Source organism: Euphorbia lathyris, chromosome 1 (assembly GCF_963576675.1).
Source record: "Euphorbia lathyris chromosome 1, ddEupLath1.1, whole genome shotgun sequence".
Lineage (NCBI taxonomy): Eukaryota > Viridiplantae > Streptophyta > Magnoliopsida > Malpighiales > Euphorbiaceae > Euphorbia > Euphorbia lathyris.
The window spans coordinates 81,913,170-81,985,258 of NC_088910.1; the positions used below are offsets into that span (position 1 = coordinate 81,913,170).

General features: G+C 32.5%; 5 protein-coding genes, 2 long non-coding RNA genes and 1 other non-coding gene across 10 annotated transcripts; 4 read left to right on the plus strand and 4 right to left on the minus strand.

The window, feature by feature from the left end:
* Positions 1-5,330: 5,330 nt before the first annotated feature.
* Positions 5,331-13,530, plus strand: LOC136203457 (uncharacterized). Its single transcript, XM_065994621.1, has 8 exons — positions 5,331-6,529; positions 7,070-7,154; positions 7,856-7,952; positions 8,191-8,254; positions 8,342-8,398; positions 11,952-11,989; positions 12,105-12,186; positions 13,307-13,530. The coding sequence occupies exons 1-8, from the start codon at positions 5,417-5,419 to the stop codon at positions 13,403-13,405; spliced, it is 1,635 nt and encodes a 544-aa protein (XP_065850693.1). The 5' UTR covers positions 5,331-5,416; the 3' UTR covers positions 13,406-13,530.
* A 799-nt stretch (positions 13,531-14,329) lies between these two features.
* On the minus strand, positions 14,330-14,417 carry TRNAS-GCU (transfer RNA serine (anticodon GCU)). The gene has a single exon. It is a non-coding gene; the product is annotated as a tRNA-Ser (tRNA).
* Positions 14,418-23,011: 8,594 nt separating this feature from the next.
* LOC136218511 (polygalacturonase-like) lies at positions 23,012-28,488 on the plus strand. Its single transcript, XM_066005421.1, has 4 exons — positions 23,012-23,152; positions 23,898-24,077; positions 27,376-27,891; positions 28,261-28,488. Exons 1-4 carry the CDS (start codon positions 23,012-23,014, stop codon positions 28,486-28,488), a joined length of 1,065 nt encoding a protein of 354 aa, XP_065861493.1.
* Positions 28,489-45,369: 16,881 nt separating this feature from the next.
* On the plus strand, positions 45,370-50,539 carry LOC136203468 (endoglucanase 23-like). 3 transcript variants are annotated; one of them, XM_065994629.1, is made up of 6 exons: positions 45,370-45,788; positions 46,401-46,562; positions 49,078-49,213; positions 49,276-49,361; positions 49,812-49,919; positions 50,304-50,539. In XM_065994629.1, the coding sequence occupies exons 1-3, from the start codon at positions 45,579-45,581 to the stop codon at positions 49,138-49,140; spliced, it is 435 nt and encodes a 144-aa protein (XP_065850701.1). In that variant the 5' UTR covers positions 45,370-45,578; the 3' UTR covers positions 49,141-49,213; positions 49,276-49,361; positions 49,812-49,919; positions 50,304-50,539. The 3 variants fall into 3 exon arrangements, 1 of the variants encoding a protein (XP_065850701.1); XR_010674854.1 differs by adding an exon at positions 46,144-46,322 and having other exon boundaries at positions 45,400-45,788; positions 49,078-49,361; XR_010674856.1 differs by adding an exon at positions 46,237-46,322 and having other exon boundaries at positions 45,400-45,788; positions 49,078-49,361.
* Positions 50,540-53,078: 2,539 nt separating this feature from the next.
* LOC136218518 (uncharacterized) lies at positions 53,079-54,030 on the minus strand. Its single transcript, XM_066005433.1, has one exon. It carries the CDS (start codon positions 54,021-54,023, stop codon positions 53,079-53,081), a length of 945 nt encoding a protein of 314 aa, XP_065861505.1. The 5' UTR covers positions 54,024-54,030.
* A 5,294-nt stretch (positions 54,031-59,324) lies between these two features.
* LOC136203483 (uncharacterized) lies at positions 59,325-64,096 on the minus strand. The gene is made up of 4 exons (XR_010674857.1): positions 63,767-64,096; positions 63,503-63,644; positions 63,206-63,275; positions 59,325-60,367 (listed from the first exon to the last, which is right to left on the minus strand). It is a non-coding gene; the product is annotated as an uncharacterized lncRNA (long non-coding RNA).
* Positions 64,097-65,734: 1,638 nt separating this feature from the next.
* Positions 65,735-67,139, plus strand: LOC136203487 (uncharacterized). The gene is made up of 3 exons (XM_065994654.1): positions 65,735-65,959; positions 66,040-66,212; positions 66,871-67,139. Exons 1-3 carry the CDS (start codon positions 65,768-65,770, stop codon positions 66,944-66,946), a joined length of 441 nt encoding a protein of 146 aa, XP_065850726.1. The 5' UTR covers positions 65,735-65,767; the 3' UTR covers positions 66,947-67,139.
* A 1,311-nt stretch (positions 67,140-68,450) lies between these two features.
* On the minus strand, positions 68,451-69,916 carry LOC136210817 (uncharacterized). Its single transcript, XR_010678231.1, has 3 exons — positions 69,510-69,916; positions 69,361-69,423; positions 68,451-68,712 (listed from the first exon to the last, which is right to left on the minus strand). It is a non-coding gene; the product is annotated as an uncharacterized lncRNA (long non-coding RNA).
* Positions 69,917-72,089: the final 2,173 nt, after the last annotated feature.

The window sequence follows — 72,089 nt, forward strand, 5'->3', positions numbered from 1 at the left end:
GCTCTTAGATAATATTTTGTATGAGCAACTGATATTTAATTCGAAATAAAATAACTTACTTAGTTGAAATTTGATGTTTTTATTAGATCCATTGTTACGTATAATAGAAATATGTTATTTTTAAGTAATTTTTGTTTTACATTATTGATTTGTTTACATTATTTTTTACTTGCACTTATTTATTAGGGCCCTCATTCGGTACTTCGCCCCTAGGCCTCTAGAATCTCAGGATCGGCCCTGCTGTTCATCTTCCGTCTTCTATCTCTATTCTAGTTCGCCTGTCATTGTAGATCTCTGCTCTAGTTCGTCGCCGGTCTTTGTTGCTGTTCGTCTGTCTCCGTCGCCAATCCCTACACTAGAGTTTAGTTCGTCTTCGTTGTTTGTCCTCTTAGATCAGGTATTTCCTCTTAGATCATGTTTATGTGTTCACTGTCTCTAATGGATTTTTTGGGTGTTCAATGTTGCTAATGGATATTTTTAGGAGTCTTTTGCTATGGAATGTGGACTGTTGTTTATGAGAATAGATTTCCTAATTTAGATTCTGTTTTTTAAATAAAATTTGATTTCTTAGAATAGATTTCTGGAATGTGAAATGTGGACTGTTGTTTATGATAATAGATTTCCTAATTTAGATTCTGTTATGATAAAATCAACTTGTGTTTACAAAGTTAATGAATGAATCGTAAACTAAATGTATTATGATAAAATCATAAACTAAATAGGACATAATGCATTATAATGAATGAATATTCAACATCCCTTTTACCCTGGTTTTTGTCCTTTATATAAAGGAAAGTGTGATGAGAATAAAAAAATATCAAACTTTGTTTCCTTCTCCTCATCAGTTACTTGCAATTCTTTTCCATTCATATGATTATAGTTTCTTATTTATTAAGGGTTAATCATAAAAAAAAAACTAGTAAACCAATTAGTTAGCTTTTTTTTACACTATACATAGCAAATTAATTGCTTCATTTATTAGCTAAGGCATCTAGTATTTTGCTTCCTAGACATAAATGTGCTTTACTAATAATCATAAACTAAATGCAAGTATGAGCATAATGATCATTAACTTAATTGGAGAATAAACTTTGTAAACATGACTTTTCTGTTCTGCTGATAATAGTTTTTGATTCTCATTCACAAATAAATATTGTTGTGTTTTTGTTGTGTCTAAAGAATTGATTTTATTGTCACATAGATGGATCATGAAATGAGAGCTATTAATGTTGATCAATCCAGTGAAGTTGGTGAAAACGGTGACGATGAGTTGATGGAGCTAAAAGATGATGCTAAATCCAAAAAGCCACCAAAAAAGTCAACCACAGAGCAAACAAAATAGCCAACAAAATGCAGAAAGTTCTTATCTCTGGTTTGGTTGTACTTTGATATCTTATCTAGCAAAGATGAGGAGCGAGAAAAATGCAAATGTAAGATGTGCGGAAATATTTATATTTCGGAGAGCAAGTATGGAACTGGAAATCTGCTTCGCCATATAGAAACTTGTCTGAGGAGAGACACTCATCATGTAGGTCAGTTACTTATATCCCAAAACAATATGGCATTAAGTGGTGGTCAGTTTAATAATGAAAAGTTTAAAGAGATGTGAAGCTTGTCATTAGGAACACTTGCAAATCCGATTGTCTTAAGTTGTACAATAAAGAGAAAACTAGGATAAAAACTATGTTGGTCGATGCTCCTGGTAGAATTAGTTTGACATCCGATTGTTGGAGCTCTTTGACCACCGATGGTTATATTTCTTTAAATTGTCACTTCATTGATAAAGATTGGAACATGCAGAAAAGAATTTTGAACTTTTGTTTCATGCCACCACCTCATAATGGTGTTTCTTTGTCTGAAAAAATTGAATATTTATTGTCTTATTGGGGGATAGATAGAAAGGTTTTTTCGATTACATTGGATAATGCTAGTGCTAATGATGTTTGTGGTGAGATGTTAAGAACTCAATTGACTTTGAGGGATGCTCTTTTGTGTGATGGGGAGTTTTTTCACATTCGTTGTTGTGCTCATATTCTGAATTTGATAGTACAAGATGGTTTAAAGGAAATTGATTATGCAATTCAGAAAGTTAGGGAAAGTGTCAAGTATGTGAAAGGTTCACAAGCTAGAAAACAAAAGTTTCTTGAGTGTGTTTCTAATTGTAAACTTGAGTCTAAGAAGGGTTTGAGATAAGATGTGCCTACTAGATGGAACTCCACTTTCATGCTTTTGACTGCTAGTGATGTGGGTTATAAGAGTTGTCCTACTAGAGAAGATTGGGATAAGTTGGAGAAAATTAGTGAGTTCTTGTCACAATTCTATGATCTTACCCTTGTGTTTTCAAGAACTAAGTATCCAAATGCAAATTTATACTTTCCTGGAGTGTTTACCATTTATGTGACTTTGATATAAGAAATGAGGGGTGACGATAGATACAAAAAAGAAATGGCAAGTAGAATGTTTGAAAAGTTCAACAAGTATTGGAAAAGTTTTGGTGACATATTGACAATTGCAGTCATCCTAGATCCATGTTACAAGCTTACTTTTGTTCAATGGTGTTATAAAGAGGTGTATGAGAATGATGAGACTTATGAGATTATACGTCTGAAAAATAAGTTGTACTCTCTCTTTAATTACTATTCAAAAGCAAATATGACATCAAGGTCCGGCTCATAAACATCACTCCCACCGGAAAGAAGTCATACCCAAGAAGTGCGAGATAAGCTACTCTCCATCAAACAAAAAAATGTTTTGAAGGTAACTTCTATTCCATAACTTGTATTCTTTATCTAATTTTTTTGTAGCTTATCTTATTGAAATTTTGTTTTTTTGCTTTGTTATAGAACTTTTTTGACAATAAGGAGGCTTCCGAACAAAGATCACAACTTGATCAATATTTGGATGAGCCAAGGTTGGAAATTAATGACTTGGATGTCCTATCATATTGGAAGGCCAATTCCTACCGTTATCCTGAAATTTCAGCCATGGCTCGTGATGTTTTAGCCATTCCGGTGTCAACTGTTGCATCAGAAAGTGCTTTTAGTGTAGGTGGAAAAGTGTTGGATCAATTTAGGAGTTCACTTAAACATGACACAGTTGAGGCATTGATTTGCACAAGAGATTGGTCATTTGGGGAGCAAGGTAAATTTTACGACTTACTAACAATTTAAAATTGTATTTGTTGAATTTCAATTTAATAATCAATATTTAAGGATCTTTAATTTGTGTTAATATTTTTCAATATTGAGCAAAGATGATTTGGATGAAGATATTGTGGAGAAGGATGATATGGTTGAGAGCATTCCTACAACTATGACTACTGGTTCAAGTTCAATTCAAGTTGATTGATATATGTAATTTGATTATGCTATTTTGATGGATGTTAAACCTAAATATTTTTAGTTTGTGTGTTTATGGATGTTTTAAATTTATTTTGATGGATTTGAAACATATTTCAGATTGTTTGTAATAATTATCTTAACTTATTAGGTTTTAATTATTCAAATTATGAATTTGAAGTAAAATTCAAAATATTTGGAATGACAGGTATGGTCGAGTTGAGCATGTTAGGTCGTGTTAGCAGGCCAGGTCGTGTCAATTTAATTGGTTGTGTAAAAAATTCGTGTCGTGTCATGTTTACCGTGTCAAGAGCAGGTCGTGTTCGTGTTCTGATTTTGTGATACGAAAAGTTTTCGTGTCGTGTTAGTGTTTCAGGTTTTGACACGAACCCGAAACCTGACACGACACGAACACGAAAATTGACAGGTCTAGTGTTAGTAATGAAACAACTACTGTAATCGATTCTGTCAGCACCAAAATCTTCTAATGGCTCCTGAACATAAATCAAAATTATAATAATTGTTAAAAATTCACTTCCAACGAGTTTTATAGTCAAATAATCGAATAATCGGTTTAAATCTACATGTCTCTATGCTCACGCGGTCAGAAATAACGCTTGTCCAATGGTTATTCCTGACCGCCTAGCTATTGGATATGTGGCCAGACTGACTACCTAGTGCAAAAACGACTAATTTTTTTACAAATTTATCTCATCTTCGAAATCGTCAATTTTCGGAATTCTCAGGTCCATTTTTTTAGAATTTCAGTTTTGCTCGGGAGAGAGAAAGAATTATCAGTTTTTTATGAAAAAAAACAAAATTGTTAAAAGGGAGATAATGATAAATAATTGGGTTTCAGTGAACAACAACTCCCTCTCATATAGACAGATGAACATTCTCAAAATTTAGAAATAAGAGACCGTTTGTTTTGGGAAGGGTAAGTGAAAGATGATGTTTCATTCCTTTTGTTGGTGTTTGTTTTATCAATTCAATCATTCCTTTTACCCTCTTTTAGTTTTGTGGAACTGATAATCATGGGTATTATCGGGCTGCACATAACTAACCGGAAAACCGAAAAACCGAAAAACCGATTTTCGAAACCGAAACCAAACTGAAAAATAGGTTAATCGTAACCGATGGACTAGTTTACGGTTTTTCATTTAAAAAACTGATGGTTAACCGAAACCGAAAAATAAACCGATTATGTATTGATACATATAAAACTAATATAAATATACGTAAAAATTTAATTATTAATATATAAATATACATATTTATATTGAATTTTTAAATTAAAAATATTAAAATAACTTAAAATTTATTTGTTTTGACGATTTTGTTAATTAAATTTGAAGTACAATATTTTTATTTAATATTTAAATAATTATATATTTAGTTTAAAGGGAATAATTATATATTTAAAGTGATATTTGCTACGAAAAGTCACTAATGGTTAACCGACCGAAATATATGTTAATTGACCGAAATAATAAGGTAACCGAAATATGGTTAACCAAATTAAATGGACTGGTTAATGGTTTTTGTTAATAGACTGGTTAACCGACCATGTGCACCCTAGGTATATCATTCCCTCTGTGAAACTGAAACAAACAAATGAGAGAATTCAATATCATTCCATTCCTTTCTCCTTGTATTCCTTTCTTGATTCCATTCCGTTACCCCTTCCGAACCAAATGCCCCCTAGCTATATTTTTTTTGTGTTGAAAATGAAGCTAAATAAAACAGAAATTAATCAAGCAAAGATCAAACACAAGGATTTGTTAACGAAGTTCGGCAGTTTTGAATTGCCTACGTTTTCGGGAGCGATGAGCGGTTTTCTTATTGATCCTATAACTGAAAGATACAGTTTTACAAATATTTATAGTGTGCAATACATCCGCTCTGTCGCTACGCTCCACTTCGGGATAAGCCCCTTTCATATTATGAGCCATATACAACATTTTTTATAAATAGAAATATTTTTAAAATAAAGGAAACTACCAACGTAATATGCAAGGCTCACCTCCATTAAGCTTTTAACTTCCAAGCAAAAGCCACTCGTTCACTCTGCCGGAAAAATGGAAGTAGCTACCGCCCGCAGCCAGAACCCTAAACGCAAACGGGACTCCTCCTCTTCCCCGCCCCATATAGCTAATGGCAGTCTCATCGCGGTTGCTAATAACGATAATACCGATGACTTCGACCTCTCCCTCCTCGAAGCCGTTGAGAAAAACCAAAAAGACAGCGCCGTTGAAGTGCTTGACCTTCGTACTCTGAAGAAGCTTGTTCTCTCCTTCGAACGCCGTTACAAAGAGAACATCGAGGCCCGCCTCAAGTACCCTGACCAGCCTGACCGGTTCGCCGACTCCGAGATCGAGCTACACCAAGAGCTCCAAAAACTTAAAATCCTTGCCGGTGGGCCTGAGCTTTACCCCGACCTCGTCAATCTTAACACTGTTCCTTCTATTATTGGCCTCCTTTCTCATGAGAACACTGATATTGCTATCGATGTTGTTCAATTGCTTCAAGACCTTACTGACGAGGACGTTCTTGAGGATAATGATGAACCTGCTAGGGTTCTTGTGGATTCTCTCGTGGAAAATAATGTGTTGGAATTGCTGGTCCAGAATTTGCAGAGGTTATCTGAATCCGATCCAGATGAGATGGCTGCTGTGTATCATACGCTGGCCACGATTGAGAATTTGATTGAGGTGAAGCCTGCGGTGGCGGAATTAGTGTGCGAAAGAACCAAGATACTACGGTGGTTGCTGAGTAAGATAAAAGTAAGGGAGTTTGATAGTAATAAGCAGTATGCTTCAGAGATATTGGCCATTCTGTTGCAGAACAGCACTGCTAACCAGAAGAAGTTGGGTCAGTTGAATGGAGTGGACGTGGTTCTCCAAGCTGTGGCTATGTACAAGTCCAAGGACCCTAAGAGCTCCGATGAAGAGGAAATGGTAGAAAATCTCTTTGATTGTTTGTGTTGTTTGTTGATGCCATTGGAGAATAAGGAAAGATTTGTCAAGGCTGAGGGAGTAGAGTTGATGATTATTATTATGAAGCAGAAGAAATCTGCTTATGGTTCCGCAATAAGGGCGCTGGATTTTGCCATGACCAAATATCCACCAGCTTGTGAGCGTTTTGTGGATGTTTTAGGCTTGAAGACTGCTTTTGCTGCTTTCATGGGTAAGGCAAGTTCTTTCTCGAGCTTTGCTGCTGTTTTTTTTTTTCTACTATTTTTAGGTGGCATTCTTTCTTGTCTCTTACACTTTCAATGCTATTAATTTATTAGACATAGCACTATAGTCTTTGTTAGGACCTAACTTGTGCTTTGAAAATAGTTGGGTGGGTGCTTGAATTTTTGGAACAAAATCATATAACGTAAATATGAATGATGGTTCAGATGAGCAGTTATTTTTCGGTATAAGTCTATAGGATGTTGGAGGCTTGGAGCTGTTTTTAACAATATAGAAGTGTGATGTATCTAGTTAGTCTCCTTCTATCTTTTAACAAATTTTATTGAGGAAGGGGGTTTGTAGATAAACTTTTTAACTGAATTTCTGGATAGCAGAACTGTCTACTATATGTCTTAGCCCGAGATTGGATTGTCTGAAAGAAACTATCATTACATCTTTAATTGCCTAATGCAAAAAGTCTGAATGAATTTGCCACTTTTCTGGTTCAGTCTTCTTAGAAGTTGATAAACTATTTTTCTTCTTCTTTTCTATTAGATTCCCATGAGCAAGAAAAAGAAGATTGAAAGTTATCAAGAGGAGTTAGAGGAGCGCATCGTATCCCTGATTGCATCCTTATTTGGTAAGCAGGCAAGTTAATTATTTTAAGCATTATGCACCTCTTCTTTTTGGATGCATTTGCCACTCGCAGTCTTCCTTTGCATATGCCTATCAAATTTGGAACATATTTAAAAAATTGGGCAGAGAAAATAAAGTTAGTAATTTGTACCTGTGAGGCTTAGTTGATGTTTGGCTGGTGTTGCTTGTAGAAATTCCAGTCAATAAATTATCAATTAACCATAGCATTGTTTATGTTGAAGAATGAAGATGCTGTCCTCTCTTCTATGTATAATTGATGAAGTTGAGATTGAGTTGGCATTAGTCTTAAGTATATTTTTTTTCTTTATCACATTTGACTTGGTGTTTACTTTTTCAATGGTCGAACATAAAAAAGAAGAGGGAATATCACTATAAATCATGCATTGGAGGGTTGAAGAGAAATTAGTTTATATTATGAAATTTAGCTCCTGTGATAATCAAAATTTTGTTATCAATGATGGATTTCAAAATTTAATTGACACTTTATTTACCATTTCATTGCTTAGTGCAGGAGGCAATTATTGTAGTTATGTATATTATTTCATATTTTTTGCAACTTGTTATATATGAGTTTACAAAATAACGTTGAATTGTAATTTTTTTTACTGTATAAGATCTTACTGCATTTTTCTTCTCACATGATACATAACTCACCTATTTTGATTGACTTTTTCTCTTATCCAGCTGGAATTTTGAGAGGTTCAAGAAGAGAAAGATTGCTAAGTAAATTTGTGGAAAGTGAATGTGAGAAGATAGACCGCCTCATGGAACTCTATATAAGGTTTGTTTCCTTTCTCTTCAACATGAAAAACACTGGTGCAAGACAGTAATTTCAAAATTCTACATCTGAATTGTTTAACACCATCCTTTCTTCTTCTACCTTCTTCTTCTCCATCTACTGTTAATGGACTACATGTAAAAATTCTGGCTACTCTTGTATTACATCTTCAGAGAAGGGTGTATGGATCCATTTTAAGTCCTTAGTTAATGCCCTTAACATCTAAGTTATATTGATGCAGATATTCAGATAGAGTAAAAGCAGAGACTGAGCGAATGGACCAGATTGAACTTGATGATTTAGAGGTATTTTAGTTGTTCAATTTTGTTGTGATGTAGTGTTTATATTTGATTCTGAGATCATGATTTTACAGTAAAGTGGACATTTTGCAGATGGATGAAGAAGAAAAATACAATCGAAGGCTAGAATCTGGCCTTTACACTCTTCAGGTTAGATTTAATCTTGTTACTAAGTATGGACCTTGGAATTGGTTCATAGACAGGCAAATTGGCTCATATGTTGGAATTGTATGGTGTAGGAACTAAGAATATTTTTTAGTATTTATCAGAATTAAGTTACTTTCAAATTCTTGAAGCACTAATAATTGCTTTTAGTTGGTGATTATGATTGGTGTTTGGGGATTTTCTGAACATTAACAAAGTTCAGCAATATCATCAGCGATACTACAAATACAATAAAGGGAATGCAAACGAACCATTCTTAAACATGCCATATTCTGGAATATGAAAATTATATCGGACTACAAAACAATACAAACTACACCCCAATTTGTGGAGTTATAGTCTGAGATATGGAAGTTGGGCGTCCCTATATCAATATGGATTCTGTTAACACATTAAAATACACAACATTAAAGAAGAAACTGAAAAGTGGTACTGTGGTACAGTTATCAAATTTTATATAACAAAAGCTGGATCCTTTGAGCTTTTGAAGTCTAAACCTCCAAGGAACCAAGCATGCTAATGAGTCTTGAGAGAAATCAATTTCAATAAAAATCCTGAAACACAGCACGATTGTTGCATCTCTTTGAGAACATGGAAAATGTTAAAACTTTAAAATGATTGAGAGCCTAATGTATATTTTTGTTATTGCTTCTGCTTTATCATCTACTCATTGACTTTAGGAGTTGAAGTTCCTTTTATTTTGAAATTTGAGAGCTTACCTTAAACAATCAACACCCTATCCTGAGAGTAATAGTCAAGAATATATCATTAAAATTACGGTATAAGGTGCTGTTTGATAAAACTGAAAATTAAGTGCTAAAAATATAAGCACTGAATTTTAAGTGTTGAAATATAAATGCTGAAACTATTGAATTGTATGTCATTGAACCAATTGAACTAAAAGCTTACGCCGATAGTTAAGGCCCAATCATAGATCTTATATTAATCTCTGACACACCCCACACGCAAATGCCTTGCAGCGTGTACAACACAGGCCTATCCCACCATGTGTTTTTAATTCCACAAATTGATGAGGTTGCCAAGACTCGTACCTTTGACCGTTTGGTCCAAGAGGCTCTGATACCATGCCAAGGAACCAATTGAACTCAAAGCTTAAGGTGATAGTTAAGGTCCAAGAATAACTTCTATATTATCTCTGACATTGTAGAGCTGTTCCTGTTTGATTACTAATAAAAATAAAAAGTACATGAATAAACTGTTGGATAACTACATGAGTAATCTCTTATATGAAATTTTAGAATATTATTATTGGTAATGCTCAACCTGAAATTTTAAGTCAAATGTTTTGACTTATTAGATCAAGTGAATTTTTAACTTAATTGAAACTTGGATTAAGTGATTTAAGGACAAGCTAAAAACTAATAAGCACGTAATTTATCAATTTTAAGTGCTCAATTGGGTTATCAAGCAACTCCCAAGTTTCCCATCCCTTTTTGAGAGATTAAGTGCCTTTCTTTCAATATTGAAGTGCTTTTTAATTTTGCGAAGGGTGATTGCTATCCTTGGAGCTATAACTTGATATGTTATTGAAATAGAAAACTATGAGGTTTGAAGGAATTAGTTCCGGCAATGCTTTATCGTACTCATGAATGTGCTGATATTATCGGCTGATCCAAATTGAAACAGGCCCAAGAGGGCTGTTTATTGCTCATCTGCAGGCTGTGATTTAATATGACCTTCTCTCCGGACTTAGGAAATTTTATGACAGTTGAAACCTATATTAGATGATCAGGTTATTGATAGACCTATCAATGCTCATGCTTTAAGCCTTAAAACTTTCTTAGTCTGGGGATTCATGGAAATCTTCTGAAGCAATTTAAAGTGGTGCCTATTCAATTCTAATAAATCATGTCGTGGTGATGCAACAGCCATCTTGTTAGGAATGAGATGTATGCAGTATTAAATATGCCCTGCATGTGCGAGTTCTTGAGGAAGCTCCTCAAGATTAAGGGCTGAAAATTCATCTTATATTGGTTGAACTAGAAGAATGTCTAGAATCTTCTACCTCTTTGACTCCCCTAGGCAAGTTATGTGAACTTGTTTTAGTAGTTCTGCGAAGCCATAAAGACCATATGTCCATTCATATGTTTTTCCAATGGTAGATATTCTTGGTTCATAGTTTTGCATCCCTTGAGGTCTGCAAATCGGTTTGGATGTTCTTATCAAATGGCCATAGCTCAATAGATACACCTGCAGTAAATGCACATAGGGGGTATTGAGTTCAACACCCAACACCTTCATAACCTGCTTGACAAATAAGAAAAACGTGGTTTGGATGTTTCTCAATTATATCTATAGCAAGCTAGCAGCTAGTGTTTATCATTGTACTTGTCCTTTCATAGGTCAAACCTGACAAATGATTGAGCATCTATATCTCAGCGTTTCTTACCATGCTTGAAGTAATTGCACCAAACACCTATATTTTATTGGAATCTGTTTGTTTTCTTTGCCATAAAATTTATCTTCAGTTCCTACTAGGTTAAAAGTGTCAACCATCACAATTTCCAATATCAGTACCGGCCTAGGATGCCTTTCATCACCTTTGCAAGTAGTGTATCTTGTAGTAGAAACTTGTTTTAACCCACAAATCACAGTGAGATTTTAGAAGACATTAATATTGTCTTGTGTCTTGTGACTAAACTATAAAATTCCAGTCAAGAAAATTGTACAAGTGCCACAAGTGAGTGTATACAAGTGCATAGATTTGATTAGATATATTGTAGCAACCCTTGGATTCTTGGCTGTAAGGCAGTTATGAAGGTGCAATTAGGTCCACAATTACCATCTCTTATTGAAAGTTTATCTTTCCTAGATAGTTTAGTTTTCTTTGTTTTGGTGTTTCCTCTCTCTTCTGGTGAATAGCCGGATAGTTTCTTGATAGCCCCTGTGACGTGTGCTTGCAGAACCAGGAAAATATAGTGAAAATCCCTTGAGAAACCTCCCTCATATTTTCCTTAACTAATCTCTGAAGTGTGATAATTTCAAGTCTCTTAAAAAATGTTCTGAGGGACAATGGATCACATATCTCCTAAGAGGTAGCACATTTCCAGATGTTAAAAATGCCGAAACACAATATTAAACGACCTGGGCCACCTCCCAATAGAAGCTATAGAATGCTTGATACAGAAAACCTATTAGCATCTACTTACATGGGCTCAGAATCAAGTCTCTAGAAGGACTGACAAGTCTTGCATTATACTCTGCATCCTAAAGTTTTTTTGAATATTTGTATGTCTTTTAACTTCTAATTTTCTTGAGCTTTTACTAAAATCTTGAGAAAAGAAGTGTGCTTTCTAACCGGTTATAATTGTAACCAGTCATCAGCTGAAGAATTGAAGGTTCCTTTTGTAAATTTTTAGAAGTTATAGGGCTCTTTCTAAATGCTTTTTGTCTTTTCTTGTATATATTAGCAGTTTTATTTTCTGTTTTATTTCGTTTTGAAATTGAAAATGTAGGTATTCCATTATTTGTTAGTTGTATTTTATTATCCTCAACATTGTTTTATATGAATATGCAGCTGATAGCTGTGATTCTGGGTCATCTTTGGTGCTCCGAGTAAGTTTTCTTCTGTTATTATTATAACATTAATAATCCAGAGAAGTTTCGTTTTGATTATTCTTTTCCTTTTGTAGTCTTCATTCCTAAATATTAATTTGTTGGCTTTGTGAAGGCACTCTCGGATCAGATCAAGAATTGAACTATTACTGAAGCAGCACAAGCTTACTAGGAAGGATGTAAAGAATATACTCCAGGTATGTATTTTTTCAAGTTCTATTTTCTTTGAATATTATTTATTTTTATTGAGTCGTGAGAAATTTTGTTAATTGGAGCCTTGTTTAATAGCTTGGCACGCCTATCAATAAAAGGCATTAGCCTAAGAATGGTTCAAGGAAAAATAATATTTTAAGCCCTTGAACTTTACATGTTTGTGCTATTGAGCCCCTCAATTTCAACTCTGTTCTATTGAGTTCTTGAACTCTACGTGTCTATGGTATTAAGCCCCTCAGCTTTATTTTTGTTTTCACAGATCCTGAATTTTATAATTGAAACTTATTGATTCCTATTTTTCTTTTTGGTTTTCTTTTCACTCACTCTATCATATGTTCTTTTTCGGTGACCGATTTTGTGTTTCGTTGTGTTGTGTTAAAGAAGGCTCAAATAGGTTTAATTATAGAGTTTGAGGCTTAAGAAATCGAGTTTGAAATTGAGGAGCTCAGTAGTATAAATACATAAAGTTGAGGCCTGATGGGTTTGAAAAATTGTTTTTCCCTGAGATTAAATTCAAAGGCAAAGTACAAAAACAATATTCATGGTTTGCCTTATTTAGAGTTTTGTGGTTTAAAACTTTGCAAATAGAAGCATGTTGTATTTTTTTTACAAAACAAAGTATTTGAAATCATACTAAGTTTTGATGATAATGAAGAACATTTTAAATTTTTTTAAATTACATTTATATATTGATAAAATACAAACCCCAAAATCAAATTGCAACTTGCAACCGTGTAAAATGAACTTAAACATCAATTTAGTTCATAAACTGTTAAATTAGTAAAAAACGTAAAATGTCCACCCATATGATTTATTGTTTCGATTTAATTTATTGTTTGGATTTAAGGAGTTGTTTTTTGAAGAGTAGTCTTTTGTCGATATGTAGGAATAATTTTTTTAAGATAAAAATGTTTTTGATTATAATCAAAACTTAACTGTGTAATTGTAAAACAAAGTAATAAAACATATCACAGACATCTATTTGTAAAATTGTAAACCACGAATTGGGCAAACCAGCATACTTTCTTTTCGTACATTTCTCTAAATTCAACTTCCAGAAATGTCACGACAACATTATATGGTTTGGTTTTGATAATGACATAGGAATATCATGACAACATTGGGGATGTAGATGGACCGGAGGAAAAAGAGCGATCACAAGCAAGGATTGAGAAATTTATGTCAGCTTTTTTAATTATCTGATGTTTTAGACGTGTAGAATGCGACCATGATCAAGTTACATGGGTTATCACGATAATGTTCAATATTAGTTGTCTCTCTTTGAAAGTGAAATAATATATTTTCTAATATATTAAATATATTCTATATTTTTCTATTTTATTTAATATATTTTTTTCGATTTCTATATATATATTTTATATAGAAATCGAATAGAAATAGAATATATAAGCAAGAAATAGAAAACTATACCAAATGCTAAAAAAAAATACTAAACCTATCCTCGGGAATCCGATAATACTATGTTATTTCCTATGCTTGTCTTCATACTATTTTCTTTCTTTATTGGAGCCATAGGAATTCCTTTCAATCAATTCAATCAAGAATTGGATATATTGTCAAAATTGTTAACTCCGTCTTTTAACCTTTTGCATGAAAATGAACAAAATTCTGTGGATTGGTATGAATTTGTAACAAATGCAACTTTTTCAGTCAGTATAACTTTTTTCGGAACAAATCAGCCCTTCCCGTGGTAGGTTATTGTCCAAATAAAAAGAAATAAATAATTGTAGGAATGCAATCTTGATATAATTCGAAAAAACAAGCAGCAAGTACAAGGCAATACGAATATGAGTCCCACGTTTAGGAGAACTGAGATAGGCTGCTTTAGCTCTGTCTCTATCCGAGGAAAGAGTGTACCGAATCCGCCTCCTTACATTAGTCTCGTGCAAACACGATTTATACGTACTTTCAAGTTACAAAACCCTGGCTTTTTGATTCAATTACTCTATGACCACTCATTTATTTAATTAATTTAGATTAATAGTTGAAATAGAAATTTAATAGAAAATGAAAAAATTAAATAGAATATTGAAATAAGAAATAAAGCAAAAAGATTTTCGAAATTTGAAAGAAAAGATAAAAAAAAAATCAAGTCATCACTGGAACCGGAAAGAGAGGGATTCGAACCCTCGGTACGAATAATTCGTACAACGGATTAGCAATCCGACGCTTTAGTCCACTCAGCCATCTCTCCCGATTGAAAAAGGATAATTAATCAATTTTATCAATTATTTGATATTTATCAGTTGTAGTCTTAGTCTTTTTTTTATCGTTGCTTCCGGTGGTATCGATCCAAGACTCAATATCGACCCTCTTTCTAAGACAAAAATTGATAATTCGCCAATCAAAATATTTTCTATCTGGGCTTTTCTCTATATCGATAATATCATCTTCCGCTAGATAATTATTGATAGGAATACCTTCTAAGATGTCAAATAATTTTCTTGTATTTGTGTTGGAATTATAAAGAATCTCTTCTTGAGTAGTTGGTGATATTCAGTAATGGTATGGATCATACATGATATATACTTAACTTATCCATCTAGATATATAGCCTTTCTAGATGAATAAACAGAACCAATCATTAGTTCCCAACCGTGAGGTGAATGGAATCCTATACATAAATCGGTTAATAAAAGAATGGAAAAAGCTTTTATTGTGTCACTTAAGTTATATAGGAATTCTTGAACCCAAGAATTAAGAAAAAAAAGTTCTTCATTACTTAGAATAGAATAACCAACGGAATAGTATACAAAGTCAACAGATCTCAACCAATGCAATAAGTTAAGTTTTTTTACAAAGCGTTAAGGGTAGTTATAGATCTGGGACAAGACGAACTATTACAGGGGATTTATTGAAAGCATTGAATTCGGAATATGGTAAAGTGGCTCCCGGATGGAGAAGCACCCCCATTTATGGGTGCCGCAATGGCTCTATTTGCGATATTCCTACCTATTCTATTATTTAATGGATATTTCAAATTCTTCCGTTTGTCGAGGGGACAAATTTCTTTTGGAAAAGTAAATGGAAAAATTCTTCAATTGGCTCTTAACCTTTTCAAGCATCTCCAGCAGCCTCTCCACTAATAATTATTTATTGTTTAGAAGTCTATAAATATAATAATATTTAATAATTTTAATGATAAAATAAAAAATAAGGAGTGAATATGATAAGTATTATTGAAGATGATATATGTTAATTACTCATCAAATCACTAAGAGTCAATTGTTTATATAAAGTAGTGTTCACATGGACAAAAGAGTTTTTTTGGAGATTTTTTAAGTTCTTAAATCTTTCAATTTAACATATCCTTTTTATAGTTTCTTTTTAAGAAAACGAGTTTGAACTCACAACCTTTCATTAATATATTAAGAGTCAAATACACGAATATCATAATTAAATATAAAATTACAATTAATTCATATCAATAAATTTAATTTTTAGGTCCTGTTTGTTTGAGAGAAAATATTCTGCGGGAAAATATTTTTCCAATTTTTTAGTGTTTGTTTGAGCAGGAAAATAAGTCAAACACCGGAAAATATTTTCCAGTGTTGTTTCCAAACACATGAAAATATTTTATTTTCCTGCACAATATTTTTCATGCATAAAATTTTCTAGAACATAATATTTTCCCACAAACAAACAATGCCTTAATATGTCATTATTTTTTTATATATATTATGATTTTACACCATAATTTAAAAATTCAAGAGCCCAATTCATAAAGTATAAATCCTAAAAAATATATTCTAGACTCTTAATTTATAAATTCTAATCCTTAAAATATATTAAAAGTAATGATTTTACTAATTTGATATAATCAAAATCATTACTTGACATAATTGTAGATAGTTTTTAAAAAGTGAATTTATATGAAATTTCTCTATATTTATATTTATTGTATATTGATCTCATTCCAACTAGAACCAGAAGAGGTTTACAGGGCTTCCTACATGAATATTATAACTAACTATAAAACTACAACTAAATTAAATTATCAAACTTGATTTTGAATATGTCATTCTTTGCTATATATAATAAATAAAGTGTGATTTTATACCCAATTTAAAAATTCCAATTTATAAATTCTAAACCATGAACAATATATTCTAGATCTTAATTTATAAACTCCAGTTCTTAAAACAGATTAAAAATAACGAATTTATTAGTTTGACATAATCCAAAATTATGACTTAATATAATTGTAAATATTTTTTAAAAGATAAATTTATGTGTAATTTTCTCTTTATATTGATCTCATCCCAACTAGAAGGGGAAAATTACATAGAAATTCATATTTTAAAAATTATTTACAACCATATCAAGTCATAATTTTGGATTATGTCAAATTAGAAAAATCAGTACTTTTAATATATTTTAAGGATTAAAATTTATAAATTAGAAATATAGAATATATTTTATAGGGTTTATTATTTATGAATTAGAGTTTAGAATTTTTAAATTATGGTGTAAAATCATAATATGTAGAGAATAATGACATATTAAGAATTAAATTTAGTGATATAATTTAATTGTAATTTTGTACTTAATTATGATATTTATGTATTTCACTCATCTAGAAGAGATCTACAAACCGTGCATAAAAAAGCCCAGAAACATTCTAAGCCCCACATTTACAACTAGAAGAGGTCCACAAACTGCATAAAATCCTTGACCTCTCTTGTTACAGTGGGTCTAGTCCAAATGCATTCTAGTCTTTTCACTAAATCCAAAATCTATAAATACCGCCCCTTCCCATTCAAGTAAACACTCTTTTCTATCTTTCTAACTTGATTGTCGGAATGTATCAATGAGATTATTCCTGATAGAGAATATTGTACTAATAGAGAATAGTGTACATATGAGATCATTCTCGGCAGAAAATGGACCTATCCGGCATTGGAGATCATTGATACTCGTCATGAAATATAATACTCCACAGTTGAACTATATTCCGCGCATTCTCTTATTGTTCTTGCTTAAACCCTCGAATTATTTTACATGTTAGTTATTATCTTATTATATGATTCAATAACTAATATGGTTGTACTTCAGGGAGTAAAGAAGGCAACAATAATTTTATGTGTTTTATTTAAACCTTGTTACATTAAATCCCTCCCTCCCTTTGTTTGTTATTTATTTACGGGATAAGGTACCAAAATAGGCCTAACGTTTTTTGAGAAATATCAATTCAAGCTCAATGTTTAAAAAAATATCAATTTAGGTCTCGATAACGAAATATGACACGTCATTCATAATACTCTGTTAAGTTCTGATTTCTCTCTCCACATATAATTGACAGAACTTAACAGAGTAATGAATGACGTGCCACATTCCGTTATCGAGGACTAAATTGGTACTTTTTTTTAAACGTTAGGCCTACATCAATACTAGTTTACAGGGAAAATTACATAGAAATTCATCTTTTAAAAACTATTTATAACTATGTCAAGTCATACTTTTGGATTATATCAAACTAGTAAAATCAGTATTTTTAATATATTTTAAGGATTAGAATTTATAAATTAGAAGTCTAGAATATATTTTCTAGGGTTTATTTGAGTCTAGATTTTTTAAATTATAGTGTAAAATCATAATACATAGAGAATAATGACATATTAAGAATTAAGTTTGGTGATATGACTTAGTTATAATTTTGTACTTAATTATGATATTCATGTATTTGACCTTATTTTATATGTAAAGTCTACTTATTTTGATACCTTATTCCTTTATTTATTTACGGTTTAAGGGTTTTCATGAAAACCAATGTAATTAGGTTACTAAAATGATTAATTTACCCTCAACACTTCTCTTTTAAATCTCTAATTTATATGAAAAATGTTCTCTTCTTAATTTTTATAATTTAGTTAGGGTATTTACATTAATACTTGTTTGGTTTGGTTCAACTTCTCAGTGTTAACTTTTTCTAGTAAGGCTGACATGCGTTGGCTCCCGGTGTAAACTCCTATGACAAAGTTAATAGATTAAGGGATACAAAAGGAAAGTCGATGATGAGCTCAACGACGGTCGTAATGTCTTAGAGAATGATGCCTTTTTGTGCGGGTACTCTCACGATGGGCTCGTTGGATAGCTTCATCCACTACACGTAATTTTTTTCATCTCTATCCCATACTCTGCCCTCATTTAGTCTATAACCTTCTAAATGTAAGTGAGATTACAGTTGAACTGCTCGTTAATCTCATCAAGGAACCGCTAGTGTTGAGGATCTAGAGGTTCCTTGGGGTTTAAGTCATGAAAGACATGTAGAGAATGAGCATGAGATTTTGCCACCCTTTCCTCTTAGATAACCGGTTCTAGAGCCCGTCTAGTTGTAGCTCTATGGACTGTGCTAGTCATCATATTCCTTGCTTGTTGAGATTTTGATCCACACTCACTACACCAATTGATTTTCATCAATATGTGTTGTCTTTTGGTAATCTCATGGATGACCTGCAAGTGATGAACAGTAGGTCAGAGAGGGGTTGAGTCTGGTGTACCCGTTTTGATGCCTAAAACATCAAGGGTTTTAGTAGGGTTTAAATCAATAAAAATATTGGTGGTTGTAATAGAACATCCTTCCTTAGAGTGCATCACATTTTTTCATACGTAGTGGAATCAAGGGTAGTTGTTGTAATATTGGGAAACGTGTGTTTGGGTTTGGTGTCTTATAGACAATTGTTGTAGGATATAAACCAGTTGTAAATGAATCGTTCATTATCATTTGTTTTATAAGATATAGTACGGTAAACTATATACATGCATTTATCTTTTATCAGAACTAATTAAGTTAAATAAAAGAAATAAAGTTTATTTAAGTGATCATAAAGTGTTTATACAAACATGAAGTGAGACTAAACTTTATAATAAACTGATAAGCTTAAAACAACCCCAAGTCAAGTAATTGGTTTATGGGATTAACATAATATTTTTGAGACTTGCAGGTGATAATGTCTTCTGAACGAAGAGCTGATCTCACAAGCTTTAGGTATTAAGATATCTAGACAGTTACATGGATCCAGTGAAGGAGTTTATTAGGGTTGGGGACTCGACTTGAGATAATAGGATGGATGGATTTATCTGATGTCACATGTTTCATCTCAAATGGTATTAGTAGGTATAAGTAATCATCAGACTCAAATAAACATTAATATGATTCTAGACTATAGAGTGTGATGCTTTTCTGTGCAAGCATGGTCCACTACAGGGGGCCCTAGGGTGTGAGACCAGGGTTGGGTATCACATAAAGTAATTACAGGATAGTTAATGTTAGATTGATCATTCGTCACTCCTAATAGATAGGAGATATATCCATGGGCCTCTTGTGGACGAATTAACTGGAAATCCTTACAAGGTGATATTGGTAAGAGTAGAAATGGAGATTTCACTTAACCTATCTATTAAGAGTTAATTCTACCTCGACAAGTAAAATAGACGTCTCATTATATGTAATTTGACATATTCCATAGTTACAGATTCGTCTAAGGATATAGTTGATGAATGATCGAATTATATTGGACCTAATACAGAAAGGTAAATGTCAGAATCAACCTGACTTCTTATCTCTCTATGGGAGTATGACGATTCTGATAAGACAGTTTGTGCGCTCATTCCGTTATATGTCTAGGTTAAATTGATTTAGTCAAAATGAATTTAAATAAACATATACGGGTAGCTGCGGTAAGAACCTAATGGGTCATACACAGAATTAAGACCGAAGGACAGAATGATAATTTGAGAGGTAGAGAGATAGGGGCTGAAATTTGTAGTATTAATTAAGGGTGGATTGATTTATTTATTTAGATAAATGTAATCTAATTATATTTATGGTTAAATTAATTAAAGGGATAATGTTAATTAGACAGTATAATGTGATTATATATCTATATTATTATCCTAAATTAATTAAATATTTTAATGTGATTAGGATTGTATTTATTAAATATAATTATATTGGATATATATAATACTGATAAATACTTTTATTATCTAATTAGAAAAGCTAATATGATTAGAATTCTAATTAACTAAGGGGCCGTTTGTTTTGGGGGTTTTAGGAAAGGGTAAGGGAATGAGGAGGTTTCATTCTTTTTGTTAGTGTTTGTTTTATCAATTCAATCATTCTCTTTACTCTTTTTTAGTTTTGGATTTACTCCTAACTCCTCTAATCACATTCCCTCAACCCCGTAAGGTTTTCCATTCCCTTTCCAATCTTTCTCACTAAGGGGGCGTTTGGTTTGTGGTCTTTAGGAATGAGAATGAGAATGGAAAGGTTTCATTCCTTTTGTTCTTGTTTGTTTACAAAAAAAAATCCATTCCCTTTACCCATTTTAGATTAAGCCATTACCCCATTTTAGGTTAAGCCATTACCACATGCCCTCTAGGGAATTGGATTCCCTTTACCTAATTCTCTTTCCTAAACATATCCAAACACATAGGGGAATTAATGGTTATTCATTTCCGTTCCTTTAGTTTCATTTTCTTGATTCATTTTCCCTTGCCCCTTGTGAACCAAACGCCCCCTAATTTAAACATCTACTCTCCCTATAAAATTTTATTTAGTCTCTATTTTGTTTTTAATTTTATTTTGGTCCATATATTTATTTATTCTTACTTTTTTAATCATTTGATAAATTTCACTTTTGATCCTGATACTTATATATTATTTATTTATTTATTCTCAAAAAATATTTTTTGACTAGTTTTTACTTTTTTATTTTTATTTTGATCCTTATATTTATTTATATTTATCTTTTATCCCTAGACGAATCTCACTTTTGATCCTTATACTTATTCGTTTTTATTTTTTATCCTGAAAAATAATTTTGACAAATATTTTTCTTTTATCATATTATTCGGTTTTGATATTTATTTTTAATTATTTTAAAATAATTATTTTCTTTTTAAAATAAAATATTTATTTTTCTTTGATTTATTTTATTTTTGTTTCTTCAGTTTCATCGTCTTTTGATTTTAATAGTTGAATAAATTGATTTTCATTCTTATATTTACATGTGATTAATTTATTAATATAGACATATTATTGGATAGAAATTATTGTTAAAAATACAAGTCTAGTTTATTACCTCATTTGAACCAAAAAACCACAAAGGGAATTATGGGTATATTATTCCCTTTGCGGAACTGAAACAAACAGAGAAGGGAATTCAGGGTCATTCCATCCCTTTCTCTTTGTTTCCTTTTCTTGATTCAATTCTGTTACCCCTATGCGAACCAAACGCCCCCTAAACCTAATAGGATTAGGATTAAAGGATTAAAAGACTATAAATACACCCCCTTGGCATATAGAATTTTGGCCAACACAGTCTCAAAGAGAGAAAATTATTCTCATCCCTCTTTTGATAAATTATCTCTTCCGTTCCATTCGTTTCTTAGTTCGTATGGATACCGTTAGAGGCAATTTACAATTGGTTGCTATTTTGGTTGATTACTAATGTTTTAGTTTTATTTTTGTTTGTGTTCGTGATTGACGTGACATCCACGTGGGCACTTTGTTTACAATGGTAGATAGTCTGTCAACCAAAGTACATATGTTTAATCCCTCTGTACATGAAATAACAATTAACGAATCTTGGAAAAAGAGAAATAGATAAAAATTTATAATTCTGATGTGCCTAGGCTTGTCTATTTTCCTTCAATGTGTGCCCTAGTGACCCATCTAACAAGTGTCTTCCTCCAATTGATCGTGAGGACCCTTGGCCGCTATGATGTCAGCAGCGTGCCCCACCCTATATGGTAGTTGTCCTTTGTCTAACTGCCTCACAAGATCCAAATGATCTCCTTTCTTCATTATAATGATTATGGACCGAACATTGGATATTAATCAACATGGACAGATGGTACTCTAGGCATCTCCAGGGGATATTCTTTGGTTGGGGTAAAAAGATCCTCCTTATTCCCTTATAACTTATCCATCGAAGGAAGGATATAGATCCACGCGTTAGTGATATTTCCTAAGAATATACTAGAGAATATTCCTTAATGTATCAAAGCCATAAATTATTTACTATTATAAATTACGGTTAGAAAATGATGGAATTTCAAACATACTTTGGTACTATGTAATAATTATGATCAACTAATTGGTTAATGAAGACTTTTTAAATAACCAGTTACTGTTGAGAAAACATCATAGAAGATCCATGCACTGGATATAGTTTTACTAATTAAAAAAAATGTCAGTGTAATCTAGATCTCGAATTTGACTTTATAATGTATGTAAAAATTTCTTATTGAGAGAACGACAATTTAAAAATGTATGATCAACTTTGAATCAATTAATTGTTTATTTAATAAAAAAATTTAATTAATATCCAACTAAAAAGGATCTAAATCCTAAAAAAAATATGTTGTTGTAATATCGAAGTTAACTTTAAAGTAGTCGAAATCTTCTATTTATTTCCTCCTTTCAAATGATAACTAATGATTAAAAGAATAAAACATGATAAAAATCATATAATGTGATCATTCCAATAAAATATTGTCAAACTATTATGAAATAAATTTAAATTTAGAAATACATTCGACAAATGATATATATGGAGGAATGAAAACTAAAAAATAGTACAAAATCGTAACAAGTATGCATGACTTGTTCTTAACTAAAATCTTGCCATTAATTCCAAACAATAAAAGCCTAAAATTATAAAAATAGCATGCTGATAGAAATTCCTGCAAATTGATAGATAAAAAAATTGAGGATTTTGTAAGTATAAATATATCTCATAGAGCATGTAAAAAATTAAGGGAATTGGAAAATCATTAAAGATGAATCCAATCATCAAATACTTGACAATTCCCTTCTTTTTATTATTAGGTTCAATTGTAGAGGCTGCTTCCCCAAAAAAACATGTGATTGATATTATAAAATATGGTGGTAAAGCTAGCCAAACATCAAACATCAACCAGGTTATTAATTTGTGACTCTACATTCATTACATCTTAATTTCCACTAAAATATTCCATCAACTTAATTAAAATATATACTATTTTTTTTTCACTTTCACTTCATGATTATAAATATTAATTATGCCTATAGTATAATACAAGTGAATCATATATCGAAGTAATTAGTTTTCCTTGAGAAGAAATTTACCCTTTTAATATTTTTTTCAGTTCAAACCTACATTAATCAATTTGGATTAAGGGTCTCAAAATGGATTCTTGTGTCATAATCTTGTTATGTAATCTATATATATATATTCCACATAATTATATATGATATAAATAAAATAAATATAATAATAATCATATCAGACGAATTGTCTTTGTAAATCATGTTGTCATGTCTAATATTAATAGTCTTGATTCATATATGAACCTATCGAATTGTTTAGAGTTTAAAATCAGTTTGATATGTAATATGAGGAGATCATCCTCTATTGAACACAACTTTTTCCAAATGAGATAGATGTAGCTCTTTTTTTTTCTCTTGTTTTAGTCATCATCAATCAGTTACATGAATGATCTTTAAATTTGTGTCATTTATTTCCATTTTGACATTTTTTCAGAATTAAAAATAATTAACAGAAGGTGAATATGTGATCTTATGAACACCTTATTGAGATTTGTTATGTTTAACTTGGTTTATACTATATAATAGAAACATATACTTTGATAAATAAAAATATTTGATTGATAACTTTTTTTATAGGCATTGTTGAAGGCTTGGAATGAGGCTTGTGCAAGCGAAATTCTTATTCGGGAGGGGAATTATTTATTGGGGGAAATAGATTTGGTTGGTCCTTGCAAAGCTCCAATAGTTATTGTGATTAAAGGAAATCTAAAAGCCCCAAGTAGCCTTGCAGCTCATACCGGAGACTATTGGATTAGGGTAAAAAAAGTTAATAATTTCAGAATTACAGGAGGTGGCACATTAAATAGTGATGGATCTCGCGCATGGCAACACAACATTTGTCAAAAGAACCCTAATTGCAAAAATCTTCCCATAGTAACATTTTTTGCCTTTTCTTTTTTGATATCGATACTTGCTTAAACAAACGATTACGTCTGTCTTAAAAATATTAGATGTGATTAACCAAAAAACAAACAAACACAGAAAAACATATAAACAGTAAAACTAGAAAATTAAAAGAATGGAGTTAGACAAATCTGAGGCCTGTATTAGCAGTTTCCTTAAGACAGATGTCGTCGCTATTGACGATCGTCTCCCAGGATACAACAGATTACGCAAGCGAACTCAAACCGTGTGTAGCCTAGTTATCACCGGAGTAGGAAAACAAGACATTATGAACAGACTGATAGTAGGAAAAATTATACAGATTATTTTTCTTAACCGTATCTGAATTTGACAATTCCAGAGAATATTTTTTCCAACAGTTTCAGCAACTTGTGAATTTTGACAATCCATTCTATATAAATAGAACTCGAAAGGATATGTCATTTCACGAAAAAACACGATTGTACACGGACAGACACGACTGTTTACGTACAAACACGACTGTTCACGAAGGACACGACTGTTCATGGAAGGAGGTGTTTGTTGGTATTAAAATTAACAAATAATTTTATTCAATTTTTTCCAACAATCCCCCACATGAATAAAATTAGAAACGAGACAATTACGAAATGGTGATAACTTTCTACAGAAGCTATCTGCATAGGATAGGTAGCTAATGTGCCTTGAACCTTCCCTTGTGAAAGTATATTTACTTTACTGGCTGACTAGTAGATGCGATGTCTTTGAACTATTCTGCCGTTTGTGTAAACGATGATATACCCCACACAGATACCAACATAACACAGTATGGTTCTCATGGTTATGTTCGTTATGGTCATGAACATCGCCTGGTTCTGCGAGAGTTTAAGAGAACTAGGCCCCACACTAGTCTCCATCGAAGCGACCTCACTTCACTCTGACATAGGTGATTTTATTTCCTCAGAATACTGACGCACAATGTATCATTAAAAGCATATAGCTTAACCTTTTCCCATTGGTGTTACTGTTTACATCTAGGAATGGACGAGGGTTTAACCCCCACAGTGAACGCGCAAGATTTATGCAATTAGGTTGTCCCTTTGAACCTATTTCTTGGGATCTCCAGTCAACTAGGTAGGGTTTTCCTTCACATAACGCCTCTTCTCTATGGGCTTTTGTCTCATTCCTTTCGATGATTTTTCAATTTGATCTCGGTTTAACCTCTAGGTTAGCGGATCCGCTGTGTTATCTTTTGATTCTACAAAATCAATAAGAAATACACTCGTTGAGATCAATCGACTAACGGTGTTATCACACAGAAGCTTTTCTACCTGTAACTCATCATACATAAGCTTTTTATACCGCATATTCACCGACTGATATGATATTTATCTTCGATTCCATCATTGTAACGTACTTATTTTAAGGCGATCTGATTTCCACATTTTTAGTAACTTTCATAAATTAAATCTAGCCAATCAAATGTTTATCTACCAGCGTCTAACTCGGCTAGATAACATCAATGCTCAGATTTGTCAATTTATGACATTTCACATTTCTAATGTAAATCCACCCTTACGCGCGAGAATATCAAATATGGAATTTTCGCATATCATCATCATTTCTAAAGAAAACGTATTTTCTTTTATCACAAAGTCTTTAAAATTTTCATTGTGGCTTACACGTTGCCACTGGTACAAGTAGGCCTAAAGCCTTTGAAGTGACCATGTTCTTAAAACCGGATCCATCTTCAATTAATCGTATGTACCAACATATGGAAAAAGGCAATTAATCTGTTTAAACAAACAGAAACAAGAAAACAATTATGAACTTTTTCTTCCTGAAATTCTAAACAAAACCAAGTTAGAATCAGAAAATTATAATCTGTTTAAACAAACAGATACGTAATAAATAATTAACAACAAAATTATAAACTATATATATTAAGTTGTCCTCCAATCTGTCGCAATATAATGTTCCGATTACGATCTATTCGTCAACATAATTGATCATCAACATATTCCTGTTCATCAAAACAACTACGAAAATTGCAAATATTAACTGAAACAAGGTAAGATGAACAATACCAAACAATTGAAATATTTCTGTAAAATTTAGAAAAACTCTATGAACTGAACTGACAGCCTTCATGGTTTTCATGGTTGAAAACTACACCTCATATTATAATAACATTTAATAATAAAAATAGTTTCCAGGCCATTATCAACCAAACGAAATTTACAACTAGTGTACTATTTATTATTATTTAAAGATATGAGGAAACTAACCTTGAATGCTAGACTCCATTGAATAAACAAAAACTAATGATATTTCCAGCAATATCACAAGTTAAAATGCTACTGCATAATATTCTACAAACTGCTTTTTCCACACACAGAAAAATTGACATAGAATTTTGGTTGAATTCATTGTTTGAATTGACATCAAGAATCCCGGAAATCTGCCCAAACTATAAAAATGTCAATACTTGTGTAGAATTTAAATTAGTTCCACACAATGCTTTCTGTAAATGTTCTTTTATAAATCAGCAAATAATTTCATCTGTCTTAAGATTGTTAAACAAACGATTACGTCTGTCTTAAAAATATTAGATGTGATTAACCAAAAAACAAACAAACACAGAAAAACATATAAACAGTAAAACTAGAAAATTAAAAGAATGGAGTTAGACAAATCTAAGGCCTGTATTAGCAGTTTCCTTAAGACAGATATCGTCGCTATTGACGATCGTCTCCCAGGATACAACAGATTACGCAAGCGAACTCAAACCGTGTGTAGCCTAGTTATCACCGGAGTAGGAAAACAAGACATTATGAACAGACTGATAGTAGGAAAAATTACACAGATTATTTTTCTTAACCGTATCTGAATTTGACAATTCCAGAGAATATTTTTTCCAACAGTTTCAGCAACTTGTGAATTTTGACAATCCATTCTATATAAATAGAACTCGAAAGGATATGTCATTTCACGAAAAAACACGATTGTACACGGACAGACACGACTGTTTACGTACAAACACGACTGTTCACGAAGGGCACGACTGTTCATGGAAAGAGGTGTTTGTTGGTATTAAAATTAACAAATAATTTTATTCAATTTTTTCCAACACTTAACAATAAAAAAATTAAAATTTTTATGACTATGTCTAAAAAGAAATTTTATTTTTCAGACCCTTAGGTTGGATTACATTCAAAATGGTACGATTGAGAACATAAAATCCGTGGATAGTAAGAATTTTCATTTCAACATATTAGAGTGTCGTAACTTAACTATCAAACGTGTTACAATACAAGCACCCGCAGACAGTCCTAATACAGATGGAATTCATATGGGACGTTGTGAAGGAATAAACATTGTGAATACTACAATTGGTACCGGTGATGATTGTATTTCAATCGGGGATGGTAGCTCAAAAATTAAAATTGTTGATGTATCATGTGGACCTGGCCATGGCATTAGTATTGGAAGTTTAGGGAAGTATCAAAATGAAGAACCTGTGACCGGAGTATTAGTTAAGAGATGCATTATCAATCATGCAGATAATGGTGTTAGGATCAAAACTTGGTCAGGAATATATAAAAGCATTGCATCCAATATGTTGTTTGAAGATATTACCATGAACAATGTCTCCAATCCTATCCTTATTGATCAAATGTATTGCCCTAGCAATCATTGCAATAAACAGGTAATTATATATATATATATATTTTTTCAAAATAAAAATACTTTATTTTCAGGTTCAATTTTAGGCCCTTAATGTATTTAGAGTGACATAATTATATCATTAACAATATTAAAGGTGAAATTTTACCATCAATAATTTTTCTGACTTAAATTAGAAAATTTTGTGGATTCTTTTCATTAGTAAAAGGACAAAATTTAGTTAGAGAAAAAAAAGGAAAGCAGTGTTGTACCTTTCATAAGTATTAATAGTGCAACTCTAACTCACCCAAATATATTAAGAGTATTTTTTTTAATCTTTAACCCCAATGCTTTTAATATAATTTCTATTTTATTATTTCACAACAATAACTTTTTTGTTTGATTTTGTTAGACTCAATCGAATGTCAAGCTCTCAAAAATTTCCTTTAGACGTATAAGAGGCACTTCTTTCACCCCGAAAGCTATTCAACTAATTTGTAGCAAGCAATATCCATGTGAAGAAGTGGACTTGGGTGGAATTAATCTGAAATACATTGGAAAAACACAAAGTCGTTCAACAGCAGAATGCGTCAACATCAAGCCCAAATTTACCGGGAATGTCTTACCATCCGGATGTTAGAATTAAAGACACTAGTATATATCTCGCTTATGATTAGGGCTTCTCAAGATTCTTATGATGCATATGTGTACCTACAATTGTATCTTAATGAAACATTTTATTTTTATTTGTTCATAAGTGAACTATAGCTTTTATACACCGTCGAATTAGGTAATGGTGCTACTATGACTTGATAAACTTTAGATTATTTTTATATGTTATTGTAAGCTAAGTAGATGAAACATATCACATCATTAATATAAATACAATAGCTAGAAATAGGTATGTCAAAAATAGGGTTAGTGTCGCATTCATATCGTGATAATTATCGGGTTAATATTAAATGATTCAACTCTAAACCAACCTAAAAAAATATTATGTCTTAATCCTGTCAAACTAATTGGGTTACAGCATCTCCGATGGTACTCCAAAAATGTAGTATAGTTTCCATTTGCCCCTCCAATAGAGTTGCAACTCCTTGCTACATTTTTGCAATTATAAATAACATAAATGGCATGTGAAAATTAATATAAATAAAAATAAAATATTATTTGTTAAAAATATTATTCTTTTTTTTAGTTATAAATGGAGTAGATGGTTGAAGAAGTGTTAATGTAGTAACTTTATAATTGAAGATAGAGTAGGATAAATAGAGTTGGAGTATGAAAAATAGAGTAAATGGTTGTAGACATTGTTAGCATCAATTTCTTATCGTGTTTATAGGTCATTGTAATTTTGTTACAAATTTTAATTATGATATTAAAAATGTAGGAGGATAGTTATTAGGCCGAATTGGGGGAATCAACAGAATGTTGGACTGGACCCCAAGGCTGACCATACATTCTTTTTAATAAGCAGCTCCAGAAGAATGGCTCACATGAGAAGGTAATGTGCTGGCCTTAGAACATATGGCTTACTAGTGAGTAAGGAAGCGAATGAGCTCCCAAGTTATTTGATTTCCGAAAATATATATATCTAAGGTATTGTTAACTTGTCAAAAATCCTCGATCAGGGCCTTTTCCTTATGAGTAGACCTGACAATTTCGTGTTCGAGTCATGTCATTTTCGTGTTCGTGTTGAAAAGAGTAAACCAAACCTAACCCAAAAACTTTCATATTATAATCGTGTTAACCTCGGGTCAGTGTCGATTTCGTGTTGTGTTTACGAGTTAGCTATAATTTTGTTATGCATATATATTAATGACAACTTTTAAAAGTATAAGAAGATATAATACTTTTTTAAATACTTTATGTCATTTTTATATTAGTATATTAACATTAACCATCAAAAAGTCCGTTAATAACATGTTAATGAGTCATATAATGCGTTTATAACAATTTAGGAGGTTTGAATCATATTTGCAAGTAATAATTATAATTTTACTATCTTTATTTTTATTTTATTTTTTGGTAGGGAAAAGAAAGAAAAAACAAAACACCACAACAAGTTAGCCCGGGATTAGCCTAGGAAAGCTAACTCCCACATTATCTTCCGAAAGCAAAGATTAAAGGAAATCAGGGGGAGAGGAGAAAATCGAGACGCCCAAAGCCCTCTCATGGCCTTCTGTAGCAAGCCGATCTGCCACTCGATTCTGCTCTCTGTAAACATGACAGAAGTTGATAATATCGAAAGAGGAGCAAATCCTTCTAATTGCCTTGACTAAATTCTAGCTCTCTAAGCACAGATCCCTTTTATCAGAAATTAAATTGACTGCTTCGAGATTGTCTGACTCCACGAGCAGCTTCCTAATCCCCAGACCCTCTGCCATCCTAAGCCCAAAAAAGATACCCCAGAGCTTAGCAATAAACGAAGAGCCCAAGCCCAGATTCTGAGCAAAACCAGACAACCAAGCACCTCCAGAATCTCTTAAAACACCACCGACAGCAATTTTTCCATTCTCTTTACACGACCCATCGGTATTTAACTTCACCACCCCCTCATCAGGTCTATCCCAGCCTAACAGATGAACAGCTGCCCTTTGGATAGAACCTGCTAAGCTATCAACTGTAAAACTCTCAACAATTGATTTAACTTTCCTGAAGAAGAACTCCAGCAAATTAGGAATGACAACCACTCCTTCTCCTACCACCTCTACATTCCTCTAATGCCAAATTTGGTGGCAGACCACAGCAAACAGAATTACTTCATGCTCGAGCTCAGCCAAAACCTTCCCTCCAATACCCTCCCAAAACCAGTCTTGTTCCGAATAGGAAAAGAAGGCAGAAAGACACTGTTCAGGCAACATTTTTACCCACACGGCCTTACTTCCAGCACAATCTCTAAGAATATGACAGCTGGTTTTCGCATGAGCTTTACATCTACTACATGCATCAGAATCTACCAAATGTCATCTTTTCCTTTAAACATTCGTCAGGAGCCTATTCTTAGCACAGAGCCAAAGAAAACTCCTAATACGATAAGGAACCTTCAAGGACCAAATAACCTTCCAAAGGTTTGAAGGAGGAATATCCATATCCTGATTAAAGGCCTCAAAAGCATATTTACAAGAGTAAGCACCATTATTAGTAAACGACCAATAATGAGTATCACCATCCTCCTCCATACAACTAACTTTAACTCCTCGGATTCTCAGGAGAGTTTCAAGGCTGAAAAAAAGATCAAATTTAGACCAATCCCACTCTCCATCCTCAGCCACAACATCCGCAATTCTCCAATTTCAAAACTCCGGAGGCGGAGGAATAGAACAAATCTCCAACAAAGGCTGCTTCCCTAGTCAAGCATCATTCCAAAAACTAATCGATCTCCCATTGCCAACCGACCATCCAATACCAGTGCAAAACTAAAAAAAAAACCGCATTAACCCCTTTCCATAAAAAGGAACAAACCTGAACTTTTCCTTTATACCCCCCAAAAATCCTATCATTCCTATACTTCCCGCAAAGGAGCCGGACCCACAGAGCAGACGGAGATTGCCACATCCTCCAAAGGAGTTTCATTAACAACATTTTGTTATTATCCTTAGCATGTCTAATCCCAAGGCCACCCAAAATTTTAGGTTGGCAAACCTTCTTCCAAGGAACAAAATGAATTTTCGTACCTTCCACCGAGTCCCCCGATAGGAAACGCCGATTGATTTTATCTAAACCGTTAAGAACTGATTCAGGAAGACGACAAGCTTGCATAATATGATTAGGCACCGCGCAGTTCACTGACTGAATCAAAGTAAGACGATCTGCAAGAGAAAGTGATTTTGCTTTCCAACTAGCACACTTGCTATTAATTTTGTCAAAAACATCATTGAAAGACGCTTTAGACACTCTATCACTATGTAGAGGAATCCCCAGATAGTTGCCCAAAGATTTGGTAAGAGGAATGCCTGAAAACTCACTCAGCTGTTTACAGAAACCCTGTTCCATATTATTAGAACACATCATCCGGGATTTTTGGATGTTAAGTTTTTGTCCAAAAGCAGAGCAAAATCAATTGAGGATATCCATAATCACAACAATTTGCTCGTCACTTCCTTCGACAAAAAAATAATCACATCATCCGCAAAAAAAAAACAAATGTGTCACCAGGGGCAAAACTTGTTAATGGTCACAGGATGAAATCTCCCAGTGACCACAGCCTCATGTATAAGGTGAGTCAACCTCTCCATAGCAATAACGAACAAGAAAGGGCTTATAGGGTCACCCTGACGAATGCCCCGGGAAGGAGTAAAATCATCCGACATATCCCCATTTATCATAACTTGAAAAACAGGAGAAGTAATACAAACCTCAATTAACCTCCTCCAATTCTCTATGATCCCATCTCTCCTCAGACTCTCAAGAAGAAAACTCCAGTTAAGCCGATCATAGGCTTTCTCCAGATCAAGCTTTAAAGCCACAAAACCACGCTTTCCCTTCTTAACTTTCATCGAATGAACCATTTCCTGTGCAATAATGACATTATCCATCATCTATCCCAGGTATAAAACTACCTTGGTTTTGGCTGATAATATCTGGGAGAATACAGTGGAGTCTATTAGCCACCATTTTGGTGACAGTCTTATACAGAACATTGCACAAACTAATCGGCCTCATTTGTAAGAAAGAAGAAGGATTCTCTACTTTTGAAATCAGAACAAGTAGAGTTTTATTAACCAACCTAATATCCTCAGATCCTCTAAAAAAACCCTCGACAAAACTGCAGACCCCATCCTTAACCGTTTCCCAATGTTTATGATAAAAAAACCAGCCGGGAGCCCATCAATACCCGGAGCTTTGGTAGCCCCGATACTAAAGATAGCCTGGCCAATCTCTTTATAATTAATTGGGTGAAAGGCTTCAAGAATCTTCTCCTTGCTAATTGAAGGAAAAGTAGCCATTGTCTGAGCTCTTTCTAAATCCATTTGATCCTTCTAAAATAACTCTTTATAGAAATTTAAGGCCAAATGACGAATATCCTCATCCTCATAAACCCATTCTCCATTAGGATTTTTATAGCATCAATCCGATTCTTTTTCCTTCTAATAATCGTAGAGAGATGGAAATACCTAGTATTTCGATCTCCGTCCTTAATCCAAGCTTTCCTTGATTTTTGAAACCAAAGCAACTCTTTTTGATGCAACACAACTTCCAACTCATGCTGAAGAGGCCTGATTAAACAATTTAAGCTATGGTCAAACCTGATCTCCAATGAGCGTTGAATCCCAGCAATTCTACTCAGAATTTTATGCTTCCTTTTGATAATATGGCCAAAAATGTTCTTATTACAGCCCGCAATGTTGCTTTTAAAACCATCCACAGCTTGTAAAACGTTAGACTGAGGCTTCCAATTGTTATGAACAAATTTTTTGAACTCCGGGTGAGACTCCCAAGCCACCAAATACCGAAAAGGTCTCACCCCTTTAGGATGAGGAGCTCTAACCAGTCTTAATAAGATAGGACAGTGATCAAAATGACGGAAGGGAAGATTCAGCACTGCTGCCTCTGGAAATCGACTGCTAGCTGTAATATTAGCATAGACTTTGTCCAGGCGAACAAAAGTGCTATTACGTTTCCATGTAAATTTATGACCCGTCACACTAAGATCCGACACTCCACACATATCCATATTCTGTTTATGGTTCAGACACTGATTAATATAATGAGTACCTCCACCTCTTTGATCGCTTATAAGAGCAATATCATTAAAATCACCAGCAACAAACCAAAGCATCCACCATTCTAGCACTAATACTATATAAAACCTCCCAAAGCCGTTTACGATTGGCGAGGATAGGATTAGCATACATGATGGTGAGAAATAAAGGGTCTTTACCAGGACATGACTTTACTGTGAATAAATTGCTTATCCATCTTCATGATATCGAAATGAATAAGATCAGGTAGAAAAGCCAAATCCCACTAGCACGACCAATAGCCTTTAACCGAACACACTTCCAGCTTTTAAATTTCTTAACTACATCATCTACTTTACCTCCACTGATCTTAGTCTCTAGTAAAGCAAAACAACAAAGGTTAAACTGTCTAATTAAATCATTCACATGGAGACGGATAGCCTTGCTTGCCGCTCCTCTTACATTCCACACAAATAAATCCATCAACAAGGAGGACACCAAAAAATAGACCCGCCCCATTAATAAAATGACATAAAAAAAACTCGAGAGAATATAACAATAATTTTAAATATTTATGTCATTTCGTGTCGTTTTCGGGTTAGTATGTCAATCCTAACCCAACCCCAAAACGTGTCAACCTAAAAATAACACATTACCTACTAAGCTAAACCCAAATACTAAAATTGTGTGTCAATTTCGTGTCATGTAATCAGGTCATTTCTACTTTTGCCACCTCTACCTGTGAGGTGTCGTTGGGATCAGCGGGGGACACTCTGATGCCAAAATTAGTATATTATTTGAGAATGATAATAATAATTGACAAGTGTTTTAGGGGGAATCAATAATCATACCTAGAATACCTCAAAGTAGGGGTATTTCTATAGGGTTTTGTAACATCTGGCATTAATGATGTTGTATTCGAATAATCATGTCATTACTCCCCTTAGTGGCTATTAATTATCATTTAAATGTATTTATTCCCATTTATGGATGGTTATAAAGGTGCCCTTTGGTATTCTTAGAACCGTCAAGGCATATGTACGCTCTTCGTGAGAACAATGGCAGGTCCCTTTTACCCGCTCTCATCGGGGTGTATCTTATTATGACGTGTCTCGTAATGGTCTACGCAGTATGACATAATGCTAGAGACTCCTTCCTTTTCTTCATTATTGCATATTTACCTCCTCATTAATTCTACATAAACCATGCCTTAATCGTCATTAATCCGATTTCTAGGAGGAATAACAGCTTGCCAATATTTCCATTAATTTGCCTTTATTTCTTACTCTAGAAAGAATCATTTAGGTTGTTATCAGGTATGTAAATTGTCACGTCCGTGTCTAAAAATTTAAAGTAATTTATACTCAAAATTAGATTTTGTCATATATAATTATATTATTGAGTTTCATTTAATGTTTTAAATGTAAATTAAAAGTTTGGGTAAAGTTTTATAAAAAGCTATATATTAAAAGGACCAAAATCGATATTTTGCTAATTCTCAAATCGTATATACGAATTTGCAATTCAATTTGAATTTATTTTATTATAAAAATTTAATTAGTTAAAAGATTTATTTTTAGTGTAAATTATTTTATTATAAAAAAATGAAAATATTTTTATTCTATAAAAATGTTGGAAAGCATGCAAGTGACATTTGTAATATATATGTCAATTTTAAACTTTTGTAAATGACATGTGTAATCTATGTGTTAATCCTAAACATTCTTTAAAGGGGGTAATTGCTAATCACTGGTCTACATCCCACATCTCTCTCCCTCCTGCTCAACTATTATGTCATAAACTTCGCACCCTTAGGCCTATCCTCGGGGATTGGAATAAAAACGTGTTTGGCAGAATTGATTCTAATATCCACCTGGCTGAAGTTCATCTTGCTGATATTCAAAAGCAAATTTCAGAACATGGTGATTCTTCGGAATTGAGTAATGCTGCTTCTGCCGCTTGTTCCAACCTTGATTTACAGCTTCTTCGGCAGGAGATGATGTACAGAGAGCAAAGCCGTGTTAAGTGGCTTAAAGAGGGGGATCGAAACACTAGTTTTTTCCAAAGGTCTGCTAGAGTTAGAAAGACATGGGCCGACATTCATCATTTGAGGATCAGACATGAGGGTCCCACTTCTGACACGGTTAGATTATCTGATCATGTAATTGAATATTTCTCTAATCTCTTTCGTAGTTCTAGGGAACATGTTGATCTTTCTTCAATTAATGAGGTAATTCCTACCTTAGTAACTTCTTTGGAGAATGAGGAATTAACTTCTAAACCTTCCATTGAAACTATTAAAGACACGGTCTTTTTCATGGATCCTGACAGTGCCCTTGGCCCTGATGGTTTTGCGGGAATTTTTTATCGTCTCTTTTGGGATATTGTAGGGAAGGATGTTTGCAATATGGTTCAGGCTTTCTTTGATCATGGTTGCATTCTGTCTGGTTTAAACTCTAGTATTATGGCTCTAATTCCTAAAGTTGCTGAAGCTGACAGAATTGAGAATTTCCATCCAATTGTGATGAGTAACTTTGGTTTTAAAATCATCTCAAAAATTCTTGCTGATCGCCTTGCAGTTATTGCAGCAAGGATTGTCTCTCCCAACCAGTATGGTTTCTTTAAAGGTAGAAGCATTCATCAGTACATTGCCTTAGCTTCTGAGGGAGTTAATATGCTTGACAGAAAATGTTTTGGTGGACACATGGCCTTAAAAATTGATATTCGTAAGGCATTTGATACTTTAGATTGGAACTTCCTCTTGGCTGTGTTGGATTCCTTTGGTTTTTCTCTCACTTTTAGGGATTGGGTCCTAAACATTCTGGCATCTTCTCGTATTTCTGTGATGATTAATGGTTCTCCAAAGGGTTATTTTTCTTGTTCTAGAGGGGTTAGACAAGGGGACCCCCTCTCTCCTCTTCTGTTTGACATTGCTGAGGATTTTTTCTCTCGTTGGCTTGCTAAGATGGTGAGGGAGGGTACTTATTCTCCCATGTATTATTCTGGAGGAAATTCTTTTCCCTCTCATCTTCTTTTTGCTGATGATATGCTCATTTTTGGAGTGGCATCCTTGAGCAACTTGCATGCTCTCAAGGATTTCTTCCTGCTCTATGGACAGATCTCCGGTCAGCAGGTCAGTTGGGACAAATCTGCCATCTTTTTTGGTTCTCAGGTGAGTCCTCCAAGGAGGGTTCGTCTTGCTCATTGTCTTGACATTCGTTTGGAGTCTCTCCCTTTTAGTTACTTAGGAGTCCCCCTATTCAAAGGAGCTCCAATGGCTCGTCATCTCAGCAGTCTTACTGACAAATTTCTCTCTCAATTTAGCAAATGGAAAGGTAGCTCTCACTCCTTTGCTGGGCGTTTAACTCTAATTAAGTCTGCTATTACTGGTTCTCTGGTTCACTCATTCTTGATCTATAAGTGGCCAGTGGGATTGTTGAATAAGCTCAATAGAAGTATTAGGAACTTCCTTTGGATGGGTTGTATTGATCAGAGGAAGCTAATCACGGTTCCATGGCAGACTTGTTGCAAAAGTTTGGAAGGGGGTGGTTTGGGCATTAAGGACTTTAGGATCTTTAACCAGGCTCTCTTAGGTAAAATGTGTTGGGAATTGATTCAAGGTACCAATCTAGCTCTTTCTCTGTTGAAGTCTAGATTTATGGCTGTCTCTGGTTTGCCTAAAGCTACCATTGCTCCTTCCTCGATCTGGTCTTCTTGTAAGTTTGTTTATTCTTCTATTTGGGACCAGACCTTTTGGTGGATTGGTCAGTCTTCATCGCTTAATTTCTGGACAGATAGGTGGATCGTACCATCGGTGGCGGACAGATTGGGTCTTGATCATCAGGATAAGCGTTCTCGCTATAATTCTGTTGATGATTTTCTGGTAAATTCTGAGTGGCTTGACTTAGGCACTCTTCCTTCGGCTGTTCAAGACAGTATTCGATCTATTCATCGGGGTAGAGATGATATTGACTTCTGCGCTTGGCAGCCCTCTACGAATGGTATTTTCTCTGCCAAAGAGTACTATTCGGTTCTCAGTCCTAGTTCCTCCTCGGTGGACTGGTATAAATTTGTTTGGAATGCTCACACTCCCCCTTCTCGTTCCTTCACTTTCTGGAGAGTTTTGCATGGTCGAATTCCAACTCATGACCTCCTGCAGCGTCTTGGATTCTCCATTGCCTCTCGTTGTGCTCTATGTGGTAGGGATGCTGAGTCCATTAACCACTTATTCATTAGCTGTTCTTTTGCAGATTCTCTTTGGAGGGCCATTGAGATTCATTTTGACTGCTCTTTGCCTCGTCATCCCCAATTCATCCACTTCTTCAGCACACTTCGTAGCATTCATTTTAGCTCACAGGTGTTGATGATCTGGCGTGTTGCTGCTGTGACTTGCATCTGGTTAATCTGGCATTGCAGGAATGAAGCAATCTTTAAGGAAGTTTCTCCTTCTATTCAGCACTCGAAGATCACCCTCTTTCGAATGATTCGAGAGTCCTTGGCCACTTCTAAAGGTTTTGCCTCTTCTCGGAGAGATGCTGCTATCTTATCCCGCCTTCTGGCTTCTCCTAGGCCGCCTCCTGCTCCCAACATTTTTCCGGTCCATTGGCTTAAACCTCCTCCGGGCTGGGTTAAAGTCAATGTGGATGGCTCTGCTTTTGGCACTCCTGGTGAGGCAAGAGCGGGAGGCATTTTTCGCAACTATCGTGACTTTTCTAAAGGTTGTTTTGCTTTTTCTACACCTCCTTCTTTTGCTTATTTGGCTGCATTGAGAGCCGATATTTTCGCAATTGAACTTGCTTGGGAGAAAAATTGGCATCAGCTTTGGGTTGAGTCAGACTCCATGTACATAGTTAATCTGCTTCGACATCGTTCCATGGATGTTCCTTGGAGTATTCGACAAGAGTGGTTGCGTTGTCTCAGCATTTGCTCTAGGATGAACATTCTTTTTACACACATCTTCAGGGAAGGAAATAGAGTTGCTGATGCATTGGCAAAGTTTGGAGTCTCTTCCTCAGTGATCAATTGGTGGCCTTCAGCTCCTGCTTTTTGCCACAGGTTTAGCAATTACGACATTTGTAATATTTCTCACTTGCGGTTTTCTTGACCTTTTCTAAACTTTTCTCTTTCCCCTTTCTTATTGTTTGTTCTCCTTCATCTTCTCTTGTTCATACACTCACTTTTTCTTTTTTAATATATTTTTGGGTTTGTCAGTTCTTGGGTCTCGGGTGCTCACCCACCCAAGTTCTGTCTCGTCCCAATTTCTATCAAAAAAAAATAATCCTAAACTTACACATATAAATATATTATTATTTTTGGAAGAAACTTAATTTAATTATTTAATACATATATAAACTATTAAAAATAAAAATGATGTTATACTTCTATTATATGAGTAACATGAGTTAATATAATATGATTTCATAACTTGGGTTTTTATTTTAATGTAAATATAGGCCTTCTTTTATCCATTACATATGCTAATAGAAACTTGAATTCAACAACCTAGTGTTAGAGGTGGTTTTAGTTTTACACGTGTTAGTAAAGAGTGAATTAGTGTGAAAGGTGTCAAGTAATTAGTAAGTCTTTGGTTAGGTGTCAATTATTTAGCAAGCAAGTTTAATTTATGGTATAATATATAAACCATATATATGTTGTACTTGGAAAAAGAGGAAAAGAAAAAAAAAAAGGAGAAGAATGGACATACTTTTATCTATATATACATCTATACCTTATAAAAAAAAGGTTTTTGAAAGATATTAAAAAGTCTTGATTAAAGTTTTCGATAACACACGATCCAGTTCGAGTTTAAGCAAAGTGTTTCGGGTGACAGATTTGTAACATTTACGAGGTAATATCATTTTATCTTTATTTAAGTTCTAGTTAGGTAGTTAGCAATTACGTATTAAAATGGAATTTCGGACCCAGAAAGAATTGACGTTATTTAATTATTAAATTATTACAGTATAAATCTTTATATATATTGAATAATAATAATAATATAAAGAAATTGAAAATAAAAATTTATACGGATAGATTCCTAATAATGTCACGAGTCTAATTGAACCTTCGGTCGCAATTAACGATACAGTTACAAGTTCGGTGACAAACAAAAGAGTCTGATAAAAGTGTTTTGGTTTTAAATTTAGTTTTAAGGTATTTCAGTGATTGTGAATACTTTTGGTTTTAATTGTTATTTAAAATATTTGAATACTCCCGATTTTGATTGGAGAATAATGATTTGAAGAATGATTATTTATGATTTTGATACTTTGAAAATTGGGTTGAATTTGACTATTTTATACGAATTGTTTTTGGATTGAGAAAGCTGTTGCAGTTGTTATTGTTATTATTTCTATGATTTGGATTGAAGTCCAAATATGACTTTTATGCTGTGATATTTTGAAAGAAAGATAAAACCGTTTTGTCCATCTAGGATTGCCCGGGGTAGGAGTTGTAAGTTGTAAGACCATACCTAAGGGCGGTATGGCCAGAGTGCACGGTTGGTAGTCCTAACGTCATTCAAGGCGAGATATGAATGAGATATCTCGATTATTGATATGATTGATGTTATGATAAGCTACACGAGTGGAATTCGAGGATGGACACACACAAATTTTATATTACGTTTATAAAATGATTGATGATTTGAATTATAATGTTTTACGTTCGATTGATTACGAGTTGGTTTGTTAAAGAAATTTATTTGATTACGAGTTGATTTGAGTACGATTCGTTTTGATAAAACGTTGTTCGATTTGATTCGTTTTGATAAAACATTGTTCGATTTGATTCGTTTTGATAAAACGTTGTTCGATTTGATTCGTTTTGATAAAAAGTTATTCGATTTGATTCGTTTTGATAAAATGATTAAAGATTATAACAACGTGAAATATACAATTAAAGTATTAACGTGTCATTCAACGTGTGAATAAGTTAAAACGAGTTAATAAGTTAAGAGAACTACCTATTAAGAGAACTACCTAAAATAGGTAGAACTACGTGGCTTTGATTCCCGGTTTAAATATTAAAAGACGTTCGGGATACGTAGGAACCTTGATAGAATTATCAAGTCCAAGCCAAATAATTAAATAAAACTTTAGGTAGTCCAAATAAATTTTTATCTATTGGAAAATTATATTAAGAATTTAACGAGTTAAAATTGATGAGTTGAATTCAGAGATTGTTATCTTATCTTGCCTTCATACCCGATGCCGTTTAGGGTCGGGTGTGACATAAATCTTGGACTTTTTTCATCTTAAATTCGTTAGCAAAACTGACAGTGACGAGTTAAGATCATGGATCGTTATCTACCCTAGTTGTCCTAACTAGTCCATTGTTCAGACATTGATTGGATGAGGGGAGTTGATGGTTAGTAAAAGAAAGGTGATGAATAGTTAACACAAACTTAGTTCTATTATGTAAAGAATATCGTTAACTTTTCCAAACATTTCCTTTACTGACTTTCCAAACACTTCCGTCTAATCAAACCACAAGTAACACTTTTTATAAGGAAGTATTTTTATACTGTTAAGGAACCATTTAAACCAAAAGCTTAAGGTGATAGTTAAAATTGAAGAACAAATTTTATTATTAGCTTTGACACACTCTCTCACGTGAATTCCTCCTTTGTTTGAAACATGCACAACACGGACCCATCTTACCATATGTTGAAATTTAATCAACAATGTCTAAGAGGCTCTCATACTATAAAGGAATCAATTTAACTAAAACTTTAAGCTAAACTATTACAGTTTCAACAACCAAAACTTCAAACGCACACGAAGGAACATAATATAACCATAAGATTGCATAGAAGAAAGAGTTGCAAACGAGTTGCAAACGATAAATTCCATCAGAGAAGTGGAGAAATTTTAATAGAAAAAGAATCAAATGCAAAATTGAATTTAATTGAATCGAAAGGCTGTTTATAAAAAAAGATGAAAAGCAATACGGATAGGAAACATCTTTTATGAAACAAGGGAAAAAGAAAATTTAAAAAAAACAAAGAAAAAATAGAAACAACACATATACCATATATAGATCTCTCAAAAGAATCAAATAATATGTTGGCCCAATATGACTAATTAAATACCTAGAGGGGGTGAATATGTATTATTTCTCTTTTAAAAATTATCACTAAGATTTCTTTCTTTTTTATATAATTGTCCAAAATATTTCAGTATACATAAGTTTAATTCAGTTAAGTTAAGTTCTTTCAGTTCAGTTAAATTAATTTCAGTAATTATAATTATAAATAATTATCATTATTTATTATCATTGTAATTATTTATATATAATTTATTATTATTTATATATAATTTAGTATTATTTATATATAATTCAACATTATTTATTCGAATCACATGGGGTGGGTGGGTTGAGAGTTTTCCTTTCTCTTTAATGCAATCTTCCTTTGTTTAATATAAGTGCATTGTGCACAACTTTTAAAAAAAATTATATATAATTTATTATTATTTATGTATAACCCCCCTTCCGGGTCACATTAAAAACACACACGAATCCAATCAATTATCATAATTACATATAAAGAGCAACATAATTAAATAAAGTGTCCTTATTCCTTATTGCCTATCAAAAATAAATATTTAAACGGTTCAGTAACCAATAAAACAATGTAATCGATCAATAAAAGTTCACTTAATCTAAACCAAGTAATCCAGTTCAATAATCATTAAATCCTAATAAATGTTCATAAAATTTCTAATGAGAATGAGATGTTTGTGCTAACCAGTCTGAATGCAGGATAAATCTGAAAATCTAGCAAATAACAGAACCTCTGAACCTAGCCTGAAAATTTCAACATGGTAAGGGGTGGGCTGCCTACTCAATAAACATAATTACCTATGTTTATATATATATATATATATATATATATATATATATATATATATATATATATATATATATAATTAATTTCATACATCGTAACATTTAATAAATCAAACAATCACCCATCAATCAATCAAGAATAAGATATAAAAACATCATCTGGTATGAGACTCGATTTACTTCAAACAATAAAATTATAATTTATTATTTTTATTTTTAAGGGCCCTGCTAGACCTAAGTGAAATATACTCAATGGTCTCATGGTTAACAATATTCCAACGTATATGTACGCTATCGCCCCCAGTTTTAGGACACATACTCTTTTCATAATGATTTCTTTTTCCTTTTTTTTTTCAATAATACGGTACTGCTATCGCTCCCAGTTTCAGGACACAGTACAAACTCAATTAGAGTAAAATAACACCCTACCCAGGTGCCTGTTATCACAGTATCAACAAACCTCCAGACCATTGAATATACTCATCCAAGCTAGCTGTTTTTGTTTTGTTCCAACTCAAACATAATCCAATACAATTTCGTAATTCATAAAATTCTGAATTCATATACATTCTCATTCTATCATGGTATAATTTCACGGCTAATTATCTCAATAGGTAAATACATGAGTAATACGATTTCAAAAGAAACAAAACATTATATCAATAAATTCAACTATACAGGGAACATTTGAAACTCTAATCTCAAATCACCTTATGTATAAATCAAGTACCAATTAAATGATAATCAAACACTCAACATTCATCATTCAATATACATTTAATTATCAATACTCAACATTCATCACCCAAACATACATTTAATTATCATATGACGACATACCACTAAACACCCATATATATATATATATATACATATATATAAAAATAAGAAATTAAGTTTACCTCTCGTCCCAAAAAGTTAATCAAATTATTCGGGTTCTAATTGACCCGTTAATGGCTCCCCGGAGGTTCGCCGGAGCACGATGGTCGGCCGCCGGAGGTTCGCCGGAAATGCTAGAATCACGAACCGAGACTATCGCGAGATAGCCAACGATTAGGAGAGTCCAAAAGTACACTCCATTCAATATTAAAATTGCCCAAAAGGTCGGGATCTAATACTTTCACAGTGCAAAATACCCACTCCGGTCACCATATTTTTCGATCAGAAAAATATCAATAGTGGTCTCAAAATGTTCCTTACGAAATAAGGAATTCAATGGTATAATTTTTATTTTAAGAGATCGCCGGAATATGGAGTTATAGCGAAGACAAAATGAAAGAATATAAGAAAAAGAAAAAGAGCAACTACGGCTGCTGTTTCCCCCAAAACCTCAAAATTAGTTTCGTGTAATGCCCAAAAAAACCTAAAACCAAATAATAATAATAATAATAATAATAATAATAATAATAATAGGATTGAGTTCTAATAATAATAATATAAGGAATAATAATAAAATAGTGTTGGATGGGTCAATTTAATAAATTTTTATATTACAATTATAAAATATATTAAAATTTTATTTTGTAAAATACACTCCATAAATTTACGGATGTTACAGTTCTACCCTCCTTAAAAGAAATTTCGGCCTCGAAATTCTTTATCTAACATCACCTCGAAAAAGCAAGGAAGATCTACCATGATTCCGCTACGCTACTCTGATAGCATGATATATCACCGACTCTATACTACCTGTTTGGCCAGCACTATCATTTTTATTGAATGACATGATTCTAAAATATGAAAACCTATATTAAATATCATATTAATGAATGCATGTTTATGTCATGTTCTAGATCTTAGAAATATCGTACTGCCTCTAATATTCCTTAGGAATCGTAAAACTGACGCTCTGATATCATCACTACAACAAATGAGCACTTGTGCCACGAATCATGCCACGAGAATGTAAAATTCGTGGCATATTTTTAGTTAGCCACGGGAAAAATGGATTCCACCATAAACTTTTGATCACTTGATGTATTTATGCCACGGTTAAGTTTATTCCGTGGCAAACATATATTTGTGCCACGAATCTTGCCACGGTATTTTTTTTTGTGTGGCTGAACTTGTTTATACCACGGGAAAAGTTTAAGCGTGGCATAAACTTACTAATGCCACGAGTAATTTATTTGGTGGCAAACAATAATTTATTATGTAGCAAAATTTTCACTTACTATTCTCACTATTTTATTTAATAATACATTCAATTTCACTTAAATTTTCCGCTCACTATTTCTTCATGGCTTAATACATAATTAGCTCCCTAAATTTGTCCATAATAATAGATTGGCTCCCTGAACTTTGCAAGTGTCTCACCAGCTCCCTAAACTTGCTTATTTCGTACTACCAGCTCCCTAAACTTGTCCATAAAAATTGATTAGCTCCCTCAACTTTGCAAGTGTCTCACCAGCTCCCTAAACTTGCTTATTATGTAACAACTAAATACAAAAACCATAATATTAACTCAGATTCAGGTGGAAAAATACCCCTAACGTTTTGGGTCAGGAGTAATTTTAACCCTAACGTTTGAAATGATGTAATTTTACCCCTAATGTTGGAAGCCAATAGCATATTTACCTCTAACATTGATAAATTGGGTTAATTTGAGAAATAATTCATCAAACTGTCTTTTCGGTCATGAATCTTTCCATATACACTTCACACATGCGTTATTTTATCAGTAACAAATCACAAATATATGTTGGGATGTGAAAAAAAAATACTGACTTTTGTACGAATTTGCCAAAAAAATTCAAAAAATTCACCAAATTTATAAATTTGCTCTTGGCTACTAATGTTAGGGGTAAAATTGCACCATTTTAGACGTTAGGGGTATTTTTGCACCTTATTCCAAGTTAGTATTATGGTTTTTGTATTTAGTTGTTACGGAATAAACAAGTTTAGGGAGCTGGTGAGACACTTGTAAAATTGAGGGAGCCAATCTACTATTATGGACAAGTTTAGGGAGCTGGTGATGTATTAGGCCTTTCTTCATTTCACCTCTTTTTCACGAATTTTTTTGCCTCTTTCCCTTCCCCCCAATTTTTTCCCCAATATTTCAAGGTTACAGATTTAGACTTTCCCCAAATTTTCTCTTTACGCCAAATTCAGACCTAGGGTTCTCCATTGCTTCACCTAATCCAGAAATTCGCACCATCGCCAACAGTCTGATCCACCTCCTCCCCTTCAACGGCTTATGCCGTTCACCACCATACCGCCACTCCATTTCATCGTTTATATCCTCCGGATTTCTCTCTATCCTACTTCATTTTTTCTCCTCTACCTTTTTAGATCTGGCCACCAGAATGGAAAAACGAATCTCCAACTCGATTTGTTCTCTCCTCTACCTTGCCTCCTCTGCTACTTCTACAGTGCTGCTCCATGTACCACCGCTGCTTTAGCTCAGGTATCTTTTATGTTTTAGTTTCCGTGATGGATTATGCTTTATCCGGCTCTTCATTATAGCCTCCTATTTGTTTAACTATCTAATTGTCAATTTAAAACCATACATTCCGTAGAATAGACATAGTTTCATGGTTGAAATGCTGATTGTAGTTTTAGTATTAATTTCTATAATGTGGTAAATCAAACTATAATCTATGATCAATTGTAAAGACTTGTTTTGCTTATTTTGCCTTACGAGGCTAGTTGCTTTATATACTGGTGAAGTTAAGTGTTATTATGAGACTCCATGATTTGTGATTAATGTTGGCAAATTTTCAAAAACTGCAATTAATTTAAAGTGTGTTTCAATTCGACAGTTATAAATGGAATAAGGATAAATTAGACTTGTACTAATTGATTCATAAATGGAATGAGGATAAACAACTTATTGAGGATGCAAAACCCAATAGGTGTTGGAGTTTGCTGATAAACATTACACAGTAGTAGCCTACATTCAGTGGATCGCCCTTTTTAGTGTGATGTGAATGGTTACCAGGTAATAACACTAACCCATAGCCGTTATATGACTATCATAATGAAGAACATCACTGATTTAGTAATAAAAAATTTACAGGATAAGTTGCTCTATGGAGAAGTATGGTTGCACAAGGCCTCACACCGGTGCCAATACAGAGAATACATAATTAAGAACGAGGTCATGTTGCATGCTGGAGATACCATCAATGAGTTTGTCTGGGATAACAAGCATGCTGAAATTAATGTCCTCATTTCCAAGGTATATCTAAGTTAAATATCCTAATCAACACCTTAATTATTGGCTTATGATTAGTTTGAAGTATTTGCTGCTTAATTAGATCTTAATTGATTGTATGATGTAATAATATGATGTTACTTTATGTGTGGTTGCTTATTAAACCAATTTGTCTTTGTCCTGTCGTGGGTGCTCCTCCTTCCTGATGTCTTGTTGTGACTTTTTCTTAGTCTGCAAATTTTATAAAGTGAAAAACCTAGGTGTCTCACATGGTGAGGAGTAAGTGGATAAGTGGGGCATGTTGAGTGGCTCCTACATAATGTTGGACCCAGGCTCCCAGGTGCGAGCGAGGCAAGAGCCTTTTGTATATAGCCTCGTTTTCTGGGTTCAAGGCTCAAGACCTCGACCCTTGACTGAGGTGCATCTGAGACGCGCCTTTAACAACTATGGTTGACTCCCAACATTTTTCCAATTGTTAGACATTACTTGTTTATGTATAAACATCATGTCAACAATTTTGAAGCCACTAACACCCAACAATTATCATAGGTTTAGATTTTTTTTTTACAAAAGAGACCAAGCAAAATGTGAAAGGGTTGGCGTAAGAACTTTGTGGTGATTTATATCTTCCCTCCAGTATGTTATACGATATTTTATGTTAAGCAAGCTGCATATCAGGTAAAAAGCGATAACTTAGGTTTGTGATTGTAAAGTTTGTGACTATCCTTACAGTTTGTAGATGAATTAAGGAGGTTTGAATGGTTCACTTAGGATAGGATTGTTTTAAAGGTAGGGTCATTATTCATAGTCTGCAGCCTGCTTATATTTGATTTATTGAATTGGAGGGTGAATACACTGATTCGGCATATTGCCTAGAAAAAGCCATACCTCTTCATAATTTTTTGTTTTGACTCTAGCCTCTAATTTTAGCAGTTTTAGCTCTAGTTGGCTGAGTGGCTGGAATTTTAGCCAAAGTATAAAATTAACAAACCCTAGGCTGAATTTTTTTCCATACATTTTAAATTTAATAAAAACTTCTTGCTTTGACAACTTTAGCATTATTTGTGCTTTTAGCAAAACTAATGCAAATTGAATTTGAACAGCAATGTATCGGGAAAATTTTCATAAAAAGTCACTTCTGTCATTTTTACAAATTACAAAACAATAATATATATTGAAAACTTAAGTAATCATTTTCTTTTCAATAATATAAGAAGTTATTAGAATTGGAAAAAAAAAGTTCCCCTTAGTTTTTGTTATTTAAAAGTCGTAGATAAAAAAAATTAGAAGTACTATATGAATAAAAAAATATTATTTTGCCAAATTTTACCCTTTGGCTAAAATTATAACAAATTGGCCAGTTTAGGCTAACCTTCTATTTTACAGTGAAAGAACCTTTTGCCCTAGGAACTTGCCAAATAGCAAAAAGAAAAAAATTTTGTGAAAAATCATGAAAAAGAGGATTCTAGTCTTTAGGGCCTCCTTTTTTTTTCCTTTTCCAATTTGTCAATTTTCTAAAATTGCAACTAATTGGAAAATCAGGCTTTAGTCATCAAATTTAAATCTTTTTGTCTGGATTATTTTATTAGGCCTTCAAAAATTGAAAGATTTGACTAGTATATTATCATATGGGTATGGATAGCATATAAACAAGAGATAAAGTTTAGTAAAGTGAGATGAAAAGAATCAGAGTTGTGGTTACTGTTCCGTCGACATAGAATACTGTAGCAAATGATCACAAGAAAAAGTAGATATAGAGTAAGAAAAAAGTCACATAAGGTGTGGAATCCTTCAAAACTCAAGCCAAACTAGATATGAAGCAGCACAGACCAAAATGATTTCTGGTTTGCAAGTGGATATATACCGAGGGTTGACTACTTTCTAGGGGGCAGAATAAAAAGGAAGCATTTTCTTCTGTGCAGATTCCCAAGTTTTGTACAGATGCTTTCTATGTTGCACGGACACTCCTCTTTAGTAGCATTTTTGCGTTTCATGTCCGTGTTCATTTCATGTCTGTTTCATGTCCAATAGCAGATTGATTATAAATCAGCCTACTCTGCCTCAAAATAAGCAATTCCTTATTCTTAATTTTGTTAATTTTGTATAGCATTTTGTTTAGAGACACTCTGAAAGGTTGTTTCTTTTAACTTTTGCTTCAATATTTGTTGGTTTGAGGTGGATCAATCTTTTTCTTGGGCAATTTAAGTTGGAACTTATTTACACACTGAATTAATACATCCATAAACACAAAAATTTCATTTCATTCTGTTTTCCTTCACAATTCGGATTGGTGTATGTCATACTCATGTTAAATAATAATTATGTCAAATAAGTCGTGTTATTTGTGTCATTATGCACTTCAATGCTCTATTTGTTTTCATAATATAGTGAAAATTGTTCTTTGACTCATAATGGTTGCTCAATTTGTGTCATCCATACTGAATGACAAGTAAGTTCTGTGATTGATTGAATGATTATTGCTTCTGTTTTCCCTTTGCTCAATAGTTTTGACTTCTAACAGAATACCTTTTACAATCAGGTGTTAATATGTGAAAACCTTTGCAATCAGAACCATAGTGAACCTATTAATGGAAGAGCATAGTCTCCGTCCCCTTTGACCTTGGATGCTCACTTGGAGTTGCGACGGAGCTCACGAACTTGACGGGCCCTATTTGGTGCGTCTTTCGTCTCTTCCTTTTATTCTTTTTATTGGATGATTTGTGGAATATTCAAACAGGTTTTCGTCCGAAGCACCTTTGCTGCATTGGCATGTTTGGTTTTATGGATATGGAAGATGTTATTTGCCTTTGGAGTATGATTAAGGTAGTTTCTGTGCATTACTATTGAGATTCCTATTACAATGACTTTGCTTCTTAATTTCTATGGAACACAAGTTCCTAAAGGATTCATATGTGCTTGGTCCTTTTTTTAGTTTCACCTTTTATTTCTCTAACTAATGTCTATTGTGGATCTGGTATAATGTCAAGTAACCATTTAATCCAAAAGCCAAAGAAAAGGGCAAAAAAGAACATACATTTACATGAAAAGATAATTGATATTAAGAAATAAGATGCGGTGGATCTAAATCATTATAGAACTTTTCTATTTCTGGTTGTTTTATATGTTATTGGGCTTATGCCTTGACAGTATTGTAATCAATTGTTTCTTAATGGTATTAGCAAAACATGTTTCCAATTCTGTTTACAGAACTAGTTCCAGATGTCGGAATACATAGTTTGATTTATACATTTTTGTGTGCATGTAATGTTGCAGGAATTTGACTCCACATATGGTCCAGCATGGCTTTGCATAGTGGAAACAAGCTTTGGTTTTTATGTTACTCAGTCAATAGGAGGCTTCTTGTATTTCTCAATTGACAAGGTTTACATCTTACTCTTTAGGACTGCTTTTGAGCCTTTGGATCAATGTTTATCCTTGCATTTCTATGTTATTGTTGTCGTTCATGTTCATGTTGTTTTTTACTTTAAAATTACAGAGTGCACGTAGGATTTTGTTAGTTGAGGAAACAAACTCTGTAGTTGAGGTAGCTGACTTGTAGGATTTTATATGAGTCGTTTTTGTTGAGGTAGCTAACATTTTCATTTATTTGGAATTAAAATGTACTCTAATCTAGTGTAATATCTGTGGTTAAATTTAACTAGTCAGCCTGTAAGTGATTTGGTTGCATCTGCAGTTATTGAATTGCGTTCGTAATATTAATATATATAAATATTGTCTTAACTTTGATTGTTGATTTTGTAACAGCTGGTGAATTAAACCATTTGGTTTCTTCAACTACGAGTGGGGTAACTCCAATCTTTGGAAGTTTGCTGCGAATCTCATTTTTTCTTATGATTTCTTCTATTATTATTTGTATGGTACTGATGGGGAAAAATTTATATTGGATACTTTTGATAGATTTCTTTTCCTGTTGGGATTTTTATTGGATGGATGATAGCTAGAAAGATTCATGTTTAATTAATAGATATTATTTTTGACAAGATTGGTTGAAATTTGAGTCTTTGTTCACTTTTATATTGATTTTAATGAGCTTCCTCCATTCAAAAGATCATATAATAATAATAATAATAAATTAAAAATAAATTACCACTGATTATGTTTGCCACGATGATGCTCGTGGCTAGGAAATCTTTACCGCCACAATGAATCTATTTTTGCCACAGTTATGCTTGTGGCTAAACAAAATTTCTAGCTAGAGGTTCTATTTTGCCACGGTTATGCTCGTGGCTAAACAAGATTTCTAGCCATAATTATTTTACTTTTGCCACGGTTTTGCTCGTGGCTATGTTGGATTGATTGCCACGGGTTGCTATTACTTGCCAGATGTATTTTATTTTTGCCACGAGTTTATCCGTGGCAAAATGATGTGATTAGCCACGGACGTTCCCGTGGCATAAGAACTCATTTATGCCACGACCATTATATTTCCGTGGCAACTAGTTAGCCACGATCACTTGTGCCATGGAAGAATTTCTGTGGCTATGTAGTGTAGCTACAGAAATTTGAAACTTGTGCCACGATTTTAACTGTGGCACAAGTGTTCATTTGTTGTAGTGCATTAAATGTAACCCCCGTCCCGGGTCACATTAAAAACACACACGAATCCAATCAATTATCATAATTGCATATAAAGAGCAACATAATTAAATAAAGTGTCCTTATTCCTTATTGCCTATCAAAAATAAATATTTAAACGGTTCAGTAACCAATAAAACAATGTAATCGATCAATAAAAGTTCACTTAATCTAAACCAAGTAATCTTTTCAATAATCATTAAATCCTAATAAATGTCCATAAAATTTCTAATGAGAATGAGATGTTTGTGCTAACCAGTCTGAATGCAGGATAAATCTGAAAATCTAGCAAATAAGAGAACCTCTAAACCTAGCCTGAAAATTTCAACGTGGTAAGGGGTGGGCTGCCTACTCAATAAACATAATTACCTATGTTTATATATATATATATATATAATTAATTTCATACATCGTAACATTTAATAAATCAAACAATCACCCATCAATCAATCAAGAATAAGATATAAAAACATCATCTGGTATGAGACTCGATTTACTTCAAACAATAAAATTATAATTTATTATTTTTATTTTTAAGGGCCCGGCTAGACCTAAGTGAAATATACTCAATGGTCTCATGGTTAACAATATTCCAACGTATATGTACGCTATCGCCCCCAGTTTTAGGACACGTACTCTTTTCATAATGATTTCTTTTTCCCTTTTTTTTCAATAATACGGTACTGCTATCGCCCCCAGTTTTAGGACACAGTACAAACTCAATTAGAGTAAAATAACATCCTACCCAGGTGCCTGTGATCACAGTATCAACAAACCTCCAGACCATTGAATATACTCACCGAAGCTTGCTGTTTTTGTTTTGTTCCAACTCAAACATAATCCAATACAATTTCGTAATTCATAATCTTCTGAATTCATATACATTCTCATTCTACCATGGTATAATTTCACGGCTAATTATCTCAATAGGTAAATACATGAGTAATACGATTTCAAAAGAAAAAAAACATTATATCAATAAATTCAACTATACAGGGAACATTTGAAATTCTAATCTCAAATCACCGTATGTATAAATCAAGTACCAATTAAATGATAATCAAACACTCAACATTCATCATTCAATATACATTTAATTATCAATACTCAACATTCATCACCCAAACATACATTTAATTATCATATGACAACATACCACTAAACACCCATATAAATATATATATATATATATATATATATATATATATATATATAAATAAGCAATTAAGTTTACCTCTCATCCCAAAAAGTTAATCAAATTATTCGGGTTCTAATTGACCAGTTACTGGCTCCCCGGAGGTTCGCCGGAGCACGGTGGTCGGCCGCCGGAGGTTCACCGGAGATGTTGGAATCACGAACCGAGACTATCGCGAGATAGCCAACGATTAGGAGAGTCCAAAAGTACACTCCATTCAATATTAAAATTGCCCAAAAGGCCGGAATCTAATACTTTCATGGTGCAAAATACCCACTCTGGTCACCATATTTTTCGATCAGAAAAATATCAATAGTGGTCTCAAAATGTTCCTTACAAAATAAGGAATTCAATTGGACGAGTTTAAGGGGTAAGTTGTTACAATTGAAAGTTTAGGGGGCAGTTGTTACAATTGAAAGTTTAGGGGGCAGTTGCAACATTTGGACAAATTCAGAGGGTTATTTGTGTATTAGGCCTATTAAATTATATAAATTTTAAAGATTATTAATTTCAAGGTAAATAATATATGAGTCCCTATATTTTAATTTAATCACTATTTAGTCATTATATATTAATAAAACACTATTCAGTCCTTAATTTTAGTTTAATTCAACAGTTTAGTCCTTTATAGAGGGACTAATCTGTTTAATAATTTAAAAATTTCAGTGACAAATTGTTGATCAAAATAAAAAAAATAAGAACTAAACAATATATTATTAAAATACGAGAACTAAACAATATGTTAGATATTAAACATAGGGACTGATAAAATAAAGGGTAAATTCCAAAAAAAAACCTTGTGGTTTGGCCGATTTCCAAAAAAACTTCTGTGGTTTGTTTTTACAAAAAAAAAGGACCGTGGTATACGCCGTTACCCGAAAAACGAAAAATGACTTCACACCGTTAAAAAACTGACGTGGCACAGGGGTAAAATTGGAAAATCTAATTTTTTTTAATTTTTTTTCCCCTCTCTCTCCTCCTCCTTCTTCCTCCTCCTTCTCCTGTGCGATTTCTTCCCCTGCTTTCTTCGTTGCTGCGTAGAGACTCGCCGGTTGATCTGTTTGGTGATTCTCCGAGAACGGAACTTGAGTGTTTAACCCGTAGACTGAGCTTGAAGAAGCCCAGACTATCGCCGGCTGCGGATTTGCTGCTTTGGCGACTTCTAGAAGATTGATAAATCCAGCAATGTTTGAACTAACATAAGATTGGGGGTTTTTCATCGCGTAACGAACCCCAGCTTGAGCCGCCAGATGAAGCATTTGAGTAAACGGAACAACATCGAACAATTTAGCTAACAATGCAGTGTCGTTCAGATCTCCTTCAACGATGAAAATCTGATGCCGTTGTAAAAGCTTCTGTCTATCTCTTTTCAATCTTTTGTCGTTTTCGGCCGTTCTCAGACGAAGAAGAAGAAGAGGGATTTTATTGGAAAGCTTTATGTGATACAGTAATGGCGGAAGAATAAGAAGAAGAAGGAACGACCCGAGACGCCATTGTAGGTTGCTTTTCTTTGAACTGTTTGGGTTGACCGGAAACGAGGAGGCCGTTTCTGAGCTGGTGAGAGGGAATTCGAGTCCCCATTTTTGTTGAGGTTGAAGGAAATTGAGAGAAGAAGAAGAAGAAGAGAAGAAGGAGAGAGATAAAGAAGAAGAAACCCAGGAAGAAGAAGAAGTCGAGGAAGAAGAAGACCCCATTTGGGGATTTGTTTTCTTTATTTTATTTATTTTGTTTTTTTTTGTTTTTTTATTTTAATTCGGACAATTTTACCCTTTGCCACATCATCACTTTTAACACTGTTAAGCCATTTTCCGTTTTTCGGGTAATGGCGTATACCACGGTCCTTTTTTTTTTGTAAAAACAAACCACAAGGGTTTTTTTGGAAATCGGCCAAACCACAGGGGTTTTTTTTAGAATTTACCCTAAAATAAAAGATTTACGTAAAATTCATAAGTTTTACGTAAATCTCTATTTTCACAAGGTTTGTGAATTTTTTTTCTCCTAAAATAAAAATGTTACATAAATTTAATCAAACTATACGTAAATTATATCTAAAAATAAAATATTTACGTAAAGTTCAAAGGTTTTACGTAAAACTCTAATTTTTACAAGCTTTGTGAATATTTTCTTCTAAAATAATAAGGTTACGTAAATTTAGTCAAGTCTTACGTAAATTATGTCAAAAAATAAAAGATTTACGTAAAATTCATAGGTTTTACGTAAAACTCTATTTTCACAAGGTTTGTGAATTTTTTTCTCCGAAAATAAAAAGGTTACGTAATTTAGTCAAACTATATGTAAATTATATCTAAAAATAAAAGATTTACGTAAAGTTCAAAGGTTTTACGTAAAACTCTAATTTTCACAAGGTTTGTGGATTTTTTCTCCTAAAATAACAAGGTTATGTAAATTTAGTCAAACCTTACATAAATTATGTCTAAAAATAAAGATTTACGTAAAATTCATAGGTTTTATGTAAAACTCTATTTTCACAAGGTTTGTGAATTTTTTTCTCCTAAAATAAAAAGGTTACGTAAATTTAGTCAAACTATACGTAAATTATATCTAAAAATACAATATTTACGTAAAGTTCAAAGATTTTACGTAAAACTCAAATTTTCACAAGGTTTTTGCATTTTTTTCTCCAAAAATAACAAAGTTACGTAAATTTAGTCAAACCTTACGTAAATTATGTCAAAAAATAAAAGATTTACGTAAAATTCATAGGTTTTACGTAAAACTCTATTTTCACAAGGTTTGTGAATTTTTTTCTTCTAAAATAAAAAGGTTACGTAAATTTAGTCAAACTATATCTAAAAATAAAAAATTTGCGTAAAGTTCAAAGGTTTTACGTAAAACTCTAATTTTTACAAGTTTTGTGAATTTTTTCTTCTAAAATAATAAGGTTACGTAAATTTAGTCAAGCCTTACGTAAATTATGTCAAAAAATAAAAGATTTACGTAAAATTCATAGGTTTTACGTAAAACTCTATTTTCACAAGGTTTGTGAATTTTTTTCTCCTAAAATAAAAAGGTTACGTAATTTAGTCAAACTATTTGTAAATTATATCTAAAAATAAAAGATTTACGTAAAGTTCAAAGGATTTACGTAAAACTCTAATTTTCACAAGGTTTGTGGATTTTTTCTCCTAAAATAACAAGATTATGTAAATTTAGTCAAACCTTACGTAAATTATGTCTAAAAATAAAAGATTTACGTAAAGTTCAAAGATTTTACGTAAAACTCTAATTTTCACAAGGTTTGTGGATTTTTTTCTCCCAAAATAAAAAGGTTACGTAAATTTAGTCAAACTATACGTAAATTATATCTAAAAATAAAATATTTACGTAAAGTTCAAAGATTTTATGTAAAACTCAAATTTTCACAAGGTTTTTGGATTTTTTTCTCCAAAAATAACAAGGTTACGTAAATTTAGTCAAACCTTACCTAAATTATGTCAAAAAATAAAAAATTTACGTAAAATTCATAGGTTTTACGTAAAACTCTATTTTCACAAGGTTTGTGAATTTTTTCTCATAAAAGAAAAAGGTTAAGTAAATTTAGACAAACTATACGTAAATTATATCTAAAAATAAAAGATTTACATAAAGTTCAAAGGTTTTACGTAAAACTCTAATTTCACAAGGTTTGTGGATTTTTTCTCCTAAAATAACAAGGTTACATACATTTAGTCAAACCTTACGTAAATTATGTCTAAAATAAAAGATTTAAGTAAAATTCATAGGTTTACGTAACACTCTATTTTCACAAGGTTTGTGAATTTTTTTCTCCTAAAATAAAAAGGTTACGTAAATGTAGTCAAACTATACGTAAATTATATCTAAAAATAAAAAATTTACGTAAAGTTCAAAGGTTTTACGTAAAACTCTAATTTTTACAAGCTTTGTGGATTTTTTCTTCTAAAATAATAAGGTTACGTAAATTTAGTCAAGCCTTACGTAAATTATGTCAAAAAATAAAAGATTTACGTAAAATTCATAGGTTTACGTAAAACTCTATTTTCACAAGGTTTGTGAATTTTTTCCTCCTAAAATAAAAAGGTTACGTAATTTAGTCAAACGATATGAAAATTATATCTAAAAATAAAAGATTTACGTAAAGTTCAAAGGTTTTACTTAAAACTCTAAATTTCACAAGGTTTGTGGATTTTTTCTCCTAAAATAACAAGGTTATGTAAATTTAGTCAAACCTTACATAAATTATGTCTAAAAATAAAAGATTTACGTAAAGTTCAAATATTTTACGTAAAACTCTAATTTTCACAAGGTTTCTTGATTTTATTTGTCCTAAAATAAAAAGGTTACGTAAATTTAGTCAAACTATACATAAATTATATCTAAAAATAAAATATTTACGTAAAATTCATAGGTTTTACGTAAAACTCAAATTTTCACAAGGTTTTTGGATTTTTTTCTCCGAAAATAACAAGGTTACGTAAATTTAGTCAAACCTTACGTAAATTATGTCAAAAAATAAAAGATTTACGTAAAATTCATAGGTTTTACGTAAAACTCTCTTTTCACAAGGTTTGTGAATTTTTTCTCATAAAAGAAAAAGGTTTAGTAAATTTAGTCAAACTATACGTAAATTATATCTAAAAATAAAAGATTTACGTAAAATTCATAGGTTTTACGTAAAATTCATAGGTTTTACGTAAAACTCTAATTTCACAAGGTTTGTGGATTTTTTCTCCTAAAATAACAAAGTTACATAAATTATATCTAAAAATAAAAGATTTTTTTTAAAAAAAAAATTTGCGCAATGCGCTTACATTAAAAAGAATAAAGAAAAATCCCCACCAGACCCGGATGTGATTCGAACCCATGACCTCCCAAGGCATAGGTAAGCTCTCAACCACTAGGCTAAGAGTTTCACCACATCTAAAAATAAAAGATTTACGTAAAGTTCAAAGGTTTTACGTAAAACTCTAATTTTCACAAGGTTTTTGGATTTTTTCTCCTAAAAGAACAAGGTTACGTAAATTTAGTCAAACCTTACTTTAATTATGTCAAAAAGTAAAAGATTTACGTAAAATTCATAGGTTTTACGTAAACCTCTATTTTCACAAGGTTTGTAAATTTTTTTCTCCTAAAATAAAAAGGTTACGTAAATTTAGTGAAACTATACGTAAATTATATCTAAAAATAAAAGATTTATGTAAAGTTCAAAGATTTTACATAAAACTCTAATTTTCACAAAGTTTGTGGATTTTTTCTCCTAAAATAACAGGGTTACATAAATTTAGTCAAACCTTACGTAAATTATGTCAAAAAATAAAAGATTTACGTAAAATTCATAGGTGTCACGTAAAACTCTATTTTCACAAGGTTTGTAAAATTTTTTCTCCCAAAATAAAAAGGTTACGTAAATTTAATGAAATTATACGTAAATTATATGTAAAAATAAAAAAATTTACGTAAAGTTCAAAGGTTTTACGTAAAACTCTAATTTTCACAAGGTTTGTGTATTTTTCTCCTAAAATAACAAGATTACGTAAATTATGTCCAACTTTACATAATTTATGTCAAAAAATAAAAGGTTTTCGTAAAATTCATAGGTTTTACGTAAAACTCTACTTTTCACAAGGTTTGTGAATTTTTTTCTCCTAAAATAAAAAGGTTACGTAAATTTAGTCAAACTATACGTAAATTATGTCTAAAAATAAAATATTTACGTAAAGTTCAAAGGTTTTACGTAAAACTCTAATTTTCACAATGTTTGTGTATTTTTCTCCTAAAGTAAAGGGTCACGTAAATTTAGTCAAACTTTATGTAAATTATGTCTATAAATAAAAGATTTACGTAAAATTTATAGGTTTTACGTAAAACTCTATTTTCACAAGGTTTGTGAATTTTTTTCTCCTAAAATAAAAAGGTTACGTAAATTTAGTTAAACTATAGGTTAATTAATTTTTTGACAGTTTAAAGTACGGTTTTTAAAGTTTCTTTATAATTACAGTTTGAAACATGGTTTTTGCACTTCGAACATTTAACTGTCACTTTGAAGAGTTTAAATTACAGTTTGAAATGGTTCAACTGTTATTTAACTGTTACTTCGAACCGTAACTTTTCGGTGACATTTGAAATTATAAACTTAACCGTAACTTTTCTGTAACGCCACTGAAAAGTTACGGTTAAGTTTATAATTTCAAACGTCACTGAAAAGAATAAAACATTTTTAATCGAATTAGATGTTCATTACTAACTAATTTGATAAAAAAATATTTAATTAATGAGTCTTAAAATAATAGTTAAGTGTTGAAGTTAAATTAAAATTTTATAAAACATAAAGGGACCAATTTTGATATTTTTCTATAATTTTTTTGCAATGCAGCAGAAGTTCCACCGCTAAATTTTTTGAAATGCGGGGTCAATTTTAACTGTTATATCGAACCTTCCATACGAGTTTGATGTTGAAAGGTTTGATGTGACAGTTAAATAACAGTCAAATCAATTTTTTTAATTTTCAGAAACGTAAAGCTAAAATTGATCTTACTTGAAAACGTTAATTCAAATTGTAATGTGACTATAAAGAAACTGTAAAAGCCCTAATTTAAACTATTCATATTTAAAAGAATAAAATATTTTTAACCGCTATAAAGACACCTACCATAAGATTAAAATATATGTGCGTGAGGCAAGACCATTAAAAGCAACATCAGTGTTGGTTAATAGGGGCGTGAGGCAAGACCATTAAAAGCAAGCAATGGATGGATCAACAGATAATACACATCCCACTAGTTTCTTTGTTGCACAGTTGAGCAGAAACACATCAACATGCAGGATAGTCAGTATGAATGATCTTTTACATAATCCAAAAATTAAAAGGAACAATTACAACCTTAACTCAACAAGTGAGTGACATATACTTATTTCTTCAACTGAAATCTAATCTAATCTGACCTTGGCCTTGGATATCTATTAATAAAATACAGACATACTGACTTCAATAGGCATACATAAATAACTGCAAAAAAACAAAAAGCTTCACAGAATCCCCATCTCATCCATGGGTATTTTTTTAGAAAGAAAACCTTGCATTAAAAAAGAGAAATTACATCAGGTCATTACAAGGTACAACAATATTTGAAATAGCAATAAGGCTATCTTCTAGAAAGATTTGAGGAAATTGAAAGGTAGGGCCCCACTTAGCCAACTTGGCCATTGAGTGAGCAGCTAAGTTTGCCCCTCTATTTTCATAAACAAAATTTAAAGTGCTAAAATAGGGTCTCAGTAATATAATATCAGCAAAGAGGTCCTTCAACAGGAAGCTTGTTTCCATTCGACCATCGAGAGCTTTGATCACAAGTTTGGTGTCTGTGGCTATAGTGATCTCCTTGAAGTGGCAGTCAATTGCTAGCTTTAAGCCGTTGTAGAGTGCTAACATCTCTGCAAATCCTGAGTTCACACAATTAGCCATTGGGAGGGAAGCTGATAGCATTACTCGTCCGACTGTCATGAGCAACAATACATGTTATGCAATGGAGTCCGTTGAGCAGATATGATGCATCACAGTTAAACTTTATCAAAGGGGGGGGGGGGGGGGGGAAGATGATTGCCATCGCGCTGGAGGTTGCTGTGGGCTATTATTTTGGTCGCTGGTCTTGACGGAATTGGCTCGAAATCATCCAGAACTGTCTGTGCTTTGCACAAGATGCCCTCCAATAGCAGCTTGTTGTGATTCTTGATGCCTATGTTCCTCCTGAACTAGAAGAGCCAAAGAATGATACTGAACAGACATATGTCCTATACTAAATTCTTTGAAACTGGGTGTGTGAGATCCCTAGCTTACAAGGCGACAGGTTTGGAAAGTCTTCAATGTCATTTTGTTAGCCTTGAAAACAGATGCAGAATTGTCAGGAAAGTTATGCTTCTTGCATAGGCCAATGACAAACGACGAGATTTTCCTAAGATTGCATCGAGGCAATCAGGGAAACCGATGGTGTTCAATCTGAAACTGCAATCCACCATGAAACCAATCCATCCAAGTTGAGCAATTTATATTAAGTGTTCCCATTGTCTGCTTGTCAAACCACTCATTCCCATTAGGAACACCAAGATAAACTCAAAGTTAGAATATATTATGGCACAAAGCCCATTTGGGCCCCTAAACTATAAGTCCAAAGTCAATTAGCCCCCCTTCTACAAAAATGAGCAATTAAGTCCCCAACATTTGCAAAACTCTCCAATTAAGCACAACCTAATAGAAAGGGTTTAAATATCTTCCAACTCGGTTTCCTGTTATTTCTTTACCTGATGCAATTATAAGTATTTCTTCATCTAATCCAAATACTTATTCCTTAATAGTTTCCCCAACTAGTTTTCTCTCATTATCTTCATCGCATTCTCATATTACAATTCTTAGGACTGATCATTTTATTCCATTTTTTGTTTGTCCCTCACATGTTGAACCTTCTCTTCCTTCGCCTAACCTCATTTTCATCCTAATAAAAAAAACAACAGATTATGTTCATTCTATAAAGTTGAGGATCATTGCATTATTGAAGATGATTTTTATCAATTGCATTTGGCTCAGGATTCTGTCCAGTTTTGTATGGGAGAAGATTTTTCGCTTGAGTTCATCGACCTGCATTTCTATAAGAATTTTGAATGCCATACTAATCTCTTAATCCCTGTCAAATTTCCTGATTCCTTATTTTTAAGAGATCATGAACCTCCGGTTAAAGGAAGATGAAACTTCTAATTCTCCATTACAGATTGAAAAAGAGGTTAATCTGTCAGCTAAGGAAGAGGATACTTCTATAGGTTTTGTGCTTGATTGGAGAGTTTTGCAAATGTTGGGGACCCAATTGCTCATTTTTGTAGAATGGGGCTAATTGACTTTGGAGTTATAGTTTAGGGGCTCAATTGGGCTTTATGCCATATATTATACATAATCTTCCGTAAGAACACAACTACACATATTCAATCATGTCAATTAACATTACTACAAAACAACACAACTCAATTATGTCAACATCTAATGAATTGCCACCAGTAAGGATGCATACTACAGAGGAGAAAATGATTCGCTTCGTTGGAGAAAAAAATTCAATCAAGTAGCGATTGATCACTAAGGCAACCATGGTGAAATATGCAAACACAAGAAAATGAAGTTCAGTTTCACAAAACCCGAACTTCAATGATTTACTCCATAATGAAAGAAGCATGGACAAATTAATATATCACACATTTCTCTTAAATTAAGTAATTGATTAAAACAACCCTAATTCAATTAGTTGTCTAAACATGAGAGTCTAAGCAAACAGAATCAACATAATATATTAGTGGAACTGACTTTCTACTAGATGGAAACCTAAAGCAGCTAATTTGCAGTTAATAGGCAGGTTCACATGAAAGACTTGAGCAGAAGAGTAACATTTTCAGTAGCCAGAGAACATGATATTATGAGAATTATAAACACAGTTGCAACGCACACCAAATCATTTAAACTGGAAATAGACTCAGGTATTAATATTGAAGAAACTAGTATAGTAGAGTTGTTTGTAGAGATGTTTAACAGTGAAAATTTTCGTTTGTACACCATGAGTTAATTATTAAAGGTCAATAAACAAATACCAGTGGAAGTTGATAAAGGAGCTGCATAAATGATACCAAAAAAGCCAAGTGACTATATGATGCACAAATCAGACAAAAATCAACTGGAAACTAGACTACATGCTCCAGAAAGTGAATGAAACTCCTGCTATATTTTTCTATGAGGCATGTAAGAATATGAGAATTATAAACACATTGCAACAATTAGCAAATTATACAGATGGCATATAGGCTGATTATAAGTGAAAATGAACATTAGAGTCCATTAATTCCAAATAGGCCTTAGGATCAACAATAGCTACGATGCTTAATTTTGAAATTTACTGAACTTTAAAGCACAGAAAAGACTTCAAAATTGCACGATATAGAGAATGTACCATAGTAGACATGTAATACTAATTTATACTATTTGAAATACTCAACTGAGTAGGCATTAACACTAGGGGTGTGCATCGGTTCAAAACCAAATCGAAAAACCCTTTGGAATAGTTATACTTGTTTACAAGCTCTCGCTCTTGAGACTGAAAGAGCCTGAAGGTCTTTTCAGCTAGTTATATCAGTTAAGTCTCCACAATGGCATTGTCATTTAGCAGAACTAGAAAATAGAAATGTCAGAATTTTGACAACCTCAGAATTTATGGCAACAGATAACATTGCTTGAAATATGTCAGCAAATTCCTAATTGATTTGATATCTCCCAATCAAACTACATCCTCAATGGGAACTTTTATTGATTGAAAAATAGATGCATGGAAGGATGATCGAAAAATGCCTAATAGCTATGCAGATGAAGATAAATATGACTTTGATAGTAGCATTCCAACCAAAAATTCAAAGCTTAAGTGAAATTGAACTTCCTTGATTCTCTTGTGATGAATTGAAACATAGTACCACGTTGACTTCATAGTTAATACACTATGCTCTCTGAATTGAAAAGATTAACACCCTACGTTGTAAAAGGAAACAAGATCAACCAGCTATAAAACATCATCACTACCAACCAAAAACGAAAACAAAATGAATTCTATAAATATGATACTCAATGCAGAATTTTACTGCTATAATATTTATGCAAAAAGATCCAACAGGACCAGAGGAGATCGACAACTAGAAAACTGAGGGTCCTCCACCTCCAACCATTTTTCTACAGAAGGCATCATATCAAATGTTTATTATTAGAAGGCTCAATCAAACTTATATTCCTAACAACTTGCAAAGATAATGCAGAGATTAGTGATTTTGTTATTATGCACACACAACTTCTTTTTATAACATATGAAGAGAGAAAGAGGAAAATTACCCAAGTCATTAATTTGCAGCAGGCCAATATGACAGCAGGCACATAAGCCTCAAGAGGATCAAGCCTTTTCCTGGTAATTATAAAATAGAAACTCAAAACTGTCACATACTTATCCAAATAGCAAATGCAATTAGGAAAATGTGAATCTCCTTCAACAAATGCAAAAACGACAAATAGTGAGATGAGCAAAAACTAAACTACCTCCTTTATGAAGCCATGAATAAGCATCAATACCTACCTATCTAAAAACTCGATGAATTTAAGTCATAAAGAGAAATTGACAAAGTAAAAGCTAACCTTAACTGCTTCAACAGTCGGTAGAGAAGGCATGGCTCCATCTTCCTCAACAGCCGACGAGGTTTGCATCTTCGATAGAGAAGGCAGGGCTTCGTTTTCCTCATTGCTAGTAGAGACATGGCCAATAGCTCATACTATTGCTCTGCTCAAGAAAAGTTGGATTTGTAGAAGAAGCAGCAGAAGCAAAAGAATAGGCGTAATTAGAACAGGAAGAAGACCATGACATGAAGCCTATGTTTTAAACCAATTGTTAAGATGGCTCACCTTATAATTTTTTTTTTTAGTACAAGATGACTCAGATGGGACTTTTTTCTGGCTGAAACGGAGCTTCACACCTCGGTCGCGGTTGTACGATTGCCCAACTCATTGTTTCGACAAATTTCTTCTTAGGAAGGGTTAAAGTTTCGACTCAAAAAATTAATGGAAGATGAAGATGGATTTCTGAAACTCGATAATGACTGGAATCTATCAAACTCAAACTTAGAAGATGGAGGCGTTTAGCAATGGAATTAAATGTCGAAGATGAAGGTGTAGAGGTGAGGAAGAAAGAGATGTTCGGTTGGAGAAGAAGAGGCATGACGTAGAAAAGGGGTGAGAAATATGGAAGACTGGAATAAAAGGTAACCGGTTAAAATAATTGCATAAACGTTTCAAAGAAATAAGTGGTTGAGATTAAGTGTAAATATAGTGTACGGTCCGTTAGATAAAGTAACTGTTACTTTGTTTTTCAATTATAGTAATTATAGCCTGCACCTTATTATTATTATAATTACTTATATATAATTTATTATATATATAATTTATCATTTTATATTATAATTATCAATTTTTATATATAATATATCATTTATCATTTTATATATATATATAATTTATCATAATTTATTGTAATTATAATTATTTATATATAAAATATATCATTATATATATAATGGTAAAAGCTAACCGATGTTCTCGGGACGTTTGATAAGAAATATATTTTAATATTTTTTTATATAATACGTATTAAGTGGTTTGACACAAAGTAATTAATTAAAGATAAAAGCTTAAATAATTGTGTTAGATATATATTTTATTTATAGTAATTATTCTATATTTATGCTAATTACCATAAATACGATATATATCTAATAAATTGTACCAAAATTAATTAAATTAATTCCCCATTTATTTCTTTGATACTTGATTTTCTAATTTTTGAAAGCAAAATGCTTGATTTGAATGTCCTCCCATCCAATGAAAACATAGTTGCGTTCATGGGGGAAGATCCGAATTTAGAAAATTCATTACATAGTTTCAAAAAAAAAAAATTCATTACATACTTCAATTCCAGTGCAGACTCCAAATAATACAGAAAAAACTCATGATCTGAATTTTTTGATTATTATTTACACAATCTCCAATTCTTCATTAATTTCCTCTAATTTTAATACTTGGTTTTCTCATTTTTTAGAGCACAATGATTTGAATGATAACAAAATTAATTAAAGAAGAAAAAAAGAACTGATATTAGAGAGAAGTACACGTTAGATTTGTAGAAAGAGACAATGAGAAGAAAAAGTGGTATAAATGACAGCTAAATTACCATTAAATAGTCTACCTAATTACAATCATATTTAATGCATAGAATTTGACTAATTACAATACAAATCATTTAATATCTGTTATATAAAAAATAATAAAATATATTTCTTATCTAGCGTCATGTGGCGCCCGTTAGCAGGCTCGATATATAATTTATTATAATTATAATTATTTGATACAGTTAAGTTAAGTTTAGTAGTATTCAGTTCAGTTCGGTTAATTTAATTTAATTTCAGTTAAAAAGAACATAATCTTATACTGAAATTAAGTCAAAAAGAATAAAACCTTAGTCATCTTAAAGTATTAAAATTATACTACAAAAACGTTAATATAAACTAAATTTAAAAGGACTATTAAATATCGAAACAATACTTGGAATCGGAGTTCTGAACTGGATCCGCCTCTGTAAAGACCGGTCATTGCACAGAAGAAAATGTCGTAATTAATTAATAATTACGATTGGATCAATGAATGTGAGAATTTCATAAAAAAAAATATGGTCAAACAAGGAGAGGGTTAGTATGTAATTTGCTAAAAGAAAGAAAATTGATTTAGTGGGGTAGGTGCATAGGTTTTATCGGATTGGCTTGGAGAAAAAGCTAGAATAAACTAGCACCAGTGGCAGGGGCAGTGAGTATACAAAAACCAAATGGGTGAGTTGAAGTCCAAACAAACAAAAAGATGGGAGACTTTGAAATGGAGATCTCAAAAGAATACGGCTATGTTGCTCTGGTTCTAGTGGCCTACTGCCTTCTCAATTTCTGGATGGCTGCCCAAGTGGGTAAGGCTCGTAAGAAGTACAAAGTCCCTTATCCAACCCTTTATGCTACTGAATCTGAAAACAAAGATGCAAAAATCTTCAATTGTGTCCAGGTCTGTCTTTCGATACCTTTTATTTTAGATCAACAAACTGTCATGTATTTATGTTGTTTCATCAAATCTCCTACGTACAGAGAGGGCACCAGAATTCACTCGAGATGATGCCGATGTTCTTTGTGCTAATGATGTTAGGAGGGTTTAGGCATCCTTGTATCTCTGCTTCTCTTGGATCTCTCTATATTATTACTCGTTATTTCTATTTCACTGGTTATGCTACTGGAGATCCTCAGAAACGTCTCGCTGTCGGGTAAGGAATTCATTCCGAATTTTCTTTTTGTTTTCCCCTTATTCATTGAATCATTTCCCCCAATTTTTGTGTTTTTCCTTCATCAGTGGATACGAATTGGAATTTATGGATGTTCAGTTGTTTCTTTCAGAATATCATCTAAAATGAACTTTGACTATCAATTTTATTTTGGTTAAATTAGTCATGGATGATTGACAATTGCCCATTTCTGATGCTAATTAATACATATCATTGTGGACTAATTTGCCCAATAACTAACAAGTTGAAGGTCTAAATATATCTGAAGTTATTTTTGCAGCAAATCGTCTCTATAAAGCTAAATTAAAGTGCTATCTTTTCACATAATGCTTTTATGGACTGTAATAGAACACTTGAAACTGTTTTGGACGCAAATTTAGGAAAAAGGCAATGATCATAAACATTTTGGAAAAGAAATTTAACCAAAAGGAAGTTTGAAAAATAATCTAGTTGCAGTTTTTATATAATGTACTATGTTGTTGTTGATGATAGCTGTGTGAAATATTGATGGCTGAACCTTTAGGATTTATGTTTGTGTTCATGATTCGTGAAATACATTATTGATTTATAGAGATGCTTTTTAGGGAGTGTTTGAAATGTTCTAATTACTCGTTACATCCTGGTTTATAATAATATACAGGAAATATGGATTTTTGGCAATGCTTGGGCTTATGATATGCAGTATCTCATTTGGGATCAGTCTCCTTCGAGGGTAATTTTCTTTTTTTCTTTTTCTAGGTACTGTAATTCTCTGTGGAAACTAATACTTCCTGCAGTTAAATTAATTGCAATGCTTTTTCCAAATACATTTTGATGTGCTGACTCTGAATTAAGATGTTCTTCCTTTAACGTTGTATGCTATTTTCTATTTTGAAGCTCTTTAATAAACAACATTGACTTTGGCATTCATTTTTAGATTAGAATGTTGATATTCAGAATTGGTTGACATCTAATATATCAGCTTGTGGTTGACTTCTGTGACAAAACTAAAATATATGTCAGTATATAACATGTTCATGCTCTCATTTTAAGTGTTTGAGGTATAATTTATTTATTTTTAGAAAATCAGATTAATTTTTTGCATTTTATTTTCTTTTTCCAGTTGTTCTTTACTGTTTAATGTTACAGTTTGCTGTTGGGGAAGGCTTCTTTTCCAAAAAGCAGTGATTCCTAGCTTTTGGAAAGAGCTACTTTTCATGTATAAAAGTCAAATTTGAAGTGAAAATGCAAATATGAGGAGAAAATGGAGTAACCAAACACCCCCTAAGTATTGAAAATTACCGAACAACTTAAATTTTGTCCGTTGCGAATTACTTATTTACTACCGACGTAGCGACATCTAGTAATTACATGCAAAATTTTCGTTAAGGGTTTGTTTAGCAGATAGCTGTTGATGTTATTGTTAACTATTTGATTTGCTATTGCGATTAGTATGTAATATGAGTATGTTTTAAACTAATTAACAAATAAATTATAAAAATAAAAAATGTAATACACAAATTCATAAAAAAAAATTCCTAAAGAACAGAGCAAAACCTTGTTTTTTCGGAAATTATATAATAAAGATAGGAATAACGTTAAAAAAACAGGTTTTGTGGAAGTGAGAAGGATAATTTTGTTAAAATTAAATAAATCAAACAACTGTTCATGAATTTTTCATGAAAAGTTCCAGAATGTTTTGTTTCCATAAAAAAAGGTTAGAAGTTGTATTATAAATCCAACTAAACACTATATATAGTTTATCGATAACAACAACAACAACAAAGTCTTAGTCCCGAAATGGTTCGGGTCAGCTAACATGAATCATCATATAAAATTGTGAAATCAAGTTGTTTGAAATTTTTGATATCATAGTCAAATAACTATCAAACTTGTCCATTCAAATTTTCCATTAGATAGAAGGAAAATTGATCTCGTAGGGGGAATTTGATATTGTTTGGAAATGTTAGGGTAAATTTATACCATTTCATACGTTAGAGGTAAATTTGTACTTCTTCAAAAATGATTGGAATAAATTTAGACCTTGTTTCTTAAATAAATAAATGAAAGGGGGTAAGGGTTTTTTTAGGAAGAATGCTAAAATTTCATTAGATAATAAAGTACAGTGATAGCATGAAAACAGTAAGGAATAAAACCTTACATAAATATATTTTATGTCTAATACATGATATCCACGGAGATCTTGTTTGGAAATGTTAGGGGTAAATGTCACGACCCATCCCACGGACCTTGACCGGCGCTAGAGAACGGGTAAGCTTAAGCTACCAGAACCCGTAGCAAGCCTTAATATAATATAAAATCAACCTTACCAATAGTCTTAGCATAATATAATATTAAATCCTTCAATAAACACACAATATAATCCTCAAACTGGTACTGCGGTCTAGAACATAAATTTTATATTAATTGGAAGGATTATACATAAATAAGATAGGTGTGCTGCCCGAAGAAAGATCGTGGGCTGCAATAGACTTCTAGTTACCTGAAAAATTAAAGGAGTCAAACCTCCTATAGTGAATTAATTATATGCAATGCATGAGTAATTTAACATTTATGTCACATACAATAATAATAATCATAATATATAATATAAGTGCTCACACAATATGCTTTTCATAAAATTGTCTTATAAATAAGTAGATATGTGGTTTAATACGTGTGTTGGACCCTAAACCTCAATACCCAATCTAATAATCCACCAATAATCATCATTTCACTCATATCCAATAACTGGGGGACCGAGAATAACTCAACCGACCACACACCCAGTTAGCTGGAGGACCGAGAATAACTCAACCAATTCCGTACCCAGTCTCATTTAAATCCAAAATCCACATATCATATAGCCCGAGAATATCTCAACCGAGCTTATCCATATATCACAACATTCACAACATTAGTATCATCAATATCCAATAACCCGATAGTACCTGTGCGCACAAGGTCCTGATACCGCTCACCAGGAAGCATGTTCATAACACGTATTTATCCACAAATAATTACGTATAAATTATTATAAACAATAAGACACTTTTATAAGTAAAAATAATATTTTACTTGAAATATCATGAAATCATTTATTATAAATGCAAATGCTAAATTAAAAATGCATAACATATAATTAACTCACAAATTGCTCCTAGCTGACTGTCCTAGTTTTCAGGTACTACTCCTCCTCCTACCGGTTGAATATCTAAAAGAGATAATATTATTTTTAGAATCTATATTGGTTTAGAAAAATATTGAAATTTATTTCGTCACGTTTTATAGACTTTTTACCGAAAATTCGGCAGAGTCCCCCTATAAAACGGACATCCTCCTAGTAATGATTAGGGTCAACCCTGCAATAAAATACACTTCTATATTCAAAAATATTCAAAGTCCAAACCGAGACTCCATAGACTGCAATTTATCAACCCGGTTGGACATCAATCATCCGGCAGTTCCATAACTGTCAATAATTCCAATACTTTACTCCCAAAATTACTCATCATCAAACAACATATAAACATTTATATTTATAATTCATATTTATAATATCTATTCCGATCAAATTAACTAATCATTAATCTTAAGGGCATAATTAATTAATTATGCTTAGTCCAATCTCCCTTCAACCTTTATTTTTAAAATTATATATTCTGAATTTTTATTTAAATGAGGATCCAAAAATTATTTTTAAACAAACTTAATTATTTTCCTTAATTTCACCCAACTATATACTTTCGTAATTTATAGAGACTAAACGATAAGGAATTTGGCCAAAGTCCAAGAATTAATGTTGCTCCAAATAATATTTAGAACATTCTGAAGTTAACCAAATAATTTTTCTACACTTATTTCGTATGTCACCTGAAAATATCACCGGTGTTCGGGATCCGCCTATCGGAAAAATTAAAGTTGATTGTTTTGAGAAACTAATTATACCACTTTATTTCTTATGATTCCAGGAGTCTAGAATCACTCTCAAAACACCCAAAATCAACCAGAAAATTAAACTTTGATTAGATTTCTTACTTTTTCCGGTGTAGCTCCGATTACACCTCAAAACTCCTTGCATGCATCAAAATCTAGTGTACCCATATGTAAATCGACCCCCTGAGTCCATTTTTGATGTTAGAATTGTAAAATAATGAATAAAGGACTAAAAAATAGAGAGAATATCAAAAGTGACGAATTTTCTCTCTCTAAACGTTTTTTAAAAACTCAAAATCTCACAATAAAACTTACATGCACTTGTAGCTGGAGTTGAGAGATTCGTTTCGATATAAAGAACGTCAAAAACGGTGAAGAAATGAGGGAGAATGAGGTAGAAGAAGGTTGTTCTTGAAATGAAGAAGATGATGATCCAGGAAGAGAAATGAAGTCTGCCGATCACAGCTCCTTATTTGATAAAAAATGGTCGATTTTTAATTTAATCCCTATATTTATAATATCTTTTATAAAATTTCCCAAAAGTAATTATACTTTAGCTTTAACTCCTTCTAACTAATTCAATTTAGCAATTAGCTTAAATATATATAATTTTTGGTATTACAGTAAATTTGCATCATTTCATACGTTAGAGGTAAATTTGTACTTCTTCAAAAATGATTGGAATAAATTTAGATCTTATCCCTTAAATAAATAAATAAAAAAAAGGGGGTAAGTTTTTTTTTATGGAGAATGTTAAAATTTCATTTGATAATAAAGTACAGTGATAGCATGAAAACAGTAAAGAATAAAACCTTACATAAATATATTTTATGCTTAGTACATGATCCACGGAGGTAAGAAATATAGTGTTCTACGGGTAAAATCTACCATTTCCGCTCTTGCTAAACCAGAAAAAGTTACAAATGAAAAGATTATGAACAACAGATACAGATGGAATAAGAGATCCGGCAAAATATATGAAATCCAACGATAAAAAAACTTAACGAACAAAGAAAAAAAACTAGAATAATAGAAACGGTGGGTGGAGGAAGAAGGAAGATAAGCCTCCTTCTATAAAATGCTTCCAGGTCCGTCCCTGAGCCTGGGTAGGAGGGGCGCCTGCCCAGGGTCCAGGGATAAGGGAAGGTCCAAATATAGTAATAGATTTTTAGTTTTATACTTGATTAAAAAAATTAATAAGATAATGATTATTAAGCCATAAATGGGTGTAAAATATCAATTTCCAATTTGAGTCTTTTCAAATTCTCAAACTCTTCTTTTCTTCAATTACCCATCAATCCCAATGATTAAACGACAATATTTTCATTAATCTTCATCTTAAATTCATCAATTATATAATCAATTTTATTCTCCCATCACCACTGTAACAGTGAAACTTGTCATTGCCAATAGATTTTTTGTCTTTGAGAAATTCATAAAATTCTGATTCACTTTGGTCTTCAGATGTGATTTGGGATAACCCATTAAAATCTTCAAATTTCAAGAACTTACCCGCTAAGGCCCACAAAGAGAAGTGATTTCAATATCATTTAAAAAAAAAATAAATATCAAATGGTAAAAAGTGAAACATATTTGAAAAGGGAAAAGGAAAAATGTTAGGGATGTAACGGGGCGAAACGGGCAAAAATTTCCGTTTTTTTGGTCTAATGGGATTCCTCGAAATGATAAGGGGGCAATTTTCTCTCTTAGTCTTATCCTCTGGGGAATCTCGCATGAATTCTCGTTCTCCGATTCATTCTGTTTTCTTATATACAGTAACTAAAATCATGGAATTCAAATAATTATTATAACCATTACGTTTCCATAAACTAAATTTTACAAGGCATCTAATTTATTAGAAGCTGATTGGAATGTTGACAATGGCATCTCTGCAACTGTGTTCATAAGCGTTTTTACCTAACTAAAAAATATGAAACTCAAACA

Bases quoted from the DNA above. Each gene is read 5' to 3' on its own strand.
- LOC136203468 (XM_065994629.1), top strand. From the start codon at position 45,579: ATGCCGTTCACCACCATACCGCCACTCCATTTCATCGTTTATATCCTC. The intron at 45,789-46,400 runs GTATCTTTTATG...AAAAATTTACAG, and splicing joins CCACCGCTGCTTTAGCTCAG to GATAAGTTGCTCTATGGAGA. The intron at 46,563-49,077 runs GTATATCTAAGT...TTTTACAATCAG, and splicing joins TTAATGTCCTCATTTCCAAG to GTGTTAATATGTGAAAACCT.
- LOC136218511 (XM_066005421.1), top strand. From the start codon at position 23,012: ATGAATCCAATCATCAAATACTTGACAATTCCCTTCTTTTTATTATTA. The intron at 23,153-23,897 runs GTTATTAATTTG...CTTTTTTTATAG, and splicing joins AAACATCAAACATCAACCAG to GCATTGTTGAAGGCTTGGAA. The intron at 27,892-28,260 runs GTAATTATATAT...TGATTTTGTTAG, and splicing joins GCAATCATTGCAATAAACAG to ACTCAATCGAATGTCAAGCT.
- LOC136203487 (XM_065994654.1), top strand. From the start codon at position 65,768: ATGGGAGACTTTGAAATGGAGATCTCAAAAGAATACGGCTATGTTGCT. The intron at 65,960-66,039 runs GTCTGTCTTTCG...TCCTACGTACAG, and splicing joins AAATCTTCAATTGTGTCCAG to AGAGGGCACCAGAATTCACT. The intron at 66,213-66,870 runs GTAAGGAATTCA...AATAATATACAG, and splicing joins CAGAAACGTCTCGCTGTCGG to GAAATATGGATTTTTGGCAA.
- LOC136203457 (XM_065994621.1), top strand. From the start codon at position 5,417: ATGGAAGTAGCTACCGCCCGCAGCCAGAACCCTAAACGCAAACGGGAC. The intron at 6,530-7,069 runs GCAAGTTCTTTC...CTTTTCTATTAG, and splicing joins TTGCTGCTTTCATGGGTAAG to ATTCCCATGAGCAAGAAAAA. The intron at 11,990-12,104 runs GTAAGTTTTCTT...GGCTTTGTGAAG, and splicing joins GGTCATCTTTGGTGCTCCGA to GCACTCTCGGATCAGATCAA.
- LOC136218518 (XM_066005433.1), bottom strand. From the start codon at position 54,023: ATGGGGTCTTCTTCTTCCTCGACTTCTTCTTCTTCCTGGGTTTCTTCT.